We start from the raw sequence: 66,504 nt of genomic DNA on the forward strand, positions 1-66,504 counted from the left end.
AGCGGGAGGGCAGCAGAGCCAGGAGGAGGTGAGGCAGGAGCAGGGGGTCTCACTTTATCCAGAACCAGGAGAAGAGAGCCGCCGGTCTGCTTGGCGCAGGCTCTCCGCTTCTCCACCGCCTCCTGCAAGAGGAGCTGAGCCTTCCGGGGCTGCGCTGAGCAGAGGCCGAAGGCCACGGCCTGCACATCATTGGGGGTGAGGAGGGGAGCGGCGTTCAGCACCATCTATGGGGAGGAGGAAGGGGTGAGCATTGGCAAAGCAGGAGGGCTCAGCTCCCCCAAATCCTGCCCCAGCCCGGGCACCTTGAGCAGGGCGGGATCTGAGTGCCTCCAGCCGCACTGGCGGAGCTGGGGATGCAAGTGGGTGGCTTCCTCTGCTAGACGAGGCTCGGGGCCGGTGGGGGTCAGGGCACCCCTCCAGCAGCCCAGCACCTGCGTCTCCAGGGTCTCGATGAGGCTCTGGAAGAGGTCAAGAGAGTCACTGGGCAGGTCCAGACCCCCCAACCCTCTCCAAAATGCACACTGCACTGGGGCGCGGGGTGGTTTTCCCTCACCTTCATCCTGCAGTCCAGCTCGGAGCGGTGCAGCCACCAGTCTCGCTTGTCCGTGCAGCTGTTGGCTTCCTTCTGCTCCTTCTGGATGGTGTCGAAGTCGCTCAGCACCGAGCGCAGCGGGGCCTGGAGGAGGAAGGGAGCTGTGATCTGAGCCCCAAACGTGGCTGGGCTGCCCCTCTCCCATCCCTGCTCTCACCTTGCCGAGCGACCTGGGGATGCGGATGGTCACAGGAGTGGTGCCCTTCTCCAGCCGTGCCAGCAGCAGCGTGTCCTGCCTGACGGCAGATGCACAAGTCAGGGCCGTGCTGCTGCCCTGCTCCTCCCAGCGATCGCCCCCTTTAGAGAAAGCCCAGGCGACAGCCTGTGGGCAGGGCGCGTCCCTACAGGGATTCCTGGAGTGGGACAATTGCCAGGAGAAAAATTCATTCTTTCGCTTTGGTATTGCCAGGAAGGCAGCAGCATTGCCCTCTCTGCATCATCTGGGCTTCCCTACGAGTGGGGAGGGGTGTGCAGCCAGAAGAGGTCAGCACATCCACGAAACCCCTCTGGCACAAACGTGTTGGGCTCCCCGGTACAAGACAGACATGGACACGCTGGAGAGAGTCCCACAAGGGGCCGCAAAGATGCCGACGGGGCTGGAACATCTCTCCTGTGAGGAAAGGCTGAGAGAGCTGGGACTGTGCAGCCTGCAGAGGAGAAGGCTCTGGAGGGATCTTGTCAACATCTGAAGGGTGGGTGCCAAGAGGACGGAGCCCGGCTCTTCTCAGTGCTGCCCAGTGCCAGGACCAGAGGCCACGGGCACAAACTGAAGCCCAGGAGGTTCCCCATGAACAGCAGCAAACACTTCTGGACTGTGAGGGCGACCAAAACTCTCCGTCCTTGGAGCTACTCAGAAGCCAGCTGGACATGGTCCTGGGCTCTAGGTGGCTCTGCTTGAGCAGGGGGCTGGGCCAGATGACCTCCAGAGCTCCCTTTCCACCTCCAGCCTTCTGAGACTCTCTGCGAGTTGCGGCCCCGGGCAGGGACGTCACCGCGGGCTGAGTAGGGACGAGGGACCAGGCACCGGGGTGGCTCACATGCCCACGCGCTCTGGACTCACCATTTCATACTCCCCCGACTCGTAGCCCCTTGTCCTGCTCTTGCTGATGCTGTCAGAGAAATCTGCAAGAGGAAGAGCAGGCTGTCACCCCAAAATACCCAGGGCGGCTGTGCAGGTCTACCTGGCTCTGGGGAGAAAGAGGTTCACCCGGCACTGCGGTCCGCGGTGGTTGCCCCACCAGCCGGCTTGGTTGTCCAGAGCAGCCTCCAGGCCTACTCGGCTCTAGGGCCGGCGGCGGTTGCCAGGTCTACCAGGCTTGACAGTCAGCCAGCCTCCAGGTCTGCCCTGGTCCGGAGCCCGGGGCGGATGCCGGCGGTTTCCGGAGACCGAGGGATGTGGCTGCTGGAGCGTCTGGCCAAAAGGGCGGCGGTGGGGGTGTGGGGACTGTGCCGTAGGGATGCATGCTGCAAGGTCAGCAGGGGATATTGCAGGGGGATGTATATGTACTGCCCCAGCTTGCGGTAGCATTCCACCTGCAGCCTGAAGCATTTGTGCAGCTGCGGGGAGAGCACAGAGAACCGGCTTCAGCGCCCTGTGGGAGCAAACTCCCTGCCTCCCATGTCCCGTAATGCAGCCCTCTTCCCAGCCTGGGTGAAGGGAGGACCTCGGCGCAAGGAATTGACATTGTTTCAGGAGGAAAAGCTGGTCCCATCCTCTCCTTTTAGCTAAATGGTTTAAGTCTTTGGTATCACCAGGACCAGACTGTTCAGTTCAGCTCTGTTTGTGCCAGAAGCATCAGACAAGCGCTTCCCCTCTCCGGGGATATCTCTGGACACGCGTAGGCATCTGCTGTCTGCAGCCTCTTGCAGAGGAGCTCGCAGACGGAGCTGGCCTCCTCGTGAAGGTTCTGGTTGTAGAAGATGTAGGCCAGCTTGAATGAACACGACACTGCCCCAATCAAAACCCAAATCTTAAAAGACATGATGAAGAGAGAACGACCCCTCTTCTCCTTGTCCAGTCAGGGACTGTCACCCTCTGCCCTGGCCCCAGCAGCCACGTACTTTGCGTGGCAGAGAACCCCTTCGTTGCTCCCCGGGTACACAGACACTGAGCTCTGTGACTGCATTCACCCCGAGCTGGGGCTGAGGAGCCGGGTTTGGTCCCACCCACCGCCCCGGTGCCACCGCGGCACTGACCAGTGATGTCGAGGTACTTGGCTCGCTCGCTCTCAGGGAGCCCCTCCAGTATCCATACCACACTCACCCCACAGCCCACTGTCAGCCGCTCCAGACCTGGCCAGCCTGCCGCCTGCAACAGCTGCGGGAAGAGGGTGGCTTACAAGACGCTGCTGGGGACACACAGCCCCCCAGAAGCCCCCTGGGGCAGCTTGAGCAGCCCCTTCCAACCCCACCAACGTGCCACCTCTGAAGGGAGAAGCTACTCAGCACCGCGAGGGTCTTGCCCACTCCCAGTGCCGGGGATTGTCCCCTCCGCGGCTGGTACCTCGGAGCACTGGAAGGCGTCGTAGGTCACACTGGCAAAGAGCTGGAGGCTGCGGTAGAGCAGTTGCTTCACCATGAGCTTCTGTTTGACACCGTTGGGAGGAACCTGCGGAGGGGAGGGAAGGAGAAAAGCGGCGTTTGTGGGACCTGGGTAGCCCTGGGTGCTGCTGCTCAGGACGGGGACACCAGAGAGGGACACTCCGCTGATGGATTAAGGGGAGCATCGAGCCCGGAGCGGGGTTACGAACCCTCCAGCTGCTCACAGAGGCTCTGATTGACCACGCTACATGGTCACCCCACTCAGCCCCAGCCTTACCCTCTCAAGCAGAGAGACTGGTCGGCAGGATGATGTCAATAGAGGAATTATTACGGAGGCATGGATGTAGCCCTTTTCCCCCAGGTATAAAATGGGCAAAGGAGAAGTGGTTTGACCCAGCAGCGGTCACAGAGAGTACAACAATGCTGTGGAAATAATCAAGATAGTAAAGGGACCATGTGTGCCATCCTGGGTGCCTGTTTAATTCAAGCGCAAGTTCATTATAATTATTCTGGAATGTTAGAGAATGGTAATTTAAAGAAGCAGTTAGAAATTGATTGTTTAAAAGGAGAATTGAAAAGAGAAAGAGAGGGGATGCGTCTAGTAAAACGAAAAAGTGAAATCAAACTAGCATGAGCAAAAAGACCTCACGGTGTTGTCCAAGTCTGAAAACCAATTGCGGTCGCAGATCCTGAGGATTGGGATGGGGACATATGGGGAGACCCTGATAAAAATAGTTCTGAGGAAATGGAGGAATGGGAGGAAAAAGAAGTGCGACCTCTTACTAAAACAGAGGCATGTGGGCCCACAAGGTGGGAACCCCCGAATCACTGTCCGTACCACCCCCTGGACAGGACCCAAGCTCAGTGAATTACAAGCTACGTTTTTGCGCAGGCTGGGAGAAACAGAAACTGAGTATTCGTGGCGTGTCTCTGATGGGGGGGGATCAGATACTGTTGAGCGATGATGAGGCAGGGGGGTTCTGGGGACCCAGAGTGTTTTTAAGCAACAGGCAGGCAGGCGACCAGTCGGAAACGCCCCGAGGGGGTTATTGGGCTGGGGGTGCGGACCCCAAAGAAAGAGGAGAGCCTATTACTATCCGGGTAAAAGGGTTGTTGGCGTTAACGGAAGGACTACAGAAAGCTGCTTGTATCCAGGCAACATATGAAAGGGGGTGGCAGGGGGTACAGATGGCTGCACCGGTGGACTCCAGCCGCCTTAGACCTCTTATTAGGGGATTACCAGATGCATGTTCAGTCCCTTAGAGAAAGAATTTGGAGGGCCGTAGAACACAGTCAGCAAAACCCTCAGAATCTTCCTGTGCACGTGCTGACTTGGGTGGAGACATTACACGACACAGTGACTCACGGGCGCGAGATGGGATGGGATGGACTGAATGGGAATAGCAGGGTCCAACAAGCCAGTTGCAAACCTCACCCTGGACGTGCCCCATATACCAGCACATAGAGGATATCCTAGCTGGTCGTGGTTGGACTTGATGATCTTACAGGTCTTTTCCAACCTTAGTGATTCTGTGATTCTGGTGGAGATAATAAAGAACAGGTAGGGCAAGTGGCCGAAGCCATCTGGAACCTGTTGGCTAAAAATGGGCTAGACATTCTGCCTTCCAAATGTCAAGGTCCCGGACAAGAAATTAAATTCCTAGGAGCTTGGTGGATAGCTGGAGCAGGTGCGGTACCCAATGACACTCTGTCAGCTGTTGAGAAAGGGCAAATTCCAGGCAATAAGACACAATTAAAGCAATTGTTAGGTACAATTGTTAGGGCTGTTGGAGAAAACATATACCAGGGTTTTTGGTGATTGCCCGCCCTTTATATGACTTGCTCTGAAAGAATAAGGAATGGGATTGGACTCCGCAACATGCAGATGCCCTTAATGTCCTAAAGGATGAACTAAAGACCTATCAGAGGCTAGGCCCACTACACCCGCAAGACCCGTTGAGGGTAGAATGGGGGTTTGCAGAACATGCTTCCTATTGCGGTGTGTTCCAAAAGGGACCACGAGGGCCTGCTAGACCTTTATTATTCTCTTCTACCTCATTTAAGGTAGCTGAACAATGATACTCAGAATGGGAGGAGAGACTCGTCTCACTTACCAGGGCAGTTAATGGAGTGGAGAGGTTACGTACTTTGCAAGATATTATAGTGCAAGACCCTGCTAAATTCCACCCTCAAGGGATCACCCCCTCCTGAGGGAGTGGCCCAGAAGGCCATGATGTAGAAGTGGTATGCCTATCTAGAGGGAGTTAGTCGCTTACTGTCTTTAAGAAAGGGCTCAGTCAAAGCCTCTAAGCTCCAACAACCAGTGAATCCGGATCCAGTTTTGCTGGGCCAACCTTATAAACCTTCCCTGATCAAAGAGGCATCCGAACTGACTGCAGGCTCACATATGGCAGGAGTGTGGTTCAGCAATGCATCTGCCCACCAAGTGGGATCCAGGTGGCAATATAAAGCAGCAGCAGCATTGGAAATTGGTACCGGGAAAATGATTAAAGAGGGGGAAAGTAGCACACAGGTGGGAGAATTGTGTGCCCTCCTGCTGGCAGCAGAGAATGGCTCCGCCATGATTTACGCTGATTCCTATGCAACCTGTAAAGGTGGCACGGAGTGGATATGCCAATGGGAATCCAATCAGTGGGAAGTAGGCTGTGCAAAAGTCTGGAGAGCTGGAGACGGGCAGCGATTGTTAGATATAGGCAGATCAAGAGCCCTAGAGGTGGGATGGGTAAAAGGCCATGCAAGAAATGGAACCCCCGCTGCAAAATGGAACCAACAGGTAGATCACCTAGCCCAAATTAAGGCAGTGGATAGCAAAAAAGGAAGGTTGGGGACGGTTGGCCGAGTGGCTGCGCATTAAGTGAGGCTACTCAGGGAAAACAGACCTCTGTTACGAATGTCGGTCTCGAGGGTGGCCAGCGTCTATGCAAATATGTGAAGCAGTCCTTATGGCTTGTCCACAATGTCAGGTAAGGCTTAAGGCCAACTACTCAAATCAAGCCCCACCCCAGCGCATCAACCAAGGCAAGGCTCTTTGAAGCACCTGGCAAGCTGATTATATTGGTCTGTTGAAGCCATCTCATGGGAAGAGATACATTTTGGTAGGAGTAGAGGTGGTGTCAGAACTGACTATGGCTACAGCTGTTAGCACCACCACCGGAGATCAGACTGGGATGCCAGATGTGATTATATTCTTCAACCTACCCATGAGGCCACAGGATGGAGCTGGAATGGCGTGACAACATGCCCCGATATTCCATGGGGAGCTACCAAATATGCTGGAGCACTGATGACCGTTCACTACAATATATAAAACCATTAAATGTCTCATGGTGCATTAAATACCCTGAAAGGGATAGCGATGAGTGCCCCAGTGCGTGTAACCACAACTCATTCGACTGCCCTCTTAACTGCACGCGGGCTAGATATACTTAGGAACACAACTGGTACGGGGAAAAGGATAAGGTATTCCGTTAGGGAAACCTCCTCTCTGGAATTGTCAGGCAGAGATTGGGTGTAAAGACACAGATGAAATGATGCTGTTATGGCTATATCCTCCCACTCAGGAAGCTTTAATACAGGGCTGCCTATGCAACAATACCAGTTACTCGTGGCCCTCTGCCCTAGCTCGTAGTAAGGGAAGATTACTGTTGTCTCCTTACGACCATGCCAGGCTCATGCCAAACATCCACCATCTCTGCACCCTCTAATTTAATGTGGGCATGTTCTGATGGCCACCTATATTCCCAGTTACACCCAACCACCCCGGGACTAGCCTGTCCAATTATTGGGGAGGATCCGTGCCACACAAGCGGTGGGATCGCAGCCCAAGGGTCTTGCAGGGAGAATGGCGGGAAGCCTCAGCACGAGTAGGATAGTGGCTAGAATCAACTCTTGGGATGGGAGTTGCTCTGGTACGGAATGGGCAGGCTATTCTGGAACTGGGCCTGCAGCTGTCTGCCTTGGCCAACGCCATGTCCGGTAGTTTTGGGCTATTAGATAATCAATTACAACATACCATTATAATGACTATTCACAACTGAGCCCTATTAGATCTGATGCTGTTAAAGAAGAAAGGCGTACACAGAGTCCTGAACCTGTCGGCAGATGAGTGCTGTGTCCACATCCCAAACACGTCGGTAGCTCTTCAAGACCAAATCAACAAAATTAAGAAAGTAGCAAAAGACTCTGAGGCAATTGTTGCTGCACTAGGGACTAACTGGTTGGGGAAAGTTTTCGGTATGTTTGGCTTTTCTTCGTTAGGATGGCTAACCAGTCTTCCCCAATCTCTGATAATGGTTATAGTTGTGATTGTTGTGATTTGTATACTTATCAGCAGCATTAAGAGCACAATAATGAAATCTGTGTTAACCATGCAGTATACTCCCTCAAAATATGCTCATGTAAGTGATGTTCCTTTAGATTCTGTTCATACAATTGATGTTTCAGTACGACCTTAAACAACTGAGAAATGGGGAATCACAGTAAGCATCAAACTCGCCAAGGCTGCGCTCCTGTTTAACTGGGGAGGCCGCGTGTGGGGTCCATGCTAGCAACCTCGTAGCTGGTGGCCCTGTCCCCAAAGCCCTGTCCCCGCTGACCCCACAGCCACTGGCCGGCACAGCCCCGGCTGCTCCCTGCCAGCTTCTCCAGCCACTTGCAGGTTTCGCTGCCCAGGGGAAAGGCCCTGTCGGACGGAGGCTGGAGCCACCCGGCCTGCCAACTCCTCAATGCGGCACCGCTGCACACAGCCGCTCGAAGGGCCAGAGCTGAAGCACGTGGGTCCCTGCCTCCTCAGGCGTGCCCCCACCCTTTCCTCCTGGTGTCCTGCCATGCGCCTGCAGCCGCGGCTCCCAGAGCAAGTGAGCGACCCCTTTCCTCTTGGCAGCCTGCAAGCATGGGGTCTGCCTGGGCTACAGCAGAGGGCTAGTCTTTATTTTTCCCCTTCCCGGGCTGAAGATCTGCCCCGGGGCTGCATGCTGGATCCAAACAGGGGCTGCATGCTTGAGCCCTGTGCTAGAGCCCACGCGGTGTTGCTGTCCACGCACACATGCACACCTGTGGTGCATACACGCGCGTGTGTGATTGTCTGCACGCGCCTGCTGGGAGAACCTGCGCAGCCTGGCTCGTGCTTTGTCCTGGGTGGGGACCTGTGACCGCCGGACGGTGAAGGAACAGGCAAACCCCACAGGGAGACGCCAACACACGGCGCCCGCAGTCACTCCTGCCCCAGCACTAAGAGCGGGTGCTGAGAGTGATGCCCTGTTTCCCCGGTGGCCGTGGCTGGGCCCCACATCAGCTCTTGGCGCCAGCCCCAGGGAGGTGATGGCCGCGTCACAGTGCGCAGCGGTGGCCGTGTCACCGTGACGTCACTGTGGGCTTGTGACACGGGCGCCCTGGCGGGTACAAAGGGGGCTGCTCCCAGAGGCGGGGGAGCATCTGGGGGAGAACCTCGGTGCTGCTGGGCAGGAGTTTGGAGAGTACCCGCCAACGACCTGTCTCGCGTCCGCCGTGCAGTGGAAGGTCCCTGACGGGGGAGAGGAGGGTGAGGGCAGAGTATCCCCACGGTCCCCGCAGCCCGCGGCTGGGCGAGGGGGTTGCCGGGGGTCTGTGTGTGGCTGTGAGCAGTGGGGGGAAGGCAGTAGCCTGGGCCGAGGCAGGCCCAGGTGGGGAGGCCGCGTGTGCTGCTGGGGCTGGTGGGGGACCAAAAGGAAGGGGGTCCCGGGGTTGCGGGCGTTGCGGCCTCACAGGGCAGGATGGTGAGACCGGAGGTGTTGCAGAGGCCCCGCGGCAGGGCAGCCCCGCCAGCAGGCGGGGCCTCCAGGCGCCCGGCACGGCAGGCATGGGGAAGCTCCTTCCCTCCTCAGCGGCCCCTGGTGACGGCTGACGGTGCCCCTCGCTGGGGGGAGGCTCCCGTGCCAGCCCTGGGCATCCCTGTCTGTGCATGTGCGTGGCTGTGTCCAGTGCGTGAGAGAGCGTGGGTGTGCCTGTGCTTGGGGACTGGCCCCGCGAGCGTCTATGCCTGACAGTGGCAGCGGCCGTGCCCCTCACACCTCGCTGGCTACCGGCACGCAGGTGCAGCCATGCAGGCAGAAGCGGTGAAGCAAGACCTCCGCATGCTGCGGGAGCGCCTGGCCCAGTGTTCTGCTGAGACACAAAGGCACAAGGAGATGCTGCGGTGTCTGGTAGGTGTGGAGCGTTCCCCTTGTCCCTGGGTCTGGGGCTGCGAGACCTGAGCCGCTGACCCCTCCTTTCCCCATGCAGGGGAAGAAGCAGCAGGAGCTGCAGAAAACCATGGACGAGCTCAGCGTGGAGGTCAGGGTCCCCTCCTCTGCCCACGTCCCCCAGCTGCAGCGGCTGGGGCTGTGCCAGGGGCTCAGTGCCTGTGTCCGGGGCTCAGCGCCTGTGTCCCGCTCCTCTTCCCAGAACTGTGACGTGGCACGCTCTTTCGAAAACCACCACCAGGAGCTCAAGCAGCTGGAGGGGCTGGTGGCCCAGATGAAGGTGAGTTCACGGAATCACAGACTGGCTGGGCTTGGAAGGGCCCTGTGGGGATCATCCGGTCTTGTCCAACCGCCCTGCTCAAGGGGGGTCACCTCGCGCTGGTTGCCCAGAGGCTGTGGGCAGAAGCCTGACTGGGGAGGACATCTTCCCCAGAATACAGGGGCGTCCATCACTTCTCTGTGCCTGGCCTTGTGAGGCAGTGCCAAAAAGGGCTGGGGGAAAACGGGCTGGTGCCCACGGGCCCTGGGGTGGGGGGTTGGAGGAGGGCCGCCGCGGGCTCAGGGACTCGGACCCTTCCTTCTCCCAGGGGCTGCGTCAGGAAATCAAGAAACTTGAGGAGGCACAGGCGCAGGAAGAGGCCTGGTGAGTTCAGTCCCTCGCCCCACACGGGTGTCCAGGGGGGTCTCTGCAGCACCCGGTGTTACGGGGCTGCCAGTGCTTGTGTCACGCAGCGGGGTGGGGGGAATGTGCAGCACGCGCTGTGACAGGGGAGTCCAATCCCTGCCTGGGGTGCCGTATGTTTGGAAGGGGCCCCCTCACGTGGCCATGGAGGCCTGTAACTCGTCCAACCAAGCCCTTGTTGTCTGCAGCCAGCAGCAGAGGAAGAAGGAGGCAGAGGCGCCGGGGACTGTGCTGCCGGAGGCGTCGGAAGCACAGCTGGTAAGCGGGAGAGCCTGTGCCAGCCCCTGCCCCGGCCAGCGTGGGTCTCCCTGGGGAGAGGGGTCCATGGAGGTCTCAGCCACGCATGGGCTATCCGCCTGCGCAAGGCGGAGGCCAGGGGCACCGCGCAACTCCAGCTCTCCCGGCCGTGCGGCAGTGCTTGACAAGTGTCCTTGCTCTGTCTTGACCTGCAGGAGAGGGACATGCCGTCGAGGAGACGCGGCTTCATTAATTGGCTGCGGTGAGTGTCCCCGCTGGGTGCCCTGTGTCCTGGGGCCCGCTCCTGGGCAGCGGGTGGGATGGGCCGAACACCTGCTCCAGCCGGCGGGGCTCACAATTCCAGGCAGCTGGGGAGCTGCTGGCCGGCTGTGGGCTTGGCTTTGCAGCTGGGAAGTGCTCAGCTTTGGTTTCCTCTGGCCCGTGGGGCTCCCAGAAAGAGCCCCCTCCATCCCATAGGCAAGAGGGGTGGGGATGCATCCACCTTGCCCTGTCTCCCATGCCTCTTCTCACCCACAGGAGGCTCTGCCTGCTCTTGGTCGGCCTGCAGCTGGCCGTCGGCTTCTCTCTGGCTGCTGCGGTGCTCTACGCCTCCTGGTACGACCCCGAGCTCTTCTACCGCCTGCTGCTGCGCGTGCTGCCTGAGGAGACCTACGCCCACCTGGCGTACGCCCAGGGAAAGATCCTCCCCGTGGTCAGTGAGGGGCTGCTGCCCTTTTGACAGCCCCCCCCAATAAAGCCTCTTCTATCTCTACCTCCATGTGCTCGGGTGTGTTTGTTGGGGTGCAGGGAGAGGGTCTTGCCCTGCGTGTTGGTCCCCGCAGCCCCTCCAGGCCAGGCCCTGTCTCATCTGCTAGGCACTGGGCGCCGCCAGCCCGCCTGACGCGAGCCGGCTCCCTGCGTGCCCGCCTCCCCTGCCCTCCCTCCCTCCGTCCCCGCAGTATTGAGGATGCTGTGTAATCAGGTGGAAACACCCCAGGTCCTCTCAGGCCACGGTCGGTTTTTTACTCCACCTTTTCTGCAACCGTTTCGCCATGTGCAGGCCAGACCCTCTATAGCGTGTCTGAGACTACTCAGGCTCCAGCAGCCGGGGACGCATTTACACGGAGCCGGTAAACGTTATCACCCACAGCCCCCTAGACCCCCCGTTCTGCCCACAGCCCCTGTGGCCCCCACACCCCTCCTCCCATGCCACAGCCCCCCAGCCTGTGCCCTTCTCCCTCCCCACAGCCCCACAGCCCCGGTCTCCCTCCCTCCCCATGCTCCCATGCCTGGTGGCCCCACAGCCCCGTGGCACCCTGTCCCCATCCCCAGCGCTGCTGTCCCCATGGACCCGTTGACGGTTGCACCCCATCCCGTGGGGTCCAACCTCGTAGCCGGTGGCCCTGTCCCCAAAGCCCTGTCCCCGCTGACCCCACAGCCACTGGCCGGCACAGCCCCGGCTGCTCCCTGCCAGCTTCTCCAGCCGCTCGCAGGTTTCGCTGCCCAGGGGAAAGGCCCTGTCGGACGGAGGCTGGAGCCACCCGGCCTGCCAACTCCTCAATGCGGCACCGCTGCACGCAGCCGCTCGAAGGGCCAGAGCTGAAGCACGTGGGTCCCTGCCTCCTCAGGCGTGCCCCCACCCTTTCCTCCTGGTGTCCCGCCATGTGCCTGCAGGCCATGCTTTCCTCTTTGCAGAGGACCGCACAAGGCAAATGAATGTGGAAATAGCACATCCTGAAATAATTAGCTATTACTATGCTACTTGCGTTGCTGTACTGTGGGGGAACACAGTGTGGGAATGCAATCCCGTAAATTGGGCCTACCATGTAAAAAGGATGTTAAGGTACGTGAATGCGTCCCGAGAAGGGCGACAAAGGTGGAGAAGGAGCTGGAAGGCATGTCCTCTGAGGAGCACCTGAGGACTCAGGGTTTGTCTACTTTGGAGAGAAGGAGGCTGAGGGGTGACCTCACTGCTCTCTGCAGCTTCCTGTGGAGGGGACGTGGAGAGGGAGGTGCTGATCTCTTCTCCCTGGTGCCCAGTGCCAGGACGTGTGGGAATGGCTCAAAGCTGCGTCCCTCAGGGGAGGTTCGGCCTTGACGTGAGGAAACATTTCTTTACCAAGAGGGTGGTCAAACTCTGAAACAGGCTTCCTGGAGAGGTGGTCGATGCCCCATGCCTGTCAGCATTTAAGAGGCATTTGGGCAACACCCTTAATGCCATGCTTTAACTTTGCTCAGCCCTGAAGGGGTCAGGCAGTTGGACTCGATGATTGTTGTAGGTCCCTTCCAAGTGAACTATTCTATTCTATTCTATTCTATTCTATTCTATTCTATTCTAATTTTTCTTCCTACCTCCTTCTTTCCCTACCAGTACATGCTGAGAAAATATCTGATGACATTTCTTCCCAGCCCTGCACTAGCAGAAGGCATTTAATGAGTAGTCATGTCCCATCCTAGACATTGGCTCTGTCACGTTGTGGCAAGGAGGCATGTACCTTCTGATGGGGGTGAGAGCTAGGGATCGTCTCAAGACCATTTCACGATCTGAACAAATTTGCAAAAAGCAGGTGTGACGTGCAGTTTTTGAAAGTCGTCTGTGGTCATCCAGTTGAGCTGGGTTTCCACAGGATGGAAAAACCCCACACCTCTGAGCGAGGTTCAGAGATCAAGCCCTCCATCTGAAGCAGGACGTGCTTCTCAACTAAATGCTTGCAAATCTTTTTGAGGTGAGCAATACCTGTTCATTTCTCTGTGATTTTTTTTTTTCTCCTTGTACTCATTTTTAGAAATGCCTGAGCTGTTTTCCTTGGAAAAACATACTAAAGCACGAGAGCCGGAGAACAACAGTACTCCTGCAGAGTGAAGGTCTGTCTGGCCCAATACTCTTGTCTCCAAAGTGGCCAACCATCAGTGTCTAAAGGAGAGCACATGAGCAGTGCAAGTCTACCTCTGCCAGGGTCCTGGGGGTGCTCATAGGCCTCAATGGCTGGGACCAGCCTCCCCTGGGACCCCCATGCCCACCGTCTGCTGCCACGGGCCCGGAGGATGTGTCTCAGCTCAGCCTGGGACCTTCAGTCCCTGCCTGAGCCATGTTCTAGGTCTGTCTGTCTCCGCCCCCGTCTCCTGGGTGGGCCTGGGACCTGCGCTGCAGACAGCTGCTCTCCTGGGTGGAGCCCTCAGGCCCAGCTCATGGCTTGCCAGGCAGAACTCTAGGCATAAGAGAGCATTACTGTTCTGTTCTCTTCTGTTCTACTCTATGCTTTTCTATTCTACTCCCTGTGCTCACCATGAGTCAAATAACAATGAGAATCTTATTTGCCTGAAATGGCAGGGGCTTTTCAGCTCCAAAAAAAATTTCAATCACAAAAATCACAAAGGTTACGAGTGGAAACAGGATTCCCTTCCCTTCCCTTGCCTTCCCTTCCCTTCCCTTCCCACCCCTCCCCTCCCCTCCCCTCCCCTCCCCTCCCCTTCCCCTTCCCTCTTCTCTTCTCATCCTTCTCTTCTTATCCATCTGCGAGGATGGAACAACCATCCTCTCAGGCCACGGTAGTGGGGATGGATCTTCCCAGTGACCTCTGCAGGGTGGCAGGCTGAAGTGGGGAGCACTTTGGTAGAAGGTGCCTTTGCTGCCTGCATACCTCTCAGAGAGCCTGGCCAGGGTCAGACAGAGACCCCAAAGATGCTCCACTGAATGTTGCTGGTTAAAGACCCAGCCTTCGGGTCGGGGTCTCTCCAAAGTGACTCAAAGCAGCAGGAAATTCTGCCAGTTCTCCCTAGGGGAGTCTCCTTTGGGAGGTCCTGGCAGTGCTCCTCATGCTTGCTCCAGTGGTATGTCTCTCCAAAGTGTCAATTTTGGCAGTAAACAAGCTATTTAAGGAGTCCATCCCGCCCCCTCTTTATCTTGCAGGACGCATCAGGGCTTCGTGAAGCAGACCTGGAGTCTCTGGCGTAAGAGCGCTTTCTTGCCGAGGAACACACTCTGTGGAGCCGTGTCAGCTGGCTTCGTGCTGCCTGCACTCACTCGCCTTGTGTCCAGGGCTCCTGACCTTCCCTGTCTACTACCCGCGGTGGAGGAAACGAGCCATTTGTAAACCAGAGGAAGGAAAGGGGCTGGGGGACGGGAGGTGACCCAAGCCCATCGCACCCTTCTCTGCACGGTGTTTGGAGCCTGCCTGCAGGGGCTGGGCAGATGCTGGACAAGACCTGCTTTCCCTTTGCCTCCAGGAACTCATAGGCTTGGCTGGAGCAGAAGATGCGGGAGCTCAAGGAGACGGTGGCTCAGGTGTCTGCTGCGAGGGGGAACATACTGCAGGCAGTGAGAGACGTCCTCGGAGACCATGGTGTCCAAGGAGACACGATGGTCCAAGGAGAAGAGAGAGGTAAGGGTGCTGGGGCTAGATCAGAGACCTCACTACCTTTGCAAGCTCCCTCCTGCTGCTTCCTCTTGGCCCGCTCAAAGTCGGCACTTTTTCCAATAGGTCTTGCCTTGGCTTTTCTGACACAGAGGCGCTCCTTGGCTCTGTGCAAGGACTCGGCGTTCATGCAGAATGGCCCGTGCATGTGCTTGTGTTCATTGCCATCTCTCCATTCCTAATTTTTTCCCAGGAAATTCTGCGGTTGACTCAGGTGGCAATTAAGAAGGTGCTTAACAACTGCCTCCAGATGCCTGACTGGGCTCTGGGAGCCATAGGTATGCAGACAGGAAGTCTTGCTGCCCTCGGTTTGTGTATGGCTCTCCCGCAAAGTCTGCCGAGCTCTGCTTTCAAGCCTGAGAAATACATCCTAATGCGCCGCTTCAACTCCTAATCTCTGGCCACCTTCATGTCAGGTGCCACCATCGATGAGGAGAGGACATCCAAGAGTTATGGTGGGCAAGGCAAGAGGACCTGGTGGCTTTCTCCATTTGGCTTCTTTTCTGCGAACCCTCCAGAGACAATCTTGCAGGTATCACAAGGGAAGTCCTGACTTGTGGTTCACCTCCTTGCTTTCAGGCTGGCAGTCCAAGTGCACAGCAGTCCAAGTGCACAGCACTTCCCTTCAGCCCGGCCGTGTCGCTCAGCACTGCAGTCTGCATTGCATTCCTGACGCCTGCGATCCCTCACAGCACTGCCCTCCCAGCAGAAGGGGGACCGAGCTGAACCCAGCTTCTGTGACCTGCCCGCCACCCTCGGTTGCAGTTTGCCAAGGACCTTTGTTCTTGGCAGCCCCACTGCCATACCACATCTCAGAGGGTCCCTATCCAAAGTGGGTGGGAGTGGTGGGGTCTGCTGAGCCATGGAAGCAGCAAGAGATGTTCCTCCGGGCCCCCGGCCCTCATCCGGTCTACCAAGTCTAACTACCAGGTCCAAGGCTGCATTGGACCCTGCAGCTGCAGCGCAATCTTTAAAGGGCGATGCGGTGACGTACACTAGGGACACCTGCCCTGTCTCCGCAGGCTCTGAGAAAGCAGAGCTGGCTTGGCAAAGGTGGTGGAGCCCACAGGTTTTGTAGAAACATTTCCATATTGCCCATCTGCCCATCGACTTGGACTCATTTATAAGCAGGATTGCAGCCTGCAGGCGAGGCAAGGTGTCTGCTTCTGGACAAACGGGCAGCTCTGTTGGCTCTTTCGCTGCCTTGCCGCTGACGGTCACGGCTTTCTGGTTTCAGCCCCGTATTGCCCCTGGCAACTGCTGGGCTTTCCAAGGATCTCAGGGCCATGTGGTCATCTGGCTGCCTGAGCAGATCTGGCCAAGGGCTTCCACCATCCGGCATATCTCCAAGGCAGTCTCTCCTTCAGGGGAAGTCAGCAGCACCCCCAAAGAGTTTGCTGTCTCTGTAAGTCTTTGCCTTGTGCTTCTGGGGAGGGCCCGGCCCCAGGGAAAAGCTGTACCAGAGACGTGCTTCTCACGGTGGCTTCTCTCAGTCATCTGTCTGGAGCTAGCTGCTGCAGAGCACCGCATCCCCTGGGGGGCCACCGGGGGCACGTGGGGCTTCTGTGCCTCTGGGGGCTTCTCTCTGCTTCAGGGCCAAGGATCCTGGAGCACATGCTCAAAGCACCCTGACCCAGAGTCAGCCTAAGCTGTGCTAGGCTACCGCTAGAGCCGAGGGAGGTGGGGAAGGGTTCCTGCGTTCGGCCTCGGGGGGCCCTTTTTCTGACATCCTGCACCCTTTGTCTCTTGTCTTTGAGGGAGTGGATGAGGCAACGGCAGAAACTCTCCTGGGGACATTCACCTCTGACGTGCACAAGGAGATTGCCTAGACATTCCATGTGTAGGTACCCCAAGAGCTGTGGGCAGGATGCCTGGGAAGAAGGCAGGGTTGTCTGCAAGTCCTTGGAGGAAAGAGTGCGGAGGACCACCCCAGCCAGCCTCCGCTCTCCCACGCTCCTTGCTCCTGCGGGGAAGACGGCAAGAGGAGAGCAAATAGGGCTTTGCTCTGCTGGCCGAGGCAGCTGTCCCACCTTTGCAAGGGCTTTCCTTTTCCTTCGGGTAGCGCAGAGAAAGCAGCAGCGGGAAGGGAGCCGGGAAGGGAAACAGTCCCGCTCAGGGGAGATGGCAGGAGGTAGGACGGCAGAGGTCTTCCCCCCTCAGCCGGACTCTCCCCGCATCCTGAGGCAGCCCGGGCTCCAAAGCGCCTCCGGTTTCCGTATCTCCCCTCAGCAAGCTTCTGAGGCCAGGCCTTTGCTTTCTAGGCTCAGAGGGCTCCTCCTTGGTCCTGGCAAATGGGGGTCTCAACCTTGCTTCCTCCTTCGTCAGGACTGCCGTTCGGTCCTCGGCAGGGGGACCGTGGGCAGAGGGGGCTCTGGTGATGTGATGTGGCTCTCGTCACCTGCCTGATGATGGCTCCCCCCATTTCTTTACAGAAGGAGCTTCCCAGGACCTTTCGCTACATCAAATTCCAGGTGCAGAGCAACTGGGGAAACCCAGAGTACACCTGTACGTACTGACTACAGGTTCACGGGAAGACGGCGAGCCATAACAACCACCCACAGGCCCAAGAGCTCCTTTAGGAACAATAATAAAACAAAGGAGAGGTGTGGCAGTTTGACTTGCGTGTGTTCCTTGTAAAAGTTACTCCAGGGAGCTTCCAACAACTTGCGCCACTAGTGGGGAAGGGAGCTTTCTCCCTCAGGAGAAGGATGCTCGTGGTCCAGGCGGCAGGGCAATGGGCTTGAAGGAGAAGCCCCCCATGGTCCAGCTCCAGCTTCCGCAGCCCAGGGTGGCTCACCAAAGCTCCGGTGTCACTGGGAGAGCAGAATCGCAGCCCCGGGAAAGCTCTCCCGCTGGCAGAGAAGAGAAGTGAAGCAGGCCTGTCTGCAAGGCCCAGTGCCCTCTCTCCTTTCCTAAGCAGTGCCGGGCGGCACAGAGGGCTTGGGGCCATCCTGGCTCACAGGTGCCCCTTCTCACTGGAGCTGCTTCGTGCAGGAGGGGGGCTTCCCTCGGGGGTCCCGCACTGGCTAGCCTCCCCCTGCCTCTGCAAGGTGGTGGGCGGGGGAGCCCTTCTTCAGGCAGGCCACATCAATGTGCAGTGTGTGTCTGAGCAGAGAGGCCAGCAGGAGCACAGCTCGGAGGGACGAGGACAGCCTCTCTGGCCACACAGCCAGACCCCTGTTCTCCAGGGCCAGCACCCTGCTTTGCAGTAAGGGCAGGGCTTTCCCCAGCAGCTGCAGGAGAAGGCAGCCCTTCCTCCCAAGGGCGCTCCAGCCAAAATGCCCTGGCCAGTTCTCCTTAACAGCACGCTACTGAGGTCCCCAAGTCTCTCCAGTGCACCGTGCTTGGATACGCTTTTATGTACAAGGGTCTCCAAGCCTCTCCGATACACTGGTCATCATCACGTTTCTGTGTAAGGATTCCTATGTCTCTTTGGTAGACCTGGACTGAAAAGGGTGCCGGGGCAGGGAGGTTCTCGAGCCCTTCTCGTTCCAAGGGGTTTAGTCACGAGGCTGTCTGCAATGGCCCTGTGCCACGCAGGTACTCCAGGGCTGGCCCACACTGATGTGTGTGAGGACCTCCAAGCCCCACTGCTGCACCAGGAATAGCTACAGTACAGCTTTTGAGCGTGCGCAAGCCTTGCAGATACCCTAGGGCTGAGTGTGCTGATGTGTGTGAGGCTTTCTGGGGGTTTCCCTCGGGCTGGACATGTTGCCATGTCTGAAGATGCCCAAGTCTCAACAGAAAGCCGGAGCTGGGCATGCTGTTGTGCGCATTGCTTCTCAGTCCCTATCTATTTTCTGGAGTTGGGAAATGTGTGGTGCTCTGTCTTAGGATTCCCAAGCTTTGGCAGTACCCCCAGACTGAAGATGCTGCTGACTGTGAGGATTCCTGAACCTTGCTGTTATGCTGGGGTTAGGCAATCTGCTGTGTGCCAGCGTCTCCACGCCCTGCCACTGCACTGGGCATAGCTACTGTTCGAACTGCTGTTTGAGGGTACCCGAGTATCCTTGGCGTCCCGGGGCTGGTCATGGAGCTGTGTGCGAGGATGACCAAGCTTTGCCATTTCCACAGATCTGGGCAGGGGCCCACAGGGCAAGCATTCACGAGCCTCACCAGTAGCCCTCGGAAGAAAAGGCTGCTGTGTGCAAGGCTTCCTGAGCGCTGCCTGTAGGCCGGGGCTGAACGTGCTGCCTGTACATGGGTGCCTGAGCCACACTGGTAGCTCAGGGCTCTGCAAGCTGCTGGGCGCAGGAGTCTCCAGGCTCCACTGATGCACCTGCACTGAGTCAGCTGCTCTGTGCAAGGGTCCCCAAAGCCCTCCAGTGCGCTAGTAACAGCTACGCTGCTGCATGCAAGGGACTCTGAGCCCCACAAATGCATCGGCACTGGACCTGCTGTGGGTGTGAGGATCCCCAAGTCTCATCAGAGCATCAGGGCTGGGAACGCTTTTGTGTGCAAGGGCCATGACCCCTGATGGTACGTGGAGCTGGGCATGCTGCTGTGTGTCAGGGTTCCTGAACCTCGCCGGTACCCCAGGGCTGGACACGCTGCTGTGTGCATTGGTGCCTGAGCCCCACCAGTACCCTGGGGCTGGGCACGCTTCAGTTGGGTCAACAGTCATAAGTTTCGGGGTCACTATGGATCAGTCCTCATTTGCTGTTGGGTCACATTTGATGTCTCCAGAGGGACAAGGCTGAGGGACTTGCCATGAAGTCCAGGGGGTTCCCAGAGTATAAGACTCACAGCACTTAGTTTGCAAGTTTGGGGCTCAAGGTACTGCACAGCCTTAGGGCCTGGTCCCATCGCAGTCAGGTCAGGGCTTGAGAAAGACTCAAGTAACAGTCAGGGAGCAGCAAGAACAGGCTGTTCCAAGGCTGGGGAGGTGAATTTCAATGCAACTCCCAAGCCAAGGGGCAGAGGGTGTATGGGTGGAGGTCCCCAATGAAGCTTCTCACTGCTCTTGCTCACAACTTAGGTCTTTTTACATGAGTCTGCTCCCATGTTACACAGGTGTACCCTGTGAGAGGTCAGCTTGAATACAGGCAGCAAAACGCCTGAGGTGCGGGGTAAGGGGTGGTAGAGACTCTTGGTACTCTTTGGGCCCTAACACCTCCCAGCTGGCCTCTGTCAAGTCTTTCCTCCTCTGCAGTACTGCTCACTCACAGTGGATGGCAGTCCTGATCTATTGTATCTTTCAGATGAGTATGTAAAAATCCATTTCAATTTACCTAGTCCATTCTACTGCTCCTTGTTTCACCTTGCACCAAGTCGCAATTCCTTGCAAAGACTTGTGTCTTCCTGTTATGGTAGCAGCTCCATTCCTGTCTCACTAGGCTAGGTGTTGTCTCTCATAGGATCATAGGATAATTTGAGTTGGAGGTACCTCAGGAGGTCTCTGGTCCATCCTCCTGCTCAAAGCAGGGTCAGCTACAAGATCAGGCCATTTCTCTGATGTGCTGTTGGCTAAAACTTAAAGGACGGGGCTCTGAGCAACCTGATCTAGTTGAAGATGTTCCTACTCATTGCAGGGGGGCTGGACTAGATGACTTTAGAAGGTCCCTTCCAACCCAAACCATTCTATGATTCTATGACATTCCTGGCTGGAGGCTGTATGGTATTTAGTCTGAGCTAACCAGTGCTGTGAATTTCCCAGAGGACTGGGATTCCTCCGTGGTGAAAGCTGTCAGACTGAAAAGGAGAACAAAGCCGGTATGCTCAATTCTTTCCCTTGAAATAGATACCATTGTCAGCCTTAGCTGGCGCAACTGCACCGTCTGTCATCTCACAGCCACCTATATTGACATCTGAGCTACTAATCACAGACTTCAGGTGGTTCTACTATACTTCAGACATGTCAGGTAGATTTAGATTGAAAGTTATTCAGATTATATTGTTTGTTTCCTGGAAATGACTGGAGTGGAGTCTTGTTTTGGCCTACAGTTTGCAAGACAGCAAGTGAACTTTTGGGGGGTAAATGATAGAGGAAGTTAATTTTTTCCTATTCTATAAAAGAGCTTGTGATTTTTCTGGTCTGCTGTTAGCATGCTGTAGGCACAGGTGGTAAAGGAGACCTGAAATCATCACTAGCAGGGCTGGGAAAAGTCTTGGTCTTGCTTGATTTCCCTTCTTCCTGTCTCTGAACTGCTGTTGGTGGATTATAAAGCTGGCTAGCAAAACTATTGGAAAGGGCAGTAGATGCTGAGGTCTCCTGATACTCCTCAAGGCTGAGCTGTCGCATGAGTCTTTCTGCACAGATTACAGCAGATACCATGGAAGAAGTTAAGGCCTCTGTGGTGGGTGCAGACCACACATTCTCCAGTTCTGCAGTATAACACTAAGCGGACAGCATACCTACCCAGTTGACAAAAAGCCTGTCTCTTTTCAGCCATCCTACAGACAGTTTACTGAAGGCCAGCCAGGTCCTCTGAAGAAAACCCAACCAATTGGCTCCACAGTGGTCCAGGTGTGCTGGTCCCAGCTGGGTATGTGTATGTCTAAAGTGGTTGGTCATATTTCACACCTGTTTCCAGGGCTATCAAGCTGGAAAATCCCTAGCGATGTCAGTATTGCAGGTTTGTCTTTATGTTCTGGATGCTTCAGTTTTTAAATACTTTGCTAGTCATGATGGCTTCCTACTACCAATAGCTCCTATCTCAAGGCACAGTACGGACTTAGGGTGAGGTTCACTGCCAACGGTAGCAAATGTAAATCCCTATTTCAAATAGTCTTCTTGGTAACTCTGATTTTTTTTTTGGCTGATTTCTTGTCAGATTTGATGAGATCATCATTGGTTTTACCTTGTCATACAGCTGGCAAAGAGTTCATATGAGGAAGAGGAGGAGGAAAAGTGTCAGTTCTGCTGTTTTCTTGCTGTTCACTTGTGCTCACGCTATCAGCATCACCTTCACACGGTTTCTTTGCAGGAATCTTTTTAAGCCACTTGTCCATTTTGTAAAGGTTAGCTTAGTTAAAACTGGGTAATACCATCCATAAGTCCACTTAACTGGCCACAGGTAAACTGCAATGTGTCAGAATTGAGTGAGCAAGCGAGGGGGTGCTGTGAACCACTCTGCGTTGCAAGCACCCACTCTTCCTCCAGGACACCCCGCCTGTACCACGCACGACACGGGACTGTCTGACGCAGACTGCATGAGGGAGCCAGTGGTCAGCTGTATAATAAATATAAGTACAGCTTAATTTCTTTCTTCCTTTTTTTTAAGTTTTAATATTTTCTTCCCCCACTCCACTCTGGACATGACTGCACTAATCGAATTACCAGTCTTGTTCACACCGGTGTGGGGAGCGGGTGTGGTTTAAGAGCACCCTTGCTTTGGGGAGTCCCTGTCTTCCCAGAGCAGGAGACGTGAACTTGCGCAGCACTGCTTGAGAAGGCTGCAGGAACACGTACAGAAGTATAGGAGTGGCTGCTTTTATGGAGCTCCAGGAAACTGTCCTGACCTGTGCCGTTAACTAAATCGTGGTCGTCGATGTGACCCCTGGTTCTGTACTCCAGCTGATGCTTTTCACTTCTTTTGTGGAGTGGTAAGCAGGGCCTGTGTAGCGTTGCAGAAAGCTGTGGTGCTGCATTACCCCTGCGATACAGAGGTGCTGTGCTCTGAGCAGCTCCTGCCGCAGCGACTGATGAATGTGGCAGCTTTTGCGGCAGGAGTGCAGGATCAGGCACTGGGCTGTGGCTCTTGGACCCAGGAGAGGAAGGAGAAGAACCATTGTCTCAGCGGGAGGTGAAATAGCCTGGGCTGAAGATGGAGGTCTGGTCTTGTCTCTCTCCCCTGCATGCATGGCTGGAGGGTGAAGACCCCTCCGCCGTGTCCGGACGCAAGCCCTGCCTCGGTGCAGCAGGCATGAGGCAGGAAGGCCCGGGCAGGTAGGGGCCGCAGGCTGCGGGCATTTTGTCACCCGCAGACGGGGACCCTGGACAGGCGATGACTGGACACGGGCTGAGTGTCCACCTGCGCCTGCCTCGCCACAGCAGGGTCCGGCGGTGCCACTCCTGGGTGTCACAGCCAGGGGCTGTGGGGGGGTGTTTGGGGCTTCGGGAGGAGGGGCCCAGGGGTGTTGGATGTAGGCACAGGGGAAGGGTCTGAGCAGGGGCACAGGCCCTGCACCCCAACGTGTGCTTCTGGTGGTCCCTCCAGACCTCACACAGGCAATAGCGCCCCGAGCTTTGCTTTGCCTTCCCCTCTGTGCCCCGCCTGCCCCCCATCCCTCACACCAGTGGGACCTGCTCCCACAGCAGCCATGGCCGAGGGGCCGGCCAGCCCCCGGCACAGCCCTGGCGCCAGCACAGGATGAGCACGGGGCAACGCCCCACTGTACTGGTTTTGACTGGGATAGAGTTAATTTTCTTCATACTGTCTTGTATGGGGCTATGTTTTGGATTTGTGATGAAAACAGTGTTGATCAGGCAGAGATGTGTTAGCTATTGCTGAGCAGGGCTTGCACAGCCTCGAGGCCTTTTCTGCTCCTCACCCTGCCCCGCCAGCACGTAGGCTGGGGCTGCACAAGAAGTTGGGAGGGGACACAGCCCGGACAGTTGACCCCCACTGACCAAAGGGATATCCCAGACCATAGGATGATGTGCTCAGCAATAAAAACCTGGGAGGGAGAAGTTTGCTGGGGCTGCCATTGCTCAGGGACTGACAGGGCATTGCTTGGCTGGTGGTGAGCAATTCTTTCTTCTTTTTAGCATCACTTGATTTTCTTGGTTTTGTTTTTCATTCTTTCTTTCTTTCTTTTTCTCTTTTTTTTTTCTTCTTCTTATTGAACTGTTTTTATCTCAACCCATGAGTCTCTGCACTTTTACCCTTCCAATTCTCTCCCCCATCCCACTGGCTGTGTGGTACTCAGCTGCCTACAGGGTTAACCCACAACACCCACATCCCAGGGGACTGGCGGGTTGGGGTGTGCCTGGCGCCATGCCTGCCTGCAGCAGCCCACTCTCAGGGGGTCCCTGCCGCTCAGGGGCACCTTGAGCCCCCAGTCCTGTTCACCTGAGGAAACTGAGGCGCGGGCTGGGGGTACATCCCCTCTCCCACCCATATATCCTCGGATTCCAGGCATCTGGCTTGTATCTGGGTGCCCTGTAGATCGCCTCCAGCCAGGGTGGGTAGAGGGAGCTGCAACGCTCTCCCACCTGGGGCCCGCAAGCAGCTTGGGGGGGAACGAGGAGCCAGGAGCGGGGGCACTGCAACCTGCACTCCCGCTGCCAGGAGGTCTGGTCCAGATGTAGGTGCTCGGTGCTGGTACCACGGGTCCCATTCTGTACCTGTTCTTAAATCCTTACTGGGGCGGGGGCTGTGGCAGGGGGCTTTGCCCTCTGCACGAGGAGGGCTGTGGGAGGCAGAGTTTAGGGGTGGGGGGGCGCAGCTTATCCAGGCGTTGCGCAGTGGGAGACCCTTGGGACCCCCACATCTCACGTGACGGAGTCCGCGTGATGCCAGGGCACAGCATGCTGGGATGGTTATGCATGGGGAAGATCTGTGGGGCGGCATCACCCCCCCACACCCCACGCACTGCACCCCAACTACAGGGGGGATCGGACACCTCTCCAATACCACTCTGTGGTGTGGGGGAGAGCAGCTGGTCTCCCAGGAGGGAACTTGCACTTTGGGACCTGTGGGCAGAGTAGGCGCTTGTGCGAGGGTGTGTGCGCGAGGGCATGCATGCAAGAGTGCATGTATGCAAGGGTGCATGTGCGAGGGGGCATGTGCAGACGAGGCAGCGGCAGTGGGGGCACATATACACCAAGCAGCATGGGAGTGCCTGTGTGTGAGCGCACCTGGGTCTGCGCTTACGCTGGGGAGCAGTCGTGTGCACAGGCGTGCACACCAGATGTGAGCAGGGCACTAGGGCACATTTGCAAAGTGTCCCCACATGTGTCTGGGGGGCAGAGTGTCTTACGAGTGCAGTGGGGGCTTTCACACTCCTTCGCCGTACCCAGTGTCCCAGGCTATCCCCATCCCAAGGTCTAAGTCCCTGGGTGCCCTTTGCCTGTGGGGCTGAGGGGGCACTACTGCACCCCCAGGACCCAAGGTGTGACCCCTGAAAAGTGGGGTCCCCTGGTGGTGGGGGCCGCTGGCTTCAGGCATTTTCTCACCGGCAGATGGGGAGCCTGGGGCAGGCGAGAGCTGGATACAGCAGCTGAGCTCCACCTGCCCTCTGTCACCTGGGGGGATCCAGGGGTGCTGCTCCCTGGGATGTGGGAGAGGGCAGCAGTGGGAAGAGGTATCGGGGGTGCCCAGGGGTTTAGGTGCTGAGGATTTGGGCTGACTGTCCATCTCCACCATTACCGCCTTTGACCACCTGCTTCCTTCTCCGGCTCCAGCTCTGGCTCCTGATGACGCCACTGAGAATGGCCCAAGCCACTTCATGGTCCTCCCAGCACCCCGAATTGCCCCGGGCAGAGCCCTGCTCTCAGCACCCCAGGCCTATGAGGAAGCCCCCTGCCCAGCCACGTATGCCGGGGGGTGCAGGGCTAGGGGAGCTGGGTGGGGGTTGGAGGGGGTCCTGAGCCACTGTCTGCTTGCAGGTGGAGAGCAGCGGGGGAAGGACGGGGCGATGCTTCCCCTGTGCCCGGTGTCAGAAAAACCTTCAAGTCCTGGCACATCCACAGTGGTGAGCCCACATCACCCCGCCCTGTACCGCGCATCCATCACCTCTGTACCCTCCCTTCCACAACTCTGAGCCTGTCTGAGCCTTATAGCACGAGGCCCCCCATTCCCTAAAAAGCCCCATCCCCTACGCCCTTTGCTGCCCCTGGGCCACACGCCAGCCCCCCCGCCCGGTGCCTCTGGACCACTCTCCCCCAGGCAAGCAGCCCTACTGCTGAGCTGGCTGCCAGAAAAGCTCTTCCCACTCCAGCTCCTCCACCACCCACCTGCACACGTGCTGGTGTCTCCTGGACACCCTCCACCCTCTGGGACCCCCACCCAGGCCAGGATGGGGCCCTGGCACTGCAATGCCTGTGGGGCGCTAAGGCTGTATGGCACAGTCATCAGCCACCGCACAGAGCCAGGGCTGCCCTGCCACACCAGCCGACCCCATCGGGCATCAGTGGGTCCCTCCTGGACCCCAACAAGCCTCTGGATCGGTCCCTGCCCAAAGCAGGGCTGGCGTCTCCCTGGGAGCCTCCTGGGATCCAGCTGTGCCCCCTAGGACCCTGTGCCTCCCAAGTCTCCTTCTGCCCCTTCTTGACTGGAGCTCTTGGGCCCCTGCCTGCCCTCCATCTCCTGCCTGCCCTGGGCTAAGAACAGATCCAGTGAACACTGCTGCCTGGGAACTGGGAGCGGCTGGTGCAACTGGTGAGCAGGGGTCTGGGGGCACTGGGGAGCTGGGAGGGCACTGTGAGAATGCAGAAGCAGTGCGTGGTGGCACTCGGTCCTGGGGGCGCACTGGGATGGGAAATGGGGAAGTAGGGGGCACAGAGAAGGTGCTGAGGCCCTGGGAGGGACTGGGGGCCACTGGGAGGCCCAGGGGGATGGTGACCCTGACAGGGCGCTGTGAGAGCTCCCATACCCATTGACCGTTGTGTCCTACAGAAAGGAGTCCTGGTGGTGCCGGCCACCCTGGGGTCCACAGGGGCTGGTGGTAGCTGCAGCGGGGTGCGGGCACCCCAGAGCACACCTCAGAGACCCCCAGCCCTGGTATGGCCGGATCCTGCCCTGGCACTGGCTGTGCCAGCAGAGCCGGGGGCCTTTCCTGGGGGCAGGGTCTGATGGCAACAGATAAGTATTTAATGAATGGTGGAAATAAATCAGCACTGTAATGACCTCGGGGAGGTGTACGGGGCATGGCAGGGGGCAGAGGGAAGGGCACTTGGGGGCTGCCATATGCCTGGATGACAACGTGCTCTGGGGAGGTGGCAGGAGGTGGGTGGCTCTGGGTGCCGCAGACCCCCCAACCCTGGTCAGAGCAGGAGGTGCTGGCGGTCGCAGGCAAGGTGCCCGTTTACTGCAAAGTTGAAGGTACATGGGACAGGGAAGACTGGCGGGGTAGGAAGGGGCACCGGCAGCCAGAGCACCCATGCCTGACTCGGGCGGGGGTGCCAGGCTCAGGGGGGTGCAGGGAAGATGCGGTCAAAGTGTGCCAGCAGCAGCTCCACGGCCTGGTTCTGCTGGGCCATGCCCGCCGCCAGGCTGCCTGGCTCGCGCTCTGGCCGCAGCAGCGTCGGCCCGAACACGATGCCAATGTTCTGTCGTGTCATGCGGTTGACATCCACCCGCTCCATCACCCTGGGGATGCGCAGGGTTGGGGGGTGGTCCCATGCACCCCACCCAGCCCTGGTCCTCCCTCCATCACCCCAGGTGGTCCATGTGCCGGGGCTCCATCTCTCTGGCAGGCCCTAATCCCGCCCCCCGCCTCCAGCATAGCAGGGCCACCCGATACCGCCCCCCCAGCTACCCCATGCTACCCCATAGCCCATCCACCTGTGGCGCAGCTCTAAGCCCAACCCACAGCTGCCCCCTTACCGGCAGAGGTGAGCCAGAAGGTAGCGCAGGGTGGCATAGTTGGGGGGGGGGCAGGCTCTGCACCAGCTCAGCCACCCGCTCCACCTGCTCCTGGGGGTCCGGCAGCTCTGGGGAGGAGACACAGTGCTCAGAGATGGGTGGCCGCCCCCAGCACCGGTAGCCTGGGGATGCCCACGGGGAGCACGGCAGGGAGGCACTTACTGACAGCTTCAATGAAGGAGTCAAAGAGCCCGTAGGGCACTAGGGGCTCGGGCAGCTCCCGGAAGAAGAGCTTGAGGGCACCAGTCACCACGTGGACATCGCTCCACTCGGGGTCTGCCAGGCTGAGCCGCTCCTCTGGGAGGAACAGGGGAGGTCAGCTTGCACCTGGGCCCCCCAAGGCCCCAGCACCACCAGGGCCACCCCCTGCCCGGCCACCCCGGCTGACCTTGGCACAGCTGCTCGGGGAAGACATAGCGCCCGTCCGAGGTCACGGCTCGCTCTGTGGGGACGAAGGAGGGGTCATGGAGGAAGAAGACGCCTTCCCCCATCCCTGGGCACGTCCTCCAACACGTACCCTCTCCAGCACCCCCATCCTGTGCCCCCTGGTCCCCTCACCCCGGTCCACAGCAAAACGCAGCTTCTGGATCACGGACAGGTTCCCGTTGACCCGGTAGATCCCATCAACATCAAGGCCTGGGGACAATGAGGTGGGTGAGACATGGTGGGGGAAGTCTGTGCCAGCTGGGGGGGCACAGCCGGCTGGGAGGACCCTACCTCTCTCCTCAACAGCCTCCACGCAGAGCCGGACGAAGCGGGGCACTGTGGTGCTCTCCCGCTGGCACAGGGCATCCAGGCGGCACCCAAACACCTGGTCTGGGAGAGGGCATCGCTCGGGCAAACTGGGATGGGGAGCACGGGGACTCGGCAGGGGGCAAATGGGATCAGGGCGGGGGTACAGGCACCAGGAAGGAATGCTGGGGACCGGGAAGGCGGTGGTGAGGGCAGGGAGAGACACCAGGACTGGGAAAGGACACTGGGACCAGGAAGGGATGCTGGACTGGAGGGAGACACTGGGACTGGTGGGTACACAGGGACTGAGGGGGGTCTCTGGGACAGGTTGAGGGGGGAGGACAGACACTGGGATCAGGAGGGTGACAGGGATCAGAAGGGGATGCTGCGACTTGGGAGGGACACTGGGACCAATGGGTGCACAGGCACTCAGGGCAGGAACACTGGGCAGGGAGGGACACTGGGGCCCACTGGGGACAGCCAGCCAAGGCTCAACAGAGTACTCAGGCACCCTCTTCCTCTCCCACTTTGGGGGCAGAGGGAGGATGTGGGAGGCTTTGGGGGGGTCCCGAGGGTGTGGTGGGACTTGTGGGGAGGTCCCGCAGGTGGGGAGACCCACCTCGAATGAGCCCCTTCTCCTGCAGGCTCTGGAGCGGAGGCCGCTTGACAATGAAGCGCCTCAGCTTGCTCTTCACCCGCTTCTTCTCCGAGGCGTCGGGGGCATGGGGGGGCACCTGGGGGCACAGCGGGCCCGGGGTGCGGTCGCGGTCACAGTCACGCCAGCCTTGAGGCCCGCTCCCCCCCTCGGCCCCCCAACCCTACCTGGAGCCCCGGCCCCCGCAGTGACCTGTGGCACCTCGTCCTCTTCCCCGCTAAGCTCCACCAGATCCCCAAAGTCCCCCCGGCGGAGCCACTCCACAGGCACGTCCACGGGGTTCTCCAGGTCCTGGGTGGAGGGAGGGGTGGTGGACAGGGACAGTTAGGGATGCCGATGGGGCTGGGGGCAACCATGGGGCAACCCCTGCCCCCCCTCCAGGCACTCACCAGCCGGCGGATGACCCCCCGGATGGCCCGGGCCCACTCCTGGATGGTGGCCTCTTGGTCCGACTGCAGCAGGAACTCATTACCCATCACAGTGCGGAGCTGGCGGGGGGGGGGCAGCAGCAGCATTGGGGGTGGCAGGGACCCCTGGACCCAGGCACTCCAGGGGTGCCCTGCTCCCCCCCCCACAATGGGGGGCTCCAGGGGTGTCCCCAACCCAAGGGGGGTCCCTACACCACCCTCTCCATGCCCCAGGGGAATATACGAGTGGGTCGCATTTTGGGGGTTCCTGTACGTGCTGGGCTGTGGGGTCCCCTTCTCCGTGGGCTGTATTTGGGGGGATCCCTGTGATGCCTGGACTGTTATGGAGAGCCCCACATCCTCTGGGCTGTGCGCTTCAGGCATCCCCACATCCCTAGCCTGGGGTCCCACCCCACTCACGTGGATGACATTCTTCTTGCTGGAGAGGTCACGGGCCCAATCCAGGGCAGCCCCCCGCAAGTCCACGCTGCTCTCGGGGCGGCTGCTAGCAGGGCACTGGGGGGGCACCGGACATCATGGGTGCCCTGTCCGCCTTGTGTCTCCACAGCACCCTGTATTCCTCCACAGCCCTCTCCCCCCACTGTCCCCCCCACACCTCCCAAAGCTCCAGCACTCCACTGTCCCAGCCCACCCCCGTGCCCCACACTCACCCAGGCAGTGGGTGCCGGCCCCTTGGGCTCCTTGTAGAAGATGAGGCTGTTCCCGGCCAGCACCACCCAGGAGACCCCCCCCAGCTCTTCCTGGGGGCAGGAGGTGAGGGGCACCCCCAATCCCTCCCCAGCCAGGGCTGGGGGCAGGCTTGGGTGCCCCCTACACCAGGAGAGCCCCACACAAGCCCCGGGCACCATTTGGGCACTGGCAGTGCCCCGGATCCACCCCCTCACCCCCAGCCTGGCACGGCCGAAGGCGCCTTTGTGTGCCAGGGACATCACTTGTCTGGAGCCCCTCAGCTGTGAAGAGGCGTGGGCCAGCCTGGCATGGCCCCCCCAGGCGGGAATGCCTGCCCCCAGATGGCACAGCCCCCCCTGGCATAAACTCCCCCCCACCCAGGCTGGCATGGCCCCCCCAGCTTGGCAGAAACCCTCTGCTCCAGCGGGGACCACTCCAAACCTGGCAAGGACCCCCAGACTGGCAGAGACCCCCTGCTTCAATATGGACCTCCCCAAGCCTGGCACAGCCCCCACCGGGACCCCCCCCGCAGGGACCCCAACCTGGCACAGCCCCCTGCACCAGGACCCCCCCGCAGGGACCCCAGCCTGGCACAGCCCCCTGCACCAGGACCCCCCCGCAGGGACCCCAGCCTGGCACAGCCCCCTGCACCAGGACCCCCCCGCAGGGACCCCAGCCTGGCACAGCCCCCTCCCCACCCCGGTCCCCACCTGAGCTTCCTTCCCCCCTCAGCGATCTTGGTCCTGTTGAGCTGCCCGGCCTTCTGCACCTCCTGCGAGGACAGGGTCAGTGCTGCCCCCGGCCCCCCCAGCGCCCCTCGGCCCCCCCAGCGCCACCCGGCCCGGGGTAACTCACGGTGGGCAGGGCGGGGGCGCAGGGCGGGGGCTCGACCGGGGCCAGGGGGGGCTGGGGGGCCGCTGTCCGGTCCTCCAGGCTGTGGTGGGCGAGGGTCCGGCCGTGGCTCACCTGCAGCGGGGAGACAGTGCAGGGGGCACAGCCCGGGCCCTGCCTGGTGCCCCCGCATACCCTTGCCAGTGCCCCCCGTTATCCATCCATGCCTTGACCCCTCCCGTGCCACCCAGTGCCCCCCATCCTCCCTCCTCCCCAGCCCCCTCCCACCCTGCCCCCTCCCTGTGCTTCTGCCCTCCCCCCCCCCCCCCGTCCCCCAGCTCACGGTGCCACCAGGGACCCTGGCATCGCTGGAGCTCCAGAGTGCCATGGTCCTGGGGGGCTCGGCAGGGGGGGTCAGGCCCTGCAAGGGACAGGGATCAGCCTCAGGGGACGGCATGGCCAGGACCCCCAGGACTGGGCCCCCCCCAGCAATCAGCGCTGGCGCTAATTGCCAGCAGCCCAGTGGGGCTGTGCCAGTGTCAAGGGGGGGACAGTGAGGGGGACCTGGAGGGCACTGGGGGAGTCAGAGGGGGTGCTGGTGGGGCCACACAGAAGGGGTGGGAGGGAAGATACTGGGGAGAATCAAGGAGTGACAGGGGCCACTGTGGGGGGCAAGGGGGGGGCATGAGAAAGATACAGTGGACATTGGGGGACACGGGGACACGATGCATGGGCAGTGGTGGGGACGCGTGGGGGAGGCATGGGGAGTATGGGGGACAGTGGGATGGATGCTGGTGGGGAAGGGGGGGGCATGGGGGGCCAGGGAGGGATGGGGGTGTGTAGACCCAGCTGGCGGGGAGGCTGGCAGGGCCCCAGTACTCCCCCCTGCTGCCCCCCATGCCCACCGCCTCCCGGTGCCGCCGGGGGGGCTTCCAGGAGGTCGTGCCCGTCTGGGGGTTATAGAAGAAGCAGCGACCGCTGCTGGGGTCCAGGTGGCGCTCCCAGGCCCCCAAAACCTGGAGGGGGGGTCCGGCTGGCACTGGGGGCTCAGCCTGGCCCCCCGCCCGCTGCAGCTCTTCCAGGTTGCAGTAGATCATGGTGGCTCCCAGGGGGGGCACCTGGGGGGCCAGATCCTAAACTGGGGGGCACATGGACAATGCCCATAGCATACGCCCAGCCCCATGCTGTGCCTCCCATGCCCTGCCCCCCCAGCCCCCCCGCAGTGCCCCCTACCCTCCCCAGTGCCCCCTGCCCTCCCCCCCGGCCCTGCCCCCCAGCCCCCCCGCAGTGCCCCCTGCCCTCCCCCCCTGCCCTGCCCCCCAGCCCCCCCGCAGTGCCCCCTGCCCTGCCCCCCGGCCCCCCGCATTCCCCCGGCGCCCTGCCCAGCCCAGATCAGGGTTGTGCAACCGCCTCCCCGGGGCCGTTTGCCGCCCGCCCCCGCCCCGGCCCCTCCGGCGGCTGCGGCCACCCCAGGGCTCCCCCGGCCCGGGCCCGACGCCCCGCGCCCACCTGCCGCCCGCGGCCGCGCAGCACCGGCCCCCCCCCCGGCCCCGCTGAGGGCGGCACGGCCCCCCCCCCCCCCCCGTACTTCCTCCGCTGCCCCACGGCGACGAGGAAGCGGCGGCAGCGAGGGCGGGGTTGGGGGGTGCTGGGGGGCAGGGGGGTGGGGGTGCGTAGGGAGCGGAGCAGAGGGGCGAAGTTGGGGGGTACAGGGGGTGAGGGCAGGCAAAGCAGGGGTGCGCGCTCGGGGGTGCAGGTGGGCGATGCAGGGGGGCGATGCAGGGGGGCGCAGGGGGGCGATGCAGGGGGGCAAGGTCAGGGGGTGCAGGGGTTGCAGGTGAGCAATGCAGCGGGGCGAGGTTCAGGGGTGCAGGCAGGCAATGCAGGGGTGCGAAGTTGGGGGGTGCAGGGGGTGAAGGTAGGCAAAGCATGGGTGTGCGCTCGGGGGTTGCAGGTGGGCGATGCAGGGGGGCAAGGTCAGGGGGTGCAGGGGTTGCAGGTGGCCGATGAAGGGGGGCGAAGTCGGGGGTGCAGGTGAGCAATGCAGGGGGGCGAGGTTCAGGGGTGCAGGCGGGCGATGCAGGGGCACGAGGTCGGGGGGTGCAGGTGAGCAATGCAGGGGGGCGAGGTTCAGGGGTGCAGGCGGGTGATGCAGGGGCACGAGGTCGGGGGGTGCAGGTGAGCAATGCAGGGGGGCGAGGTTCAGGGGTGCAGGCGGGCAATGCAGGGGGGCGAAGTTGGGGGGTGCAGGTAGGCAAAGCAGGGGTACGAGGTCGGGGGGTGCAGGTGGGCGATGCAGGGGGGCAAGGTCGGGGGGTGCAGGGGTTGCAGGTGGGTGATGCAGGGGGGCAAGGTCGGGGGTGCAGGCAGGCGATATAGGGGGGTGAGGTCGGGGGGTGCAGGTAGGCAAAGCAGGGGTGCGCGCTTGGGGGTGCAGGTGGGCGATGCAGGGGGGCAAGGTCGGGGGGTGCAGGGGTTGCAGGTGGGTGATGCAGGGGGGCGAAGTTGGGGGGTGCAGGGGGTGAAGGTAGGCAAAGCATGGGGGCGCGCTCGGGGGTTGCAGGTGGGCGATGCAGGGGGGCGAGCTCTGGGGTTACAGGTGGGCGATGCAGGGGGGCAAGGTCAGGGGGTGCAGGGGTTGCAGGTGGCCGATGAAGGGGGGCGAAGTCGGGGGGTGCAGGTGAGCAATGCAGGGGGGCGAGGTTCAGGGGTGCAGGCGGGCGATGCAGGGGCACGAGGTCGGGGGTGCAGGTGGGCGATGCAGGGGGGCGAGGCCGGGGTTGCAGGGGTTGCAGGTGGCCGATGCAGGGGGGCAAAGTTGGGGGGTGCAGGGGGTGAAGGTAGGCAAATCAGGGGTGCACGCTCGGGGGTGCAGGTGGGCGATGCAGGTGGGCGAGGTCGGGGGGTGCAGGGGGGGCGATGCAGGGGGGCAAGGTCAGGGGGTGCAGGGGTTGCAGGTGAGCAATGCAGCAGGGCGAGGTTCAGGGGTGCAGGCAGGCAATGCAGGGGTGCGAAGTTGGGGGGTGCAGGGGGTGAAGGTAGGCAAAGCATGGGTGTGCGCTCGGGGGTTGCAGGTGGGCGATGCAGGGGGGCGAGCTCGGGGGTTACAGGTGGGCGATGCAGGGGGGCAAGGTCAGGGGGTGCAGGGGTTGCAGGTGGCCGATGAAGGGGGGCGAAGTCGGGGGTGCAGGTGAGCAATGCAGGGGGGCGAGGTTCAGGGGTGCAGGCGGGCGATGCAGGGGCACGAGGTCGGGGGGTGCAGGTGAGCAATGCAGGGGGGCGAGGTTCAGGGGTGCAGGCGGGTGATGCAGGGGCACGAGGTCGGGGGGTGCAGGTGAGCAATGCAGGGGGGCGAGGTTCAGGGGTGCAGGCGGGCGATGCAGGGGGGCGAGGTCGGGGGATGCAGGTGGGCGATGCAGGAGGGTGAGGTCAGGGTTGCAGGTGGGCGATGCAGGGGGGCGAGGTCGGGGGATGCAGGTGGGCGATGCAGGGGGGCGAGGTCGGGGGGTGCAGGGGTTGCAGGTGAGCAATGCAGGGGGGTGAGGTCGGGGGGTGCAGGTGGGCAATGCAGGGGGGTGAGGTTCAGGGGTGCAGGCAGGCAATGCAGGGGTGCGAAGTTGGGGGGTGCAGGGGTTGAAGGTAGGCAAAGCAGGGGTGCGCGCTCGGGGGTTGCACGTGAGCGATGCAGGGGGGCAAGGTCAGGGGGTGCAGGGGTTGCAGGTGGGCGATGCAGGGGTCGAGGTCAGGGGGTGCAGGTGGGCGATGCAGAGGGGTGAGGTTCGGGGGTGCAGGCAGGCAATGCAGGGGGGCGAGGTCGGGGGGTGCAGGGGTTGCAGGCGGGCGATGCAAGGTGGCAAGGTGGGCGTGCAGGTGAGCAATGCAGAGGGACAAATTTGGGAGGTGCAGGTCAGCAACGCAGTGGAGTGAAGTTGGGTGCAGGGGTGCAGGCTGGTGATGCAGATGGAGAGGTTGGGGGTGCAAGGGGTACAGGTAAGCGATGCAGGAGGCAAGGTTGGGGGGGGTGCAGAGGTTGCAGGTAGGCGATGCAGGGGGGCAGGTTGGAGGCGCAGGTGGGCGAGGTTGGGGGTGCAGGGGGTGAAGGTGGGTGAGGTTGGGGGTGTAAGGGTGCAGGGTGCGTGTTGAGGGAAGGAGAGCGCAAAGGCTGGGGGGTGTGCGGGGATAGGGAGCACCGGCGAGGCTGCAGGGGCGCAGAGGGGAACAGGGCTGGGGGCACAGGCTGTCCTGTGGGGCCCCCTGGCCCCCACTCACCCCAGTGCCCTGGGCCAGCAGCTCCTGCTGGGACTGGCACCGCGGCAGGGCTGGGGGGGGGACGGGCAGGGCCCCCTCTGCCAGCTGGCTGGTGCTGACGCAGCGGCTCATGGAGCGGGTGGGGGTCAGCCTGGCCTCCTGGGGTGGGGCCGGGGGGGGCCCACACAGGTCCTCCAGTGAGTGGCACTGCGGTGGCAGGCCTGGGGGAAGAGGAGGGTACCCACCAACCCAAAATGATGCTTCAGCTTGCAGGTGGGGGGCAGAGACCCAGTGTCCCCCTGGCCCCGGTACCCCCAGCCCCATGTCCCTGGTGTCTCCCAGAGCCTGCAGCCCTGTGCCCCTTCCATCTCCTGCACTCCCAGCGCTTTGGCCCCCATCATCCCTCACGGGTGTCTCCCTGCCCTGTGCCCTCAATCGGTCCTCCAGCCCTGTCCCCCCAGTGCCCCCTTATCCCGCGCTTTTAGTGCCCCCAGCCCCAATCTTCCCCCAGCCTTGTGCACCCAGACCCACAGCCAGGACTCCCAGTGGTGTGTCCTCCAGCCCTGTACTCCCAATGTCCCCTCATCCTATGCCCTGAATGCCCCCAACCCCTTGCCCCCTCCTCGGTGCCCCATGGCTCCATTCTCCCAGCATCCTGCCATCCGGTGTCTCCCTGCCCCGTGGCCCCAGCCCCGTGCCCCCCTGCCCCGCTCACCTGTGCCCGCAGGCTGGCTGGGGGGCAGCGTGCTCTGTCTCCCGGCATCACCAGGGTCCAGCTCAGCCACGTAGGTAGCAGGGATGAAGAAGGGCCGAGCCCAGCGGGGCTCGCTGGCCCGTCTCACCTGCCACCAGTCCTCGTTGGCTTTGTGGAGCAGCAGGAACTGCTCGCCAGCAGCCATGGCCACGTGTCGCCCGTCCTCGGCACGGTACGCGTAGTTGTAGAGGGCGCGGAGCACCACGGCCGGCTCAGTGCGCCGCCACCCGCCGCCCCTCCAGCCGCCACCCGCCCTGCCAGCATCCTCACCCCACTCAGGGCACCCGGGCACACTACCTGGCCCTCGCCATCTGCAGGGCACAGGACTGGGGGTCAGGGCGGACATGCCCTATGCCCCATGGCTGGCATGGCCCCGTGCTGTGGTGGAATAGGGCTAAGCGGTGCCACAGGTGACAGCAGGGACCCTGTCTGCAGGGCCAGGACTCACCAGACTGTGTTGTGCCCCATGGCCAGGCTGTGTCCCACGGCCATGCTGTGCCTTACAACCGTGTGGCCCGTGGCCAGGATGTGCCCCACAGCGAGGCTGTGCCCCATGGCCATGGCAATGCCCCCTGGCCAGCCTGTGCCCATATCCTGGGCTATGCCCCACAGACAGAATGTGCCCCATGGCCAGGCTGTGCCCCACGGCCATGGATTCCCCCCGAGCTATGGCAATGCCCCAGGCAAACCTGTCCACAAGCAGTGGAGGAACCATGTGCTGCCCCAGTTCCTGGTGCCTGGCCCTGGGGTACAGGGGACTGGGGGGACCGGAGGGACTGGGAGTACTGGGGCAGCCAGGGCTCAGGGGCCTGCAGGAAACCCATCAGCTGCCGCAGCAGGAAGCAGCGAGGCTGCGGCTTCCTCGTGCCACACGGCATGGGGTGCTGGGGGGCCTCAGCTCCACAGCCCCACAGCCTCCAGTCCCCCGGTCCTCATCCCATGGCCCTGCAGCCTCCCCAGCCCCTGGTCCCCATCCCACAGCCCTACAGCGCTGTGGCTCCCAGTCCCTGGGTCCCCATCCCAAGGGCCCCTAGCCCCCCGCCCCATATTCCCTGGTCCCCAGCCCCACGGCCCCATATTCCCTGGTCCCCAGCCCCACGGCCCTAGGCTCTCGGAGCTGCAGCCCGCCCCAGCTCCACGGCTCTACAGCCCCCAAGCCTGCACCCCAGCTGGACATACGCTCACCATCTTTGGGGCGCCGCTGCGGTGGGCAGGACTTGATGCCAGGACAGAGAGGTGGGGGGGGCTGCCATGGGGTGTAGGCGGAGGACCCGGGTGCCCTGCCCGCACCCAGCCAGCCGAGTGCCCGCAGGTGCGGGGATTAGAGCCCGCGGCCCCGCTCGATCCCGCTCGGCCCGAAGCGCCTTTCGGCTCTGCCCACGCCGTGCTGCCGGGAGGGCTCGGGGGGAGGCGAGGCAGGGCAATGGGGTCATTGCAGTGCCCCGGGGGAGGACCCCCGCCCGCTTGCGTCCCGCCCCGTTCCCGACACCTGCTCCCGCTCCCCTGCCCTCTTTCTGCCCCACCGGATCCGGGGGCACGGGGGGGGGGCCCGGGGAACGGGCCGGGGCGGCCGCTGGCGGCTCGCCAGGCCGTGCCTGCACGGACCCCGGTCCGGGCCAGCGACCCCGCCGGCGGGCCCCCCCCGCTGTCCCCCACCCACCTGGTCCTGCCGGGGTGGCGGCTCGGGCCCGCCCGTAGCGGCGGCAGCGGGGACACCTCCCCGGGCCACGTGACAGGACGAGACGGGACGCCCGGGTCCTCGCCCCGCTGCGGGGCGGGACGGGGAGCGGGGGGTCCTCCCGGCTCCCGGGGCGGGAAGGGAGAGGGTCCCGCTGGGAAAGCGGGAGCGGGCAGGCGGACGCCGGGGTCCCGCGGGGGGCTGCGGGCGGGCGGAGTTGTGGGTGCACCGGGACCGGGGGGCAGGACGCCTGGGTCCCCGCCCGCGGCCCCCGCGAGGCAGTGCGGGGAGGGGCGGCGGGGCGCCCCGGTGCCCCTCCGGGTCCACGTCCGGGGTGGGGGGGGGCAGGGGCACGGCCCCGCGGGGCCGTGGGGGGACCGTGTGACGTGGAGCGCGGCGCTGCCGGACAGCCTCGGCACCGTGCCGTGAGATCACGGCCCCATCCCGCGGCGGGAGCGGAGGATGCTGCGGGCGGTGACGGCCCCGCCCGGTGGCCATGGCAACCCCGGCGGGCCGGCTCCCCTGTCGCCATGGGGACCGCGCGGCCGGCGCTCTCGCGAGAGTTGGGGGGGGGGGGGGGGTGGCCGCCGCCTCGAGGGGCATTGTGGGGGCTGTAGGGCGGTCCCGGCGTGCCCCGCGCGCGGCCGCGTTGCGTCAGCGCGCGGCGATGCGGCTGCGGGTGGCGGCGGGCGGTCCCGCCGCGCTGAAGGTGCTGGCGGCTGCCGGGGCCGCCGCCGCCCCGGTGCGGCTCGTCTGGGGCGGCCCCCTAGGTGAGACCACCGCGGCGGTGGCTGCTCCCCTCCCCGGCAGGGACCCGCTAGCACCGGCCCCGGTGATCCCTAACTCTCGGCGGGGGCTGACGGGCCCGCCCCCCCCCGCGGAGCGGCCCCTCGCCCCGCTGAGCCCCCCGTGGGTGCCCGTCCTGGAGCTGGACAGCGGCACCGTCCTCTTCTCCCCCAACGCCATCTGCCAGTGAGTACCGAGTGCCGGGGGGGGGGGGGGGGCGCGGCCCCGCAGCGGCCCCGCAGCCCCCCCACTCCTCACCCCCCCCCAGGTTCTTCTTCCTGGCCCGCGGGGAGGAGCCCACCGACCTCACCAACCAGTGGCTGGAGTGGGAGGCCACGGAGCTGCAGGTGGGTGCCCCAGGGATATGGCGGCTTCCCCCCCTCCCCTCCCCTCCCCGCCCCCGGGCCCGGCCTGCCTGACCCCATCCGTCTCTCCCTGCTCGCAGCCAGCTGCCTCAGCTGCCCTGTACGCTCAGCTGGTGCACGGCAAGAAGGGGCTGGAGGCAGCGGAGGCCCTGGGGAAGCTGCTGGCCCACATAGAGCAGAACTTGTCCAGGAGAGGCACAGCCTACCTTGCTGGGGTGAGTGGGACTGCGGGGTGGGGGGAGTCCCGCTCCCTGGGGGAGACTGCTGGGGAGGGGATTGGCCCTGAGCCTGGGTCGGGGCTGCCTCAAGGGCTGATTCTGCTTCTCTGGCACAGAACACCGAGTCAGTGGCTGATGTGGTTGTGTGGGGTACCTTGTTCCCTGTCCTCCGGGATGAGACCAGCCTACCAAGTAAGAGTGAAATAGGGGTGCTGAGGGGGAGCATTCCTTGTGTTCCTATGGTTGTAAGAATCGTGTTGTTTGCTCCCTCTCACCCCCCAAGGTGAGCTGCAGGCGCTGAGGACCTGGTTCCGGAGCATGACGCTCTCAGAGGCCTGCAGGAAAGCTGCTGACTCCGTTCTGATGCCCAAGGCGCTGCTGGAGTTCAAGGCCTACCTGCAGAAACAGCCTCCGCCCTGCCTGGCCGTGGAGAAAGCCACCAGTAACGAGCCCGAGGTGCAGTCCTGGCCCCCTGCTCAGTCCTGGCCCAGGGATGGGCCCCCGTGGGGCTGGTGGTGACAGGCACGCAGACCCTCACTGGGACCAGCTTCCTTGCAGGAAGAAGAAGGTTCTGAGCGTGCCCTGACGGAGGAGGAAATCACAGCTGCTGTGGATGCCTGGGCCCGCGGTGCTGCGGCACTGCCCAAGCCCTGGCAGCCTCAGAAACCTGTGTGAGTCCTGAGATGACACTAATGCTGGCTGTCCCAGAGCTCTGAGGCGTCTGGCTGCGGCTCCCAGGCTGCTGCCACATTGTGCTGGGGTGGCCCTGTTGCTCTTTGTGCCTGCCCTGACTGCCCTGTCCATGGCAGGCTACCCGTGGAGGGCATGAGGAATGTCCTGATCACCAGCGCTCTACCCTATGTGAACAATGTGCCCCACCTTGGCAACATCATTGGCTGTGTCCTCAGTGCTGACACCTTTGCCAGGTGAGACCTGGCTGCGGGAAAGCTCCCTGGGGTCGGGGGATCATTGCAGGGGGCTGTATTGCCCCCAACACCTGCACAGGTGTCACAGGCCCTGGCCTGCAGGTACTGCCGCCTGCGGAACTGGAACACGCTGTATGTGTGCGGCACGGATGAGTACGGCACAGCCACTGAGACCAAGGCAGTGGAAGAGGGGCTGACGCCCCAGGAGATCTGCAACAAGTACAACGCCATCCATGCTGACATCTACCGCTGGTTCGACATCTCCTTCGACTACTTTGGCCGCACCACCACGCCGTACCAGACCACGTGAGCGGCTGCGTACCCCAGGGGTTCACACGGAGGGACTGGTGCTGGGCAATGTTGGGGGGAATCGCAGCATGCCTGGCTGAGGATGCTCTATGGGTCTCCAGGATTCCCTGGCTGATGGGGGCTGCCCCCCCGCCTCCTCTCCTGTCCCAGGATTGCCCAGGACATCTTCCAGCGCCTCCTGGCACGTGGTTTCCTGCTGCAAGACACTGTGGAGCAGCTGCGATGTGAGGACTGCCAGCGGTTCCTGGCTGACCGCTTTGTAGAGGGCACTTGCCCCTTCTGCAGCTATGAGGAGGCCCGGGGGGACCAATGTGATAAATGTGGCAAACTCATCAATGCTGTGGAGCTGAAGGTGGGACAGGATCCCTCTGGGGACCAGCCCATAACCCACTGCCCCTGGCCTGGGACCCCCAGCCTTGTTGGAGGGGGCCCAGGACCTGTGTTTTTCTTCCTGACAGAATCCGCAGTGCAAGCTCTGCAGGGGTGTCCCTGTGGTGAAACCCACACAGCACCTCTTTCTAGACCTGCCCAAGGTGAGCTTCATCCCTGGGGGAGCGGGGAGGGGATGTGGCAACCCCTGGTACCAGTGACCATCCCTGTGTGTTCCCCCACAGCTGGAGGAGCGGCTGGAGCCCTGGCTGGAGCAGTCCTGGGCCACAGGGGACTGGACAGCCAACGCTCGCTACATCACTCGCTCCTGGATCCGGGATGGGCTCAAACCCCGCTGCATCACTCGTGACCTGAAGTGGGGCACACCCGTGCCCCTTGATGGCTTCCGTGACAAGGTGGGTCCCACTTGGCCCCTCGGTTGCAGCGTCTGTCCCCAGGTGCCCTGCCTGCGGGTCCCCTGCTCATGTATCGCTCTCCTTCCAGGTTTTTTACGTGTGGTTTGACGCTCCCATTGGCTACTTGTCCATTACGGCCAACTACACCGACCAGTGGGAGAGGTGGTGGAAGAACCCACAGCAGGTAGGAGCCTGGTGCTGCTGCGGGGTGGAGGTAGGGACAGAGCTGGGCGGGAGGGTCTACCGATGCCTCCCCTCACTACCTATCAGGTTGAGCTCTACAACTTCATGGCTAAGGACAACGTGCCGTTCCACAGCGTCATATTCCCCTGCTCGCTTCTGGGCGCTGACGACAACTACACCCTGGTGAACCACCTCATTGCTACAGGTACTGGGGGTCACCAGGGACTGGCGGTCTCCACACTTCCCTATTTTCCCTTGGTACTGGGAACAATCCACTCTGTCCGCGTGGGCACAAAACTGCGTTTGCCTTCCTTGACTTGGAAGGCCCTTTGAGCTCGGCATGAGCCTATGAGCACTTTGACAGTGTCTCCCTGTGTTGTGGGGCTGTTTCCTGCCTGGGAGAGGGCTGGATTCATGCCTGAGCCCCATGGTGGGGTCTCTCCTGCCCTCCCCAGAGTACCTGAACTATGAGGATGGGAAGTTTTCCAAGAGCCGGGGTGTGGGAGTGTTTGGGGACATGGCCAAGGACACAGGCATCCCTGCGGACATCTGGCGCTTCTACCTGCTGTACCTGCGGCCCGAAGGGCAGGACAGTGCCTTCTCCTGGAGCGACCTCATGCTCAAGAACAACTCTGAGCTGCTGAACAACCTGGGCAACTTCATCAACAGGTTCTGGGACACCCTGGCGGTGGCAGGGGCCATCTCTGTCCCCAGGCTGTGCTCATGCCTGCTCCACCTCTGTCCCCAGAGCTGGCATGTTTGTGTGTAAGTTCTTTGGCGGCACTGTCCCCAACATGGTCCTGACACCAGATGACAAGCGGCTCTTGGCCCGTGTCACCCTGGAGCTGCGCCAGTACCACCAGCTGCTGGAGAAAGTCCGGTGGGTAGCTGAAACCCCAGGGCTGGGGCAGGGCTGAATTGTCATAAGGGTGGGAGGGCAGAGACCTGACCTACAGCAGGTGCTCAGCCCCCCTCTGCCCACCCCCCTAGCATCCGCGATGCCCTGAGGTGTATCCTTAGCATCTCTCGCCATGGCAATCAGTACATCCAGGTGAATGAGCCCTGGAAGCGGATCAAGGGAGATGAAAAGGACAGGTAGGGAGAGATGGGAGGGTGGGGGGGAAGAAGGCTGGGAGCTGGCATTGATGGAAGGTTTCCTACCCCGCAGGCAGCGTGCAGGCACAGTGACCGGTGTGGCAGTGAACATGGCTTCCATGCTGGCTGTGCTGTTACAGCCCTACATGCCCAGCATCAGCTTGGCCATCCAGGGGCAGCTCTGCATCCCCCCGGACTGCTTTGTCCTGAGCCATGACTTCACCTGCACCCTACCCCCTGGGCATCGCGTGGGCACCGTAGGTAGTGGTGGGAAGGCAGGCTGTGCCCCCCTGGGCAATGCATGGGCAGGCTCAGGGGTGCTGGCCCTGCAGGGGTCACCCCTCTTCTTCCTGGCTCTAGGTGAGCCCCCTTTTCCAGAAGCTGGAGAACGACCAGGTTGAAGCCCTACGCAAGCGCTTTGGGGGAGGGCAGGTGAGTGGGGGGTGCACTGCCCCTGCAGCTCCTCTGTGATGGGCACCTCCTTGCCTCGCCTCTCCACTTCTGCTTTCTGTCCCTTGTCACTAGCTGTCTGTCCTTTCCCAGCCGGAAGACCTTGCTGTAGCGCCCCAGGTAACTCCCTGGCACTGCCTCAGGGGTGCTGCGGCAACCCACCCCTCTCCAGCACAAGGTGGGGGTGGGTGCAGAGCTCTGCCCCTGGGGCCTGGGACCAGTGCTCACACCTATTTCTGTCCTTCCTTCCGCAGGCCAGACAGACCCCTGCAGCCTCAGAACCCCCTCCAGCCCCAGCGACCCTCATGGCTCCAGGTGACCCCCAGTTGATCCAGAAGCTGACAGAGGAGGTGGCCAAGCAGGTGAGTCAGAAGGAGGGTGCTGGCCCTGTCTTGCCCTTAAGCAAGCCCTTATCACTCCCCCCCACCTGCCCCAGGGCAACCATGTGCGGCAGCTGAAGGCCAACAAGGCAGAGAAGGCCCAGGTCGATACAGAGGTAGCCAAGCTGCTGGAGCTGAAGAAACAGCTGGCACTAGCAGAGGGCAAGAACCCTGAAGTACCTGTGCCCAAGGGAAAGCGGAAGAAGTAGCACCTGGGTCCTCTGTGCTAAGGAGCAGCTCCAGTGCTACCCAGAGACCAGACTGGGCTGTGCTGGTGCTTATGTGGGTGTAATAAAATGCAAAAACTACACAATCACATATAGAAGCAGTGCCCTCCCCATGGCATCAGTCTATGCTAGCGGGGCACTGCCCCTCCAGTTCATGGCTGCCCCCCAGGTCCGCAGGGGCAGCAGTGTCCTTGCCCCCCTGGCTGGGGGGTGGTGTTGGCACCTAAGCCCGGCGAAGGTTCACAATGTGGTCGATGAGGGCTGCCCGTGTGTGTTCCACCTCTGCGCTGAGCCGTCGGATCTCTTCCCTGAGCTGCTCGTTGTGGGCCGTCAGCTCCAGCACCCGCTGCTCGTTGGCCCGCTCCCGGCGCTTGGCCAGCTCCCTGCTTGCCGCCATGCCGCTGCACCTCTTCCTCTTCACTCCACGCTGTGCAGCTGCCCCTGCCTCATCCTCTGTGCCCGGCCGGGGTGGGGAGCTCCCGCTGGAGGCTGAGCCCGGCAGTCTCCCTGGCTCTGTGCCAGCTGTGCTCTCTGGTCCCAGCAGCTCCAGCAGCTCAGCAGCCAGGGCAGCATCCAGCTCGAAGCCCTCTGGACCACTGCCAGCCCCCTCTGTACCCCACAGTGGAGCCAGCTCTGCCTGCAGGGAGAGAGGAGGAGCCAGCCCCAAGTGATAGGTGCTCATACCCTGTTCCCTCCCACCCCTAGGGTGGTGCTGGCCCCTCAGCTCACCTGCTCAGCTCCCCTGGGTGGGGAGGGCCCAGTGGGCTCTGCTGCTGCCAGCACCTCCTGCAGGTCCTGGTACCAGGTTTCCAGCTCCCAGCCAGGCAGGGTGCCAGTGGGTCCCCCCGCAGGCAGCCCCTCGGCTGCCATTGTCACTTCCAGGCCAGTGCGGGGCTGCGGGGGGAAGAGAGGGTGAGTCGGGCCGGGACCCTCAGTACCGGGGTGCTGCTCCCTGCTGGGGACCGGTCCCGGCAGCCCCTGGGTGCCGCCCACCCCCCTTACCTGTTCTCAGGTGTGGTGGTCAGCAAGGACGCGCTTCCTCCTGGATGCCTGGAGAGGGGGATAGACACGGTCAGACTTCGTCCCCCACCACCGCGCGGCAGGCGGAGGGATCCCCAAGGGTTCGGAGCCCCCGCCCCGCTCCCGGGGGCACCGCTAGTCCAGGGAGAGGGGCGACGTACCGGGCGCAGCACCCCACTTGCCTCGCGCTCGCGGGGGGGGGGGGGGGGGGGGGGTGCCGTGCCCCAACGACCACCCTCGCGTAAGAGCGGCCCGCGGGCACCCCGCTCCCCGGCGTACCTCCCAGGACCGGGCTAGACCCAACGCCTCCGGCCCGGCCGCACTCCGGAGCCGCTCCCTGCGCCGCGCCCCCCCCCCCCCACCTTTCTGGGCGGCCCCGGCTCCCCGCGGCTCCGGCCCGAGCGCTGCTCTCCGCTCATCCTCGTCCGCATCGTCGCCCGCTACTCCACTCCCACTGCGCCGCCGCCCGCGCCCCTTTTAAGGGTCCTCGCGTGACGCAATGCTCACGCTGGCCGCAGCCAACGGGCGCCCACTGCGCCGTGACGCGTGGAGCGGTGCGAGCCAATGGGAGTGTGAGTGGGGGGGGCACCGCCCACCGGGGAAGAGCGGCCCCGGCTGGCCGCGCGCCCGGGGGTGAGTCATGCGGGCGGATGATGCAACGGCTGGAAACCGGCCCCGCCCCGCCTTAAAGAGCCCGCAGCGCCGCGGCGGGGGAGGGCTGGGGCGAGCGGCAGCGGTCTCGTACAGAGCCAGGGAGCCCCAGGGGCCCGGTGCGTCCCCGGCCCCACTCGGAACCCCCGGGCCAGAGCCCCGGTGCTTCCCAGGGCAGGGGCGGCGCGCGCCCGGCACTCCCCCGGGGCACTCCCAGGCCTCCTCCGCGCGAGGCACGCCGGGATCGCCTCCCCCGCCGCCGTGCGCAGGCGCGGGGGCGGCCCCACCTCTTCCTGGCGGGGCCGGGCCGGAGTCGGGGCCTGGTGCCCGGTGCCGCCGCCAGCCCCGCCCCGCCCCGCCCCGCCCCGCCGCGCTCCGCTCCGCTCCGCTGGCCGCCGCCATGAACGCAGGTGGGTGTGGGCGGGCCGGGGCGTCCTGTCCCCTCGCGGCTCCCTCGGGCCCGCACCCCCCCCCTCGCCTGCCCCGCGGGCCGCCCTGGCGGTGCCCACCCGCCGGGCTGGCCGTGTCACAGGGGGACCCGCCCCCCGCCCCCCGGCTGGTGCGAGGGCTCATCCCCCGCCCCACCGCCGAGGGGCACGGCGTCCCCCTCCCGCGCCAGGCCCTTTGCACGCCCCTCCCCCAGTAGCCGCTCGGCAGGGGGCTTGGCCCTCTGTCCCCCCACCCCGAGGGGTTGGGGGGCGCAGTGACCCTGCCGCCCCCGTGCCCTCCCTGAAATGCTGCCGTGGGGCGGGTCGCCTGCATGTCGCTGTAGGGAGCAAAAGTACAGTCTGGGGGTACCGGGGGGGGGGGAGGAGCAGGACGCCGGGGTCCCTTTTCCGGAGGAGGTGTCCGGATGCCTGGGTGCTGCCCACCCTCCGCCGCGGCTATAGGGCCCTGCGTGGGTGCTGCCCCTTCCCCAAAGCCTGGGCTGAGTCTCTCTGCCACGCAGAGACCTGTAGGGCCACGCCGGGGCACCGACCGCAGGCACTGCAGCCCACCGGCCGTGGGCTTGATGCTGAGATGTGCGCAGGAATAAGCAGGTGAGAGGTGCATCCCCCGCCGCTGCTGGTGCCCCCGGCCCCCCCCTCCCCTGGGGATTAGGGCCAGCAGCAGCTGTCTGCCTTTTAGCTGCGGTTTCTCGGCGGCGTTTTATAGGTCACTGTTCTCCTCTCCCACCCCAGACACCAGGATTAACAGGACAGGGGGGCTGGTGAGGGAGGAGGGCTGACAAAGAGGAGGCAGGGGGCAGCTGCTGGCCCCAGTCCTGCTCTACTTCCCTGGGCACTTTCAGACCCCCGAGGCTGCTGGGCACCCCCGAGGACTCCTGCAGCTACTACTGCTTTCTGGCTCTGAGCACCCCTGGGCCCCCCCAGTCCTTCCTCAGTTCCCTGGCACTCCCCTGCTCTTGCCAAGTCCTGTTGTCCTATTTGCTCTCCCGGTGTGATCCCCCTGCTAGTGCCCGCTGCAGGTGTTCGTGCATCAAGGGAGCACAATGAGCAGCGGCGATGACTGCACTGGAACAGACCGACCCACGTGCCCGTCGGCCGGGCCTGTGCCTGTGGGCTGGGAGCGCAAGGTGGAGGAGGGCTCCGTGTGCTACATCAGGTAGGAGCAGCCCCCAATCCCCACACACACCCCTCCCCAGCCCTCGCTCACCCCTTGTGTCCCTCAGCCCCAGTGGCACCGCGCTGACCTCGCTGGAACAGACTTGTGCCTACCTCCTGGCCGACGGGACCTGCAAATGTGGCCTCGAGTGTCCACTCAACATGCATAAGGTGTGGGGCAGGGGAGGGGGGCAGGTGTAGGACAGGGAGAGGCAGCTGCGGGGGGCTGCAGCGGGGGCACTTCTCAGACATGGAGGGCTGCAAGGGATGGCCCTGGCTGCAGGAGGGGGGGGGATGCGGCTGCCCTGTGCTGGGCGGGTCTCCGGGTCCCTGTGGGGTGGGGTGGGCTGGTCGCCCCTCTCAGCCTACCCTGTCCCTGCAGGTGTTTAACTTCGACCCAGGGGCGGCGGTGGCTGGGCGAGGGGTCCCTGGGGTCCAGGGCCAGCAGGACATGACCAAACTCTGCAATCACCGCCGGAAAACAGCGGCCATGGCCACACTGTATCGCAGCATGGAGGGCGCCCCGGGCCCCTGCCACCCAGCCACAGGTACCAGGGTCTCTTGTCCATGCTAGTCCCTGGTCTGTCCTCCCCCAGGTTCCTGCTGGCCTACCCACCTTGTCCGTGTCATCTTGTAGGTCTCCTGGTCGTGCCTGACCAGTCCCAGTTTTCCTGTGTCCCATGTACGTCCTGGGTTTTCGCCACCCAGTCCCCTTATGCAGTGCTCTCCTGTTTTCCCCACGTTTCCTGGGGCTGCCCCATCTTCTCTGTCACATCCTGCTCCCTCAATCTTTCCTGTCCCTTGCCTTCCCCATCCATCCAAGTTTAGGTGGGTGCCGAGGCCCTGCTGGTGCCTGCTTGACCCCTGTGTCCCTGTGGTTCCCTGCAGGTCCCAGCCTGAGCCCATTGTTCTCAGCAGAGGGACACCTGGCAATGGCCCCCAGCACCGGCGTCCCCCTGCCCAGCACTGTCTGCAGCTTCCCCAGGGTGCCCCTGAGGGCGAAGATCCTGGAGGCCACATCAGACCCCACGGGGACCTGGCACGTCGCCCCGCCCTTTCTGCAGCCCCACGACGTCATCTCTGGGGCCAATGGCAGCCCCAAGAGCTGCCCACCTGCCAGCCCCTGCTTTGGCTTCTGCTTGCCCCCGCCAGAAGTGGTGACCCCCTCCAGATCCCCTGTGGTGCCCCTCGCCAGGGGCACCCTGAGCCAGCACCCCACAGGCAGGACTAGCAGCCGGGCAGCCCTGTCGCATGGGGGGCCTGGAGAAAGCCCAGAGCCAGGGGGGCCGGGGTCATGCCTGCTGGCCACCACCAGTGCTCCCCGGGCAGGCAAGATCGATTCTCTTGTCAGTGATGCCTTAACTAGCCAAAGCAGCAATAACCCGCCAGTGCCCTTAGATGCTGTCCCTGAGGGCAGGGGCTTTTTGGGGCTGCTGTCAGCAAGCACCCCCTTCCCTGCCAGCAGCCTGCTGAGCTTGGCTGCCAAGGCCCAGCTGGGCAGCCCCAATCCCACCCCCACCCCTAGCACTTTACCCCTCTGCCCACGCTCCCCTGGCACACTGCTCTCTCTTGTGGGTGAGCGGGCCCTGGGCAGGGGGACCTGGTGGCCCCGGCACCCTGACCCACAGGACCGGGCAGCTCACAGGGTGCCCCCCCGAACCCAAAGGGATGCACCCCCCAGTGACTGGGCAGCCTCTCGCAGCCCTGCTGAGCCTGCTGGGTACTCAGAGCTGCCCTGGAGGGGGAGGCCCAGGGAGGCCCAGCCTCCCCCTGGGCCTCCTGCCTGCCACCAACAGCTCGCCCTGCCTTGGCACCGGGCTCCTACCCACCGTCCAGGACTTCAGCGGGCAGCTCCTGGGTCTCTTCGGTCAGCTAGCAGCATCTTCCGAACCCACCTCAGGGATCTCCCCACAGTCAAAAGCCTCTGGCCATAATGGAGACACAGGTATGTGGGGCAGTGCCCATGGGGTTGGGCAGCTGGTGGGGATCAGGGCTTCAGCAGATGTCCCTTGATCAGCTGGGGATGGACTGCACCCTGGAGTGGCTACAGCAGTGGTGCTGGGGGGGGTTCCTTCCCCCAGGGAACCCTTTGTGGCTGTGGGGCCAGGTGGGAGGCAGTGGGACCTGGTGGGATGTGGTCGTGGATCTCATGGGATGCAGTGGGACCTGGTGGGATGTGGCCATAGGTTCATGCTGGGGGTGGTGGGATGTGGCTGTGGGTCTGGTGGGATGTGGTGGGTTGCATCCATGGGCCTGCAGCAGATGTGGCTGAGGCAGTCCCGTGCTCTGACCCGTCCCCTGCAGGTGCTGCAGCTTCTCCAGGTGTCCCCAAAGGTGCTGTGGCCCCAGGGGCTAGCAGTAATGGGGAGGGGGGTGCTGGGGGGGCGCTGGGCTGCCCACTGCCCCCTGCAACCAAGCCTGTAGCCTTTGTGGGGCAGGAGCAGGCACTGGCACTGGGGGGCTCCCTGTCACCAGGCTTCCTCCTGGGCACGCTGCCCTTCTCAGTAGCCCTGGGCCAGCACCCACCAGCCTATGGGGGGGACCCCGAGGGGCCCAGCCTGCCCTCCCTGCTGGCGGCCTCCCTGCTCCCACTGCCTACCCTGGACCTGCTGCCCTCGCCAGGAACCCTGCTCTCCACCCTGCTGCCCTTGCCCCCCGGGCCAGGGGAGAGGGCCCCTGAGGCACCAGCGCCCGGCTCTGAGGGCTGCACAGCGCTGCCCGACTGGCCCCTGCTCTTCTCCACGCTGCCCGCCTCGCTCGCCCTCCACCCCACGCTGCTGGCCACTGGGCTGGGCCCCCTGGAGCCTGCCCCTGCTGCCCCCTCGGTGAGACCCGGCCCCTTTGCTCCCTGGGAACAGGGGGGTTGCCCCAGGGTAGGGAGGAGACTGATGGGGGGGTTATTTGCCCCTTGCAGGGAGGAGGGCGATGGCTGGAGTTATTTCCCTTCTCTAGGGGGGAGAGTGATACGGTACCTGGGGGGATTTGCCCCGGCAGATGTGTCGTGTCGGGTGTGTATTTAACCCTGGGGAAGAGGAAGGAGTGTATTTGTCTGCAGTGCAGTAGCAGGGGAACATCATCCCCAAGGCGCTGGCAGGAGGGATATTTGTCTCTGGGATGAGGGCAAGGGAGGGTGTTTGCCCCAGGGAGGAGAGTGGTGGAAGGTGTTAGCACCCAGGTTGGGGTAGAGGAGGAGTAGCTGCCCCTGGGCAGGAGAGTGGGGATATTTATGTGCTTCTGGGAGAGCAGAGCCTTTGCCCAGGGAGGAGAGTGCAGGAGGGTGCTTGCCCCCGGGGCATGGGAGGAGGATGAGGAGGACGAGTTGGTTTTGCCCTGGCGGCGAGGCCTGGGGGTGTCTCTGCCCCATGTCCTGGGGGTGCCCCCAACTTGCCCCTCTTGCCCACAGTCCAGCCTTGCCAGCCCCTCTGTGGCACCTACCTCTACTGGCACCCCCCCCACGACTACTGAGGCCCCATGCGGGGAGGGCCGGGCCCCCGACAGCCCCATGGGCCACCTGGAGTGCCTCAGCCTGCTGGGGCCCCATCTGAGCAGCTCCTTGCTCAGCGCCATGCTGCTGGGTGAGTGGGGCCGGGGGACTGGGCACCTTGCGGGCACCCCTGGGCATTGGTGGAGGGACTGCTTGGACAAGGGGTGCTGGGTGCCCAAGGTGGGCACCGGGGGCATGCTGCATGCCAGGGGGCAGGGGGTGTCCCTGGAACCCAAGTAGCATCCTGCCTCTCCCTCGTCCCCCCCCCAGGCAACCTAACGGCGCTGAGCCATCTGCTCCAGAATCAGCCACTGCTGCCCCCCACACTGCCCCCCACATTGCCCCCCCCTGGGACTGTCACTGGGCCCGGGCCAGGGCTCCCCCCTGGGCACCACCAACCCCCTGGCTGGCCTGCTCCAGAGCCTGCAGGTGGGCTGCTGGGGTGGGGGCATGAGGGGCCAGGAGGGCTGGAGGGGCCCTGGGATTTTGGGGGTACGTGTGGGGGTGGTGGGGGCAGGGGGTGTTGAGCGGTAGTTTGTGAAGGGCATGGGAGGACACAGGAGAGGATGGGGGGAGGCCTAGGGTTGTCAGAGGGGGTAATGGAGGGACTTGGGGAGCATGCAGAGTCGGGGGGTGTTGGGATGGGGGGCTGTGAAGGCTTGGGGGTGTTGGTGTGACATGGGGGTCCTGGGGGTGATGGGGAGACACAAAGGGAATAGGCGAACACAGGAGTGCAGGGAGGATACAGGGGCACATGGGGACAGGCTGGGCAGGAAGGAGTGTATGTGGGGGTTGTGTGGGACGAGGAGGAATGTGGGGGACATGTGGGGGGGTTTGCTGACCCTCAGTACTTCCTTACAGCTGGGCCCCGGGTTCGGCTCCCCTGAGAAGTTGGCGACACCATTGAGTCCCAGTCCTGGAGGCTCCCCCAGTCCTTCTGTGCCTCCAGGCCTCCCTGGGGGCACCCCAAGTGCCTTAGAGCCTCCTGTGCCCTGTCAGGCTGAGCTGGGCAGCTCCAGAGCCAGTGGGAGTGCCCGGGGGTGCCCCACCTCACGGCCCCCTCTCAAGCGGGGCCGCTGGCGGGCTGAGGGCCTCAACAGGGAGACACCATCCTTCTGTGGGCCCCCCAGCACCACAAGCCCCCGGCGTGGGGCTGGCCGGAGGGGCTGGGGTACTCGAGGGCACTTCAACGGGCAGGCGGGTGACAGGGGTGAGAAGGGGCTTCCCCCTGCATCCCCCCTGGCCCCCCACCCTGCCTGGCGCTGCAATGGGGACATCCCGGCCACTGAGCAGCAGCTCAGAGTAGAGGAGGCCAAGGTACTGGGAGCTATTGAGGAATACTGGATCCTGCTGGGGGGCTACTGGGAGCCCATGGGTTGGATATAAGGACCAACTGGGTGCCAGGGGGCATATACTGGGAGGCACTGGGTACAACCTTTGCGTGCCGTTCTGGGTATACCAGGGGCTGTTGCATGCCACTGGGAGGTGTTGGGGGCACTGGGAGTGTGTGCTGGGATGGGGCATATCATGGGGGAGCAATAGAGAGATACTGGGACCCACTGGGGACATTGGGGAGCCCTGGGGAGGGCAACTGGGAGGGCACTGGGAGTAGGTGCTAGGGGGAAGCCAGGACTGTGAGAGCTGTAGGGAGGCACTGGGTGAACTGGGAGACACTGGGGTACTGGGGACCCCCATGCTGACCCCCTCTTCACACAGGGGAATGCCCTGCATCTGCGCCCATCCTGCCGGGGCTGGAGGAGGAAGGCCAGGTGAGCGTGGGGGACACTGGGGGGGGGTGGGGGGGCTGTCCTGCCATATCCCCCCACCCCACCTGACCCCCTGGTCCTTGCAGCACCCCCCGGCCCAGCGCCCGCCTGGAGATGCTGCAACGGAGGGGGCTCAGCGCCAACCCAGGGGCCGGCCCCACAGTAAGTGGGGAGAGGGACACCGAGGGGGGGGTGTGGGATGGCGGGGGGGCGGGAAGAAGAGGGGAAGGGAGACTAGGGGAGGGGTGGGGGAGACAGGTGTCTGCCCCCACCTTCCCCATAATCTGCCCCCCCTCCCCCAGGTGGACCTGGCTGTGGCTCGGCGCCCGTGGCCTGGGCGCCCCGTCAAGAACCGCCGGAGGAAGCTGCTGACATGACAGTACCAGGTTGGGGGCACCCCCGGCACCTACTTACGGATCAGGGGGGTCACAGCCCCCCCACTGCTGCAGGCCCCAGGCACCCCAGCACATCTTACCTTGGCTGCAAGGCATGTCCTGAGCGCCTGGGTCCCCCCTGGCAGTTGGGGGGACAAGGCTCCACCGGAGTCGGGGATTACTCCAAGCACAGGGTGCCAGCTCCCACCCCAGACAAAGCACTTCTGAAGTCATTTTCCTTATGGGGAGTGTCAACGGTTCCCTCCTCCCCCTCGGGGAAGCCCCCATACTGGGGGGACAGGATTGGTGCTAGAGGATACACCTGAGGGGCCCTCCCTGCCCCGGGGGTCCCACTGCCCCCCCTGTTACCTCAGACCCAGGGGTGTCGCAGCCCCAGGGCCAGATCTGCTCAGGGTTAGTTTAGCGGCAGGTTCTCGCTCACCAAAAACTAGGTTCCCCCCTTTCCCATCCCCCAGTACCAGCAATCATCATCTCCGCAAGCCTTGGGGGGCCGCAGGCCCCTGCCTTGGGCCATCCCCACCTGCTTGGGGTTGTGTCATCCCTCCCCCCACCCCCTGCCCCACGGGTGGCAACAAGGAGACGTTCTCCCTGCGGGTCACAGCTTTCTGACAGAGCACTGGATTTAGTGCAACGAGGGGGCTGGGGGGGGTGGTTGGGGGGGGGGGGGGGGTCATGCGCCATTAAAAGATGCATTTAAATCCGGTGGCTGGGCCCCACTTATGCCCTAAGGAGATGCCAACGTAGACACGCTTTGGGCTGGGCTGTCTGTTGATCTAAATTCCAATATCGGGGGGTGGGGTGGGGGGGGCGGTGGGGGTGGGCGGGCAGGCAGGCACAGAGATCCTCTCCTGGATGGGAATGGAGGGGGGAGTATTCCCAACAGCTTGCAGGGCCTGAGGAGGGACAGGGGTGCCTGGCAGGTCTCCAGGGTGGTCTCACTTCTGCATCCCCTTTATGCAGGCTTCTGTGTCAGCCAACTTGTTTTCTGCCATAGCTAGGCTTTCCATCATTCTGTCTGTGATCGGGGGTGGGGGGGGGGAGCAGAATGAGGACCCCATTCCATCCACCCCAGTGGGTGCTGTTGGGATCCACCTCCACCATCAGCACAGCGTTCCTTGAGAGCATCAGCTACTACCTCCACTGTGTCCGGGACGTGCCCAAACTGCAAGAACAAGCTTCGCGGCTGGGAGGGAGGCGACAGCTCAGCACTGGGTGGTGCTGGTGTCCCCTGAGATGACCCCAGATGCACCATGCTATCATCCCCGGCATCCCCTCCAGCCTCTTGCCTTGCTCATGCAGGGCACTGAGGGTCACCAGTCTCTCTCCTGAGGCGAGCTGTCCAGTTGGGGTGGAGTCAGCAGCGAGCTGCTGCAGGCAGATCCCAGTGTTAGGGTGGCCAACGGAGAGGTTCTTACCTTCTCCTTGTGCTTCCCAGAGGTGAGAAAGAGCAAAGTTAGGAGGAGAGGGGAGAGAGGCAAAAGGTTAGAAGGTTTGTCCCATGGATGGCCCACCGTCACCCCCAACTCTGCGCCCAGCACTGCTGCCGGGCTTGCCCACCAGCCCTGTGCAAGAGCTTAGGAGCCATGCGGTGCAGGGGGGCTGCCAGCGCAGACGCGAGGTTGGCAGCAGGGTTAGCAGCTGCAAGAGCAGGGGCAGCAGTGTGCTGGGCCCCTTGGTGGGTGGGCCCAGGGCTCACAGTTTTGTACTCCCCAGACTTGTAGCCTGGTATCCTGGTCTTACTAATGCTGGGAGAGGAAGAGCAGGGGGTTGTCCCAAAATACCAAGGATGGCTGTGACCTCTGTGGAGTTGGCTCAGTGACCCAGGGTCCCCACAGCCCACCTTTTCCCAATGCCCCTGGCTCAACCTCACGCTTGGTGCCCAGGCACTTGGCCCTGAGCTTCTCATAGGCAGCATTGGGGTTGATGATGAGGTGCTCCACAAAGATGCTGATGAGCTCCTGCGCATGGTGCCCAGCATTAAGGAGGAGGCAGCCACGAGGGTTTGTCGGCACAGCTGCTGCCTCTTTGCTCCAGCCTTTAAAGAAGCTCCTAAAGGAGGGTAGTGTTCACCATTTTGTTACTAATAATGAAGCAAAATCCTGTCGTGGAGCGTCTTTACAGGATGCTCAAAACCAAGATGTGGAGCTACTTTACAGCCCACAAACACCTTTTGCTGCATTGATGTGCTGTCAGGGTTTATAAAGAGCTGTAACCAGAGCTTCCCCAGAGCTGTCAGAGCCAGGCATGTGGACGTGAATGCTTCAGACTCAGCAAGGGTTTGGAAAACTGGAGATGGGGGTGTGTTTGAAACCAAGAGCTCTGCATCCCTGCTCCAAAAGGGAGACCACATCAGGATGCGTAAAAAAACCCCAAGAGATTTGAGAAAGGTTATGAGCAGACATTCATAGGTGAAATTTTCATAGTAGCAGAAACTGTGAGAAGGGGACAGATTCCTGTGTACTGCTTAAGAGATGTTCCCATGTGTTCTGGCACTGGGCACCAGGGAGAAGAGATCAGCACCTCCCTCTCCACGTCCCCTCCGCAGGAAGCTGCAGAGAGCAGTGAGGTCGCCCCTCAGCCTCCTTCTCTCCAAAGTAGACAAACCCTGAGTCCTCAGGTGCTCCTCAGAGGACATGCTTTCCAGCCCCTTCCCCACCGTTTGTTGCCCTTCTCGGGATGCCTTCAAGGATGTTCACGTCCTTAAATTGTGAGGCCAAGAACTGCACACAGTACTCAAGGTGAGGCCACACCAACACTAAATATAGCAGGATAGTCGCCTCTTTTGACTGCCTAGTTACGCTGTGTTTAATGCGCCCCAGGATGCAGTTTGCCCCCAAATTAGGTAGCAAATACTCCCACTTCATTGACTTGCCAAGAAACAAAAGAAAAGCCAGAAAGATACTCAACAGGACCAAACAAGCATAGGGATTCAATATTTTTTAAAAAATGTAATAATGCTCAGTGAAACAGATTCAAAACAATACTAAAATTACTCGTGAATCTGGAAATTATTTTTGTGGCAATCCATGCGGTCTATATGTCTGTAGACATGTCTTCAGCCTACTCCTGAAGCAAATCAGAAAACGAATTCTCAGCCAAGAAAAAGGCATGGTACCACTTTTTATTCCTGTTTCTTTCTGGTTTCTTTTTACAGCATCAGAAAGTAATTATTATTTTAGCAATATTTAATTAGTAGAAAGACTAGTAAATCATTCAGTTTTCTGTACACTGTAGTTTTGTTTTCAATAAACTTTTACAGTGTATCAGCCTTAATCACTTTATGCAGGCAGCAACATACAAGTCCTTTGACAAGGCAGAGGTCCACCTGTAAAGGCTGTCTGTGGCACTTAACTCACCAGAGAAATGGGAAAGTGGAAGGCGTTGGAGGACCTGGTCCCTCTCCTGGCAGAAGCTGTCAAACTCCAGGCAGGAAGGTAGTTTTGTGAGACTTTGGAGAGTTTTGGCACTGAATTAGATCAGGGAATTGCCTTTTTGCACTGGGGCGTTGGCAGCTGCTGATGGCAGTGAGCTGCGGTGCTTGAGAACAGGCTGTAATGCCACGTGGGTTAGTCCAGAGGCAGTGCCGGTTTAGGCGCTCTCCCCGAAACCCGGTGTGCAGGTGCTGCAGACAAGCCCAGAGACCCAGGCTCGTCCCTCGGCTCCACATCAGGCGGCTCAGCCAGCTCCCGGGCGTGAGGCAGCCTGCAGGATTGAGCTGCGAGAGCGCTGTGCGCAGCCACCTGGGGCGACTATGAGGGAGCTGGGCATGTGAGTACCACACAGACCCCTGCGGGACTGGTCTGGGAGCAGGAACCCCACTGCTGCCCAGGCTCCCAGGGCTGGGATCAAGCAGCCTGGCATGCAGGTCCCTTCAGGCTGGAGGACCACCCAATGCAAGGCTCCCACCCCTACATACAGCCAGGGCTGCTCAGATGCATGCGTGTTCACACTGTGATAACAGCGATGACTGCATTGTGGAAATGATCGGCAGCCAGGGGAGGCTGGGTCTCCCTCTCCAGCCGTGCTGCGGTCCTGGCCTCGCTCCCTGCCTCCCTCCTCCCTCCTCCCAGTGCTGGGGCCAGCTGCTGTCCCCAGGCCAGAAAGAGCTGCTGCAGGCACCCAAAGTGCTCCCCGTGAGCCCTGTACCACCTCCTCTGCCTTCCTGGCTGCCCAGGGATGTTCCCTAGCCTGCGGCCGTCTGGGCACTGAGGGAATGTGCTGCCTGTGGTGAGCAGCTGGGTGGGGGCTGCTCCAGGTCATCAAATCCTAGAATGGTTTGCATTGGAAGGGAACCATTAAAGATCATCTAGTCCAACCTCACTGCCATGGGCAGGGACATCTTTGACTAGATCAGTTTGCTCAAAGCCCCATCCAACCTGACCTTGAGCACTTCCAATGATGGGGCATCCATGTCATCTGTGGGCAACCTGTCTTTCTTGTACTGGGGACCCCAGAGCTGGATGCAGTGGGGACCCCACTGCAGGTGGGGTCTCACGAGAGTGGAGCAGAGGGGGAGAATCCCCTCTCTCCACCTCCTGGCCATGCTTCTTTGGATGCAGCCCAGGATACGATTGGCTTTCTGGGCTGCGAGTGCACATGGCTGGCTCAAGTCCAATTTTTCGTCCAGCAGGATCCCCAAGCCCTTCTCCGCCCTTCAATCCATTCATCCTACAGCTGGCTTGTGCAGCTGCTTGTGATGTAAATCGGTTTTGTAGCTATTAGGGCAGGAACAGACCCCTGGCTTCTGCAGGTGCTTGTGATGTCATGTGTAGCTGAATTAGGCGATAGGGCAGGGTGTTGCGAATCCCGATTTAGGATCCTGCTGAGAACACCAATTTGTCGTGAATAGGCAATTTAGACTGCTTAAAGAACCACTGTGAAAGGTGCCACCAAAAGTGATTTTATTGAAATATGGTGTTGTACAAGTGCTACTTAACAAAGTTCAGTGGCAAGGTTCACTCTATTACTTACCACACAAAGGATATAACAATGGTTCAAAACTACCAAGACAGAATCAAAGTTACCAAGACAAAATCAAAGTTACCAAGAAATAAATCAGAGTTAGCAAGACACATATCAAAGTTACCATAATACAAGGTTATGCACAATATTGGTTGCTTACCAAAGATCTGCCATTGGTAAAAGGTCTCTCAGCCTCGAGGAGCAACCTTGAGAGGTGTTCCAGCTCAAGGGGAGATCACTGCCATGCAGCCATGCTGCCTAGCAGGGAAAGCTCAAAGAAGGCTCACTTAGGCTATCGTATTTATGGGATAAAGTGGTTGGCTCGTAGTCAAATTACATGCGATGGGAAAAGTACGCAAGAGACTCCTTGTACCCACAATTTTCTTTGTTCCTTGGTAAATGAGTCTTGGAAAAGCCACACACTATTCATGTGTCAATCCCACGATCGGTGTTACAAGCCCATGTGCATTGATGCTCACTGTGTCACTCTGCTCCTTTGTGGGTTTTCAGAGAACAGACGGAAACTAGAGAAGTTCTTGGCCTGGTTACGGCTTAGGCCCTTACCTCCTTTGGAACCTCTTGTCGCGTTAAAGGGCAAGGCAATTTGGCAGAAAATAAACCCCCTTGCGTTCCAGCTTGTCCTCAGATATCAGAGGGGCTGGGGGCGGCTAGGCTTAGATTCTGAGTGATGCCCAATTTTTCTGTGTTACAAGTCCGGTCGTGTTCAATGTATTGAACTCTCACGATTACGGATACACTCGTAACACCATCAGGATGTTACAAGTCCGGTCGCGTTCAATGTATTGAACTCTCACGATTACGGATACACTCGTAACACCACCAGGATGTTACAAGCCCGGTTGCGTTCAATGTATTGAACTCTCACGATTACGGATACACTCGTAACACTGCACACTTTCAGTCTAGTCGCGTTCCATGAACTAGCACGGCCACGCTTAAGGGATTTGGTGGCGTTCAATGAGAACTCTCACGGCTAGATTAGTGAATAGTGCAGTTTATTGAAGCAACAGATACACAAGTTGTTTTGGATTGCCGGTGATAAAATTACTGCTTGCAAAGCATGTGCAGATACCAAGAATGTGAGTAATATAGCCTGGCTACAAACGCGTTAAGTTATAAAGCAACTCTATAGAATAGATTTCTAAGTTTCCCGGGGAAGCACTTGGTATAACCAAGTGTTCGAATCTTACCCAAAGGCGTCCCTGTGGGGGGGAAGAGAGGCTCAGCCCGTCAACTGATCCCAGGTGTCAAAGGTGGTCTGCGATGGTATCTTCCCTGGCATCCTTCCTCTCTTAAGCCATTTTATATTATTTGTCCTTACAGGTGGAGCTTGAGTGACTCTAGTCATACATACCTCTATTGTAATTGGTGTAAAAGTTTCTCGTCTACTTTTAAAGGTATAGACCAAGAAAAATTCAGAGCGCAAGCTCAGTGAGGGGTGGTCGCACCTTGGAGGTGGGTAGCTTTGGGATGGAGGTGTGTTCTCTGGTATTATAATGAGAGTATAATGAGCAAAGTTCACCCAAAGGATAGTATTTTGTCAAAAAATGACAGACTGTTGGCTCAGGGTGGTAAATATGCAGCTCAGGGTAGTAAATATGCAGCTTGTCAGTTCCATAGTACCTTCCAGTTCCCGTCTTATCACAGAGCCTGGCCGCGGTGTCTTCACTCCGCTCCACCCTCCGTGTAGTTTCTCTTCGAGTCAGCGCACCAAGCTCCCCTGGTGTTGCCAACATCTAAGGTTGCCTAGGGAACTTCTGTGGGATGGATTCCTTGCATATTCGCCACATTCCACCCTGAAGATTTCTTCAATGCTGTACCTTCAACGCTGTACCTTTAACATAAATTTAATTCCTAAATTACCTCCAGCAATTATTCCACACCTCTACCAAACTACCGCTAGTTTGGTTAAGGAATTGAGTGCATCCGGCGCACAGGAGCAGGCCCCTGTCTTGTGCAGCTGCTTCTGTTCGCATTGATGGCTGAGTAGCTGATAGGGCAGGAGTATGGCTTCCTTCCAGAATACCAAGTTAGTTTATCTGCGAACATTCTCATTGTTTCAGAGTTTGCAGCGCTCAATAAACACTATCCCAGAACAAATCTACAATGTAATGTCTCATTATAATAGGTTTCATGTAAGGGGTTTTAAATTATTTTAGTAAGAAAAAACAAACAGCATGTTGTACCAAAGACAATTATCTCTCGATTACACTCCAGTTTTAAGTAAGGATATAGTTCAGTCCATGTTCAGTCCATAAGTAACAAATTACTTTCCCCTTCCCTGTTGTTGAATTTTTTACATAAGGTTAGTGAGTCCACAGCTGATACACTAGCTCTGTGTAGGTTCCCAGCTGTGGGTAATTTTGTCTCTGCAGTGGTGGCTATTCCCTTGGTGGCAGGAGTGTTTCCTGTTTCCATTCTAGACCAGTTGCAGCTTTCAGATGGGAGTGATGGATCCAAGTAAATTTTTCACCTTTACTGCTGAGAAAGGTTAGCAATACCAAAAAAGGTCCCTCCCACCAAGGAGAAAAGTTATACTTTCTTTTATGTACTTTTACCCAAATGTGATTCCTTAGATTGAAGGAGTGCGGAGCCCATTCTAGAGGTACTGGTTGTATTAGCTGTGCCTGGGCCTGATTGTATTTTAATAATTTCTGAACCTGTAAAATATATTGGGTTGCATTTTTATTTCCCACTAATAAACTTACATGAGCGGGTACATCAGTTCCGGGGAGTTGTATCAGTCTTCGAAAGAGTATTTCATAGGGAGACAGCTTTGTTGTTTGTTGAGCTCTTCGCTAAATATTCATTAAGGCTAAAAGTAGTGCATGCAAGATGGGGTTACCTATTTGGCTGCGGCATAAATTCCTGGCATGAACCTATTCTTCATCACTGTCTGGGCTACTGCTGCAGTCCCCAAATGCCCCAGATAGGGATGCATTTTTGCCATGGGAATCAGGTATTGCTTAGGTAAAATAGGAAGGTTTTCTGTACTTGATGTCCCCATTCCCTGGGAGTCTCTGGTCACTTCATACCCTTTCCAGGAGTTAGTTAATTCAGCAGGATCAGTCAAGTACATCTTTACAGGAGCAAGCAACACCAAGTCAGACTGTCAGACTGCTTGTAAGCCCAGTGGTTTGTATGGCGGTGTCGCTGTGACTTCAGCTGCAACACCCACTAGATCATTTCCTATTTCTTCTTTTGTCCTTTCACCAGTATCGGCTGGCTGATGGATGATAGCTAGTTTATTTGGCAATTGTATAGTTTTTAACAGTTGTAACTCCCACTAGAAGTTACGAACCCATGCTGCTTCCATTACTGTGCAGTGGTGTGGCATACTCCAAATGCATACCAAGAATCAGTATAAATATTTACAGTTTCTTCTTTGGACAGCTGGCAAGTCTTTACTAATGCAATTAATTCTGCTGCTTGTGCATTCAGCTTCAGACTGAGTGGTGAAACCTCCACTACTTTCTTTTCAGTAGTTACTGAATAACCTGTAACCTGGTTACTGTTCAAATAATATGAGGACCCACCTACACATTGATCAAGATCAGGATCTGGAAACAACAGATCTGTTAAATATTTTTGAGTCTTTTTGGCGTAAACGGGTTGTTACCACACAATCGTGTTGTGGAGTTTCTTCCCCACATGAATGGAGTACAGTAGCAGGGTTCAGCATGTTACATCACTTAACTCGTATGTTTTCTGCTGTCCAGAGAGCCTGGGTAAGGTGCTGTGACAGCAGCATTTCCATTCCATGTGGTACTTGTACCACTAGAGGGGATCCAAGAAGCACGTTTTCACTCTGTACAACTAGGAGTGCTGCAGCAGCTGTCCTAGGGACACAAGCAAAGGATCCTTGAGCTACCAGACTGTACTGGTTTTGGACAGGATAGTTTAAATTTCTTCATGTCTGAACAAGGTAGATGGCTTACTGTAGTCTGGCAATCCCGGAGCACGTGTAGTCATAGAATCATAGAATGGTTTGGGTTGGAAGGGACCTTTAAAGGTCATCTAGTCCAACTCCCCTGCAATGACCAGGGACATCTTCAACTAGATCAGGTTGCTCACAGCCCCGTCCAACCTGACCTTGAATGTTTCCAGGGATGGAGCATCTACCACCTCTCTGGGCAACCTGTTCCAGTGTTTCACCACCTTCATTGTAAAACATTGCTTCCTTATATCTAGTCTAAATTTCCCCTCTTTTAATTTAAAACCATTACCCCTTGTCCTATCACAACAAGCCCTGCTAAAAAGTTTGTCCCCATCTTTCTTATAAGCCCCCTTTAAGTACTAAAAGGCTGCAATAAGGTCTCCCCGGCGCCTTCTCTTCTCCAGGCTGAACAATCGCAACTCTCTCAGCCTTTCCTCATAGGAGAGGTGTTCCATCCCTCTGATCATTTTCATGGCCTCCTCTGGACCCTCTCCAACAGATCCATGTCTTTCCTGTGCTGAGGGCTCCAGAGCTGGTCGCAGTACTGCAGGTGGGGTCTCACCAGAGTGGAGTGGAGGGGCAGAATCACCTCCCTCGACCTGCTGGCCACACTTTTGATGCAGCCCAGGATACAGTTGGCCTTTTGGGCTGTGAGCGCACATTGTCAGCTCATGTCCAGCTTTTCATCCACCAGTCATTAATGCATGCTTTAAAAGCTCAAATGCCTTTACCTTGTCTGTTGTTCAGTGGATGGGGTCTGCAGCATCTTGAGCAGCAGTCTGTCTCAGGGGTTTTACAATTTCCCCAGAAGCAGCTATTTAGGGGCAGCAGAATCCTACAGATCCTGAAAAGGCTCACATTTGATTTTAGTAAGTGGTTGAGGGAGATTCTAAATGGCTTTAATACGGTCCTTGGATAAGCGACACTCCCCTTGTGATCACAGAATCACAGAATCACTAAGGTTGGAAAAGACCTGTAAGATCATCAAGTCCAACCATAAAAAAAAAAAAAAACAACAAACAAACAAACCCAAACAAACAAAAAAACCCAAACAAACAAAAAAACCCCAAACAAACAAACAAAAAAACCACCCACAAACCACAAAACACACCACAACCCACACCAAAACAACCCACCCACACCACACAGCACCATGCCCATCAAGCCACATCCCACAATGCCACATCCATACGCTCCTTGAATACGTCCAGGGAGGGTGACTCTACCACCTTCCTGGGCAGCCTATTCCAATGTTTCACTACTCTCTCAGTAAAGAACTTTTTCCTAATATCCAGTCTGAATCTCCCCTAGCACAACTTGAGGCCATTTCCTCTAGTCCTGTCGTAGTCACTTGGGAGAAGAGACCAACATGTGATGTTCCCCAGTGCTCAGTATTAGGGCCAGTATTGTAATATCTTCATCAATGATCTGAACAAGGGGATCGAGTGCACCCTCAGCAAGTTTGCAGATGACACCAAGTGGGGCTGGAGTGTTGATCTGCCCAAAGTTAGGAAGGCTCTGCAGAGGTATCTGGACAGGCTGGCTGGATGGGCCAAGGCCAATTGTATGAGGTTCAACAAGGCCAAGTACCGGGTCCTGCACTTGGGTAACAACAACCCCATGCAACGCAACAGGCTTGGGGACGAGTGGCTGGAAAGCTGCCGGACGGAAAAGGACCTGGGGGTGCTGGTTGACAGCGGCTGGATATGAGCCAGCAGTGTGCCCAGGTGGCCAAGAAGGCCAACGGCATCCTGGCCTTTATCAGAAATGGTGTGGCCAGCAGGAGTAGGGAGGTGATTGTCCCCTGTACTCGGCACTGGTGAGGCTGCCCCTTGAATCCTGTGTTCAGTTTTGGGCCCCTCACTACAAGAAGGACATTGAGGTGCTGGAGCTTGTCCAGAGAAGGGCGACGGAGCTGCTGAGGGGTCTGGAGCCCAAGTCTTATGAGGAGTGGCTGAGGGAGCTGGGGGTGTTCAGTCTGGAGAAGAGGAGGCTGAGGGGAGACCTCATCGCTCTCTATGATTACCTGAAAGGGGGTTGCAGAGAGGTGGGTGTTGGTCTCTTCTCCCAAGTAACAAGCTATAGGATAAGAAGAAATGACTGCAAGTTGCACCAGGGGAGGTTTAGATTGGATATTAGGAAAAATTTCTTCACCAAAAGGGTTGTCAAGCACTGGAATACGCTGCCCAACGATGTGGTTGAGTCACCATCCCTGGAGGTATTTAAAAGAAGTGTGGACGAGGTGCTTAGGGATGTGGTTTAGTGGTGGAGTTGGCAGTGTTAGGTTTATAGTTGGACTTGATGATCTGACAGGTCTTTTCCAACCTAAATGATTCTATGATTCTATGATACAGTTCATATCACCTCCTCTGGATCATCCCGCAGTCTGGGCACTTGTTGCTTCAAATCAAATCAGTGGGTGTGAATGGGCACACGGACTGTTCCCACAGAAAGCTGTCCAGGTTTTAGTCCCAGCCCCATAATTTGTTGTCAGAGAGGTGCTTGCAAACCAGTAGCAGTAGCAGTAGCTGGAGCAGAAACCAGAGTAACATCAGAAAAAAGAGCAGTAGGATGGGCAGGTGGAACTGGATGTGGAACATCCTTGATTTTCCCATTCAGACAGAGATTTTACTCAATTTCCAACCCAAAGGGGAAACTTCTGTCTGATATTTGTAAATGTAAAGAGCTCTTATTTTTTGCATTCATTCAGAGATCTTTAATTATTCTCCACTCTGGAGGGGAATTTTTTTTTTATTTATACCTGATACACCAATAGTCCAGTAATTATCACCAGATATACCAATTGTCCATTTGTGATGGGAACCAATCTGCCAATTGCTGGCATAAATAACTCAGCTTAATAGCATCAAAAGAAGTAGTCTGTGGCTGCATTTGGTACATGTCACCAAAGGCAGTCACTTCTGGCCAAATTTCCTGACATAGAGCTTGGGCTTTTGATGACTTGGCCATTCCATCAATAAATTCATCTGTCAGGGACCTCTTCACTATACTTTTTCTGCCTCCCCTTATAACAGCAAATCACCTCCTTACTGCCAAACAAGATCCATGCTTCACTACCCCATACCCAAGTATCTTGAAATGAACTCACTCGCAAGCCAGCAGTGCAAATCGTTGAGGTACAGGTGGCGGTGAGATGTTGGGTCAGGCGATTCGGCTGTGTGTCATCTGGGTTGCCAAATATGGGATAATAACAGAAGATTAGTGAGGAGGATTGTAAACAAGCTCAAGTAACTTACAGTTGGGGTGTAGAAAAACACATATATTAACTGTTGTTTAGCCTTGTGTGTTTGACAAGTAGAACATCTACTTTTAGATAACATAGGCCTGTGATAGACTCAGAGGCACCCTATCGACCATACTTGAGATTCCTGCCCTGCTGTGGGAAAGATCAAAGCACAGTGGTAACCTATGCCTGTGTGAATCTCTGAAAAACAGGCAAAAACAGCAGGTTTGGTGATCTTCTAGCAAGGGCCGAGCTCCATGGTGCCTATGTCCCCACCTGTGTGCCTCTGCCCAGATGCTGCTTTGGGTATCCCCCGGTTGGCGAGGCACCGAAAATAAATTTACTCTTTGCATTTCATCCGTGGTTTTGTGGTTGTTCCTGCGTTCTGCCTGTGCTGATTCACACACCAAACTGTCATGAAAACTTGCAACTGGCCGATGCCGACCGAGGCAAGAGGCTAGGATGCAAAGCATAGAATTACAAGGGTAAATATTTATTCATGTGCATGCCGTGTCCCAGCCAAATTGGGGCACCCTGAATGTGGCTTTACACAGGGTTGTTATACCCTTCAAACATTCAGGTACAAGACAACTTGACCAATCACTAACACCCCCACTACCAATTTACTAATCATAGTAAAACTTGGTAAAGCAACTCTATTTTTGCAGCATTGTTGCCTCTCATCACTTGATCCAGATGGCCCTGGAGTCAGTCTTGCTGGAGTTGCTGATCTATGATGCCAGACGATGCTGGGAGAGTTTCAAAGGTATCTCAGAGGGGCTAGGATGCTGGTATCCTTTATCCTTCACAGACAGCTCTAAGCTTCCCAGAAGCAAAGTCCTTCTTTCCAGGGCCAGGCTGTTTTACTTCAGCATGAACAACAACAAAGTCTCCAGCAAAACTCCACTACCTCATCACATTACAGCATATCATGTGAAGTAATATATATTTATATTAACAAAGGTAATACAGTCTAATACTATAAAGACTGGTTGATATAATAGTTAGGGAAGGGAATTTTCATAACAGCTGAAACATTGCATGTGCTTGATCTCCAGGACCTGGCACAGTGTGATGACTCCTTTGTAACTACCCCATTTAGGGAAACCACACCTTGTGTCCTCTGTCTGTCTGTACATCTTTTAGTCATTTTACAGATATTTTTTCAATTAGCTGGATCTTCTGAGCTGCAGAAGGGTTCGTGAACTGTTTTTTTTGTGACCTGTGTCTGTTGTGCTTGGTGTAGCATGGACTCCTGGAGGGCTGGAAAGTCTTGTTTTCTCATTCCAAGTAGTGAGCTGGTGCTGCCAGAGAGATGGTGGAAAGACAGGAGGCAGAGATGTTGGGTGGTTTATGGATGTTTTATAGGCTACCAGACTATAAAGTGATATCTTTACTAGGGAAAAGAGATACATGAAAGTAACTTTCAGACACTGCGGAACTTTTATTATATGGTGTCCTGGTTTTGGCTGGGATGGAGTTAATTTTTTTCCTAGCTGGTATAGTATTGTTGTTTGGATTTAGGATGAGAATAATGTTGATAACACACTGATGTTTTAGGTGTTGCTGAGCAGTGCTTACACTAAGTCAAGGACTTCTCAGCTTCTCACACTGCCCTACCAGGTACAGAAGAAGTTGGGAGGGGACACAGCCAGGACAGCTCACCCAAATTGGCCAAAGGGATATTCCATACCATACGATGTCATGCTGAATAAAAACAGGGGGACAGGACTGCTGTTCAGGAACTGGGTGGGCATCGGTCAGTGGTGGTAAGCAATTGCATTGTGCATCGCTTGTTCTGTGTATTCCTTTATTCTTATTCTTCTACTTATTGTCTTCCTTTTCTGTCCTATTACACTGTTTTTTATCTCAACCCATGTGTTTTACTTTTTTTCCGATTCTCTTCCCCATCCGACTGGGGGGGGGGAGGGAGGGAGTGGCTGTGTGGTGCTTAATTGCTGGCTGGGGTTAAACCATGACATATAGTTACTATACGATGCAGCTTATTTACAGATACAAAGTAGGGTTTCTGTATTATCAAGCAGAAGCCTTAGTTCAGTTTCCTCTTCTATTTCGCCCTGTCTCAGAGAAATAATTACCACTTGCTGTATGCATTAAAGCGTAAGTTTACTGTCTTGTAAGTCATCCATTTGAAAAGAATAAATAAAAATTGGTTAGGTGGCTCAAGCATGTTCTGTTTCTTTGCAGCAGTTCATTTCCAAGACTGCCTTTCCCTTGATGCTTTGCCTCTGCAGAAAGGTGCTTTTCCAGGTAAGCTTTCAGCTGAGAGCAGAAGCTTTGTGTAAAACCCTTCCAAGGAGTAAAGTCTTACTTGTGGTTTCACTGCAGCTAACAAAGCTGACTCTCCAGCAGTTCACCTGCAGGAACCACCCCTGCTTCTCAAGCCTTTGTATTAGCACAGCAGTTGATGACAATGTGATTGTGCAGAAGCTGCTCTCCATCAT

At 59.5% G+C, this 66,504-nt stretch overlaps 6 protein-coding genes across 6 annotated transcripts; 4 read left to right on the plus strand and 2 right to left on the minus strand.

The window, feature by feature from the left end:
* Positions 1-8,671: 8,671 nt before the first annotated feature.
* Positions 8,672-11,042, plus strand: LOC132320383 (uncharacterized). Its single transcript, XM_059832678.1, has 8 exons — positions 8,672-8,693; positions 9,224-9,333; positions 9,413-9,463; positions 9,575-9,652; positions 9,960-10,015; positions 10,243-10,312; positions 10,507-10,553; positions 10,829-11,042. Exons 2-8 carry the CDS (start codon positions 9,232-9,234, stop codon positions 11,028-11,030), a joined length of 606 nt encoding a protein of 201 aa, XP_059688661.1. The 5' UTR covers positions 8,672-8,693; positions 9,224-9,231; the 3' UTR covers positions 11,031-11,042.
* Positions 11,043-14,631: 3,589 nt separating this feature from the next.
* Positions 14,632-16,550, plus strand: LOC132320360 (SUN domain-containing protein 3-like). Its single transcript, XM_059832642.1, is given in 5 exon segments — positions 14,632-14,673; positions 14,900-14,984; positions 15,123-15,238; positions 15,944-16,111; positions 16,464-16,550. Coding segments are annotated over 5 exon segments (498 nt in total).
* Positions 16,551-26,779: 10,229 nt separating this feature from the next.
* On the minus strand, positions 26,780-36,114 carry LOC132320361 (rho GTPase-activating protein 9-like). Its single transcript, XM_059832643.1, is given in 18 exon segments — positions 26,780-26,960; positions 27,198-27,247; positions 27,249-27,304; positions 27,399-27,533; positions 27,625-27,678; positions 27,795-27,872; positions 27,954-28,052; positions 28,588-28,702; positions 28,816-28,914; positions 29,013-29,111; positions 29,451-29,546; positions 29,702-29,774; positions 30,422-30,512; positions 30,557-30,686; positions 31,457-31,684; positions 34,821-35,020; positions 35,515-35,807; positions 36,002-36,114. Coding segments are annotated over 18 exon segments (2,190 nt in total).
* A 1,784-nt stretch (positions 36,115-37,898) lies between these two features.
* MARS1 (methionyl-tRNA synthetase 1) lies at positions 37,899-43,047 on the plus strand. The gene is made up of 22 exons (XM_059832650.1): positions 37,899-37,982; positions 38,115-38,203; positions 38,286-38,364; positions 38,463-38,597; positions 38,717-38,792; positions 38,884-39,056; positions 39,159-39,271; positions 39,410-39,526; positions 39,629-39,832; positions 39,986-40,187; positions 40,294-40,368; positions 40,450-40,620; positions 40,709-40,804; positions 40,891-41,008; positions 41,259-41,472; positions 41,552-41,683; positions 41,794-41,898; positions 41,972-42,155; positions 42,259-42,330; positions 42,442-42,468; positions 42,603-42,710; positions 42,785-43,047. Exons 1-22 carry the CDS (start codon positions 37,899-37,901, stop codon positions 42,935-42,937), a joined length of 2,727 nt encoding a protein of 908 aa, XP_059688633.1. The 3' UTR covers positions 42,938-43,047.
* Positions 43,048-43,100: 53 nt separating this feature from the next.
* On the minus strand, positions 43,101-44,001 carry DDIT3 (DNA damage inducible transcript 3). The gene is made up of 3 exons (XM_059832677.1): positions 43,958-44,001; positions 43,685-43,849; positions 43,101-43,592 (listed from the first exon to the last, which is right to left on the minus strand). Exons 2-3 carry the CDS (start codon positions 43,823-43,825, stop codon positions 43,179-43,181), a joined length of 555 nt encoding a protein of 184 aa, XP_059688660.1. The 5' UTR covers positions 43,826-43,849; positions 43,958-44,001; the 3' UTR covers positions 43,101-43,178.
* Positions 44,002-46,106: 2,105 nt separating this feature from the next.
* MBD6 (methyl-CpG binding domain protein 6) lies at positions 46,107-49,293 on the plus strand. Its single transcript, XM_059832644.1, has 6 exons — positions 46,107-46,231; positions 46,299-46,401; positions 46,613-46,778; positions 47,119-47,805; positions 48,535-49,055; positions 49,225-49,293. Exons 1-6 carry the CDS (start codon positions 46,119-46,121, stop codon positions 49,291-49,293), a joined length of 1,659 nt encoding a protein of 552 aa, XP_059688627.1. The 5' UTR covers positions 46,107-46,118.
* Positions 49,294-66,504: the final 17,211 nt, after the last annotated feature.

Source organism: Gavia stellata, chromosome 35 (assembly GCF_030936135.1).
Source record: "Gavia stellata isolate bGavSte3 chromosome 35, bGavSte3.hap2, whole genome shotgun sequence".
NCBI lineage: Eukaryota > Metazoa > Chordata > Aves > Gaviiformes > Gaviidae > Gavia > Gavia stellata.

What these genes read in the sequence shown, in the direction of transcription:
- MARS1 (XM_059832650.1), top strand. Translation starts at nt 37,899, where the DNA reads ATGCGGCTGCGGGTGGCGGCGGGCGGTCCCGCCGCGCTGAAGGTGCTG. An exon ending in AAGGGAGATGAAAAGGACAG is followed by an intron (nt 41,899 to 41,971) that starts GTAGGGAGAGAT and finishes CCTACCCCGCAG; the next exon opens with GCAGCGTGCAGGCACAGTGA. An exon ending in ACCTTGCTGTAGCGCCCCAG is followed by an intron (nt 42,469 to 42,602) that starts GTAACTCCCTGG and finishes TTCCTTCCGCAG; the next exon opens with GCCAGACAGACCCCTGCAGC.
- MBD6 (XM_059832644.1), top strand. Translation starts at nt 46,119, where the DNA reads ATGAGCAGCGGCGATGACTGCACTGGAACAGACCGACCCACGTGCCCG. An exon ending in GGCTCCGTGTGCTACATCAG is followed by an intron (nt 46,232 to 46,298) that starts GTAGGAGCAGCC and finishes TGTGTCCCTCAG; the next exon opens with CCCCAGTGGCACCGCGCTGA. An exon ending in CTGCCCCTGCTGCCCCCTCG is followed by an intron (nt 49,056 to 49,224) that starts GTGAGACCCGGC and finishes TTGCCCCGGCAG; the next exon opens with ATGTGTCGTGTCGGGTGTGT.
- DDIT3 (XM_059832677.1), bottom strand. Translation starts at nt 43,825, where the DNA reads ATGGCAGCCGAGGGGCTGCCTGCGGGGGGACCCACTGGCACCCTGCCT. An exon ending in CACCCAGGGGAGCTGAGCAG is followed by an intron (nt 43,593 to 43,684) that starts GTGAGCTGAGGG and finishes CTCTCCCTGCAG; the next exon opens with GCAGAGCTGGCTCCACTGTG.
- LOC132320383 (XM_059832678.1), top strand. Translation starts at nt 9,232, where the DNA reads ATGCAGGCAGAAGCGGTGAAGCAAGACCTCCGCATGCTGCGGGAGCGC. An exon ending in GGCTGGTGGCCCAGATGAAG is followed by an intron (nt 9,653 to 9,959) that starts GTGAGTTCACGG and finishes TCCTTCTCCCAG; the next exon opens with GGGCTGCGTCAGGAAATCAA. An exon ending in GGCTTCATTAATTGGCTGCG is followed by an intron (nt 10,554 to 10,828) that starts GTGAGTGTCCCC and finishes TCTCACCCACAG; the next exon opens with GAGGCTCTGCCTGCTCTTGG.